The following is a 71,899-nucleotide window of genomic DNA, read 5'->3' on the forward strand; positions in this document are numbered from 1 at the left end:
CTTCCCAATGCGCATAGGCCCCTTTTGGGCTGTCCCACCAGCCCACTAAGGGCTGGTGCGGCACCCCCAATACCTATGGGCTTCCCCGGGGTGGGTGCCCCCCCCCCCCCCGGTGAACTCCCGGAACCCATTCGTCATTCCCGGTACATTCCCGGTAACTCCGAAAACCTTCCAGTAATCAAATGAGGTCATCCTATATATCTATCTTCGTTTCCGGACCATTCCGGAAACCCACGTGACGTCCGTGATCTCATCCGGGACTCCGAACAACATTCGGTAACCAACCATATAACTCAAATACGCATAAAACAACGTCGAACCTTAAGTGTGCAGACCCTGCGGGTTCGAGAACTATGTAGACATGACCCGAGAGACTCCTCGGTCAATATCCAATAGCGGGACCTGGATGCCCATATTGGATCCTACATATTCTACGATGATCTTATCGTTTGAACCTCAGTGCCAAGGATTCATATAATCCCGTATGTCATTCCCTTTGTCCTTCGGTATGTTACTTGCCCGAGATTCGATCGTCAGTATCCGTATACCTATTTCAATCTCGTTTACCAGCAAGTCTCTTTACTCGTTCCATAATACAAGATCCCGCAACTTACACTAAGTCACATTGCTTGCAAGGCTTGTGTGTGATGTTGTATTACCGAGTGGGCCCCGAGATACCTCTCTGTCATACGGAGTGGCAAATCCCAGTCTCGATCCATACTAACTTAATGAACACCTTCGGAGATACCTGTAGAGCATCTTTATAGTCACCCAGTTACGCTGCGACGTTTGATACACACAAAGTATTCCTCCGGTGTTAGTAAGTTATATGATCTCATGGTCATAGGAATAAATACTTGACACGCAGAAAACAGTAGCAATAAACTGACACGATCAACATGCTACGTCTATTAGTTTGGGTCTAGTCCATCACGTGATTCTCCCAATGACGTGATCCAGTTATCAAGCAACAACACCTTGTTCATAATCAGAAGACACTGACTATCGTTGATCAACTGGCTAGCCAACTAGAGGCTTGCTAGGGACAGTGTTTTGTCTATGTATCCACACATGTAAATCAGTCTTCATTCAATACAACTATTGCATGGATAATAAACGATTATCTTGATACAGGAATTATAATAATAACTACATTTATTATTGCCTCTAGGGCATAATTCCAACAGTCGAGTCTAGAAAATGTTTTGAGTCTTAGTTATAGCGGAGAGTAGGATTCTTTTTTCTCCTCTTCTATGCTCTGGTGAGGTTCTCGTCTTAGGAAATCTTTAACTCTACTCCTTTTCTCGCTCAAAATTGTTTTTTAGGATCACGCGGGTATTTGTGAAATCTATATGATTTCGATGTGACGGAATCATGTCCTGGTGCCTCCTATCTGCTCTAAGTATCAGGGGAGTTGAGCTCCAGGGATTCTTGCGCACATCACCATCATTCAGATTTCTGAGTATCTAAGAACGGAGGGTGTTCGTTATTGCTTCTATACGGGTAGTGGTGAGATAACCCCGATGTCCCCAGTACTGGTGTAGATTGTTCGGGGGTATTACCACACTTTGTATCATTGTGGTCACGAGGATCTGTTGTAGATGAAGGTCCGAGATGCTGATTGTGTGTTGAAGGATGTGATATAGGTGACGGGTTAGTTTAGGAGTTGTGTGAAATACTCCTTGTATCCATGTACCTGATTGCATGACCAGTTATTTCGGGAATTCATAGGTGGGATATCTAGTAGTATCTTATAGGACTATCTTCCTTCAGACGCTTGATTGAGGTTTGAGAAATCTCGGTCATATGTTTGTTCCGAGCAGTTCCAGCTCACACTTGTTTGCAGTGGTCCTTATCGGAATTTTGTCGTTTGTTACTTTGAGGATGCACTCTTGCTATGTTGTTCGAGTGCAATGCTAAATTCTATTCAAATATTCTGTCTTTTGACTCAGCGATATCTTCAATTGTTCTGTGGACTAATATGTTGTCCGTCTTCAGGATGGCTCCACCGACTCGTCAGACCCCAGCGCGCGAGGATATGCCGCCTCCACCTCCTCCTCCTCCGCCGCCGCCGCCTCCTGCAGAGGCCTCGCACGCGATGATGGCAGCTACTAATGCAAACACTCAGATGCTGTTGCAGTTGATCCAGGAGAGAGCCAATCATCAGCAGGGCAATTTTCAGCAGGGTGGCAATCACTTCGCCAATCTGAGTCAGTTCCTGTCAAACCAGCCTAAGACGTTCACTTCTTGCGACCAGCCGTTTGATGCGGAAGATTGGATCTGTGATATGAACAAGCATTTCGAGTGTAGCAATGTGCGTCCGGAGGACTATGTCAAGTTTGCAACATTTCAGTTGAAGGGGCAGGCTTCTATTTGGTGGCAGCAGCTTAAGGACTCCAGAGGTGGCAGGGTGTTGTCTTGGGACGAGTTTTGTCGTGACTTCAGGTCCCACTACATTCTTTCCAGTTTTGTTGAGTAGATGCGTGAGAAGTTCAGGCGTTTGAAGCAGGTCAGCAATTATGTGTACAAGTACAATGTCAAGTTCCACGAGCTGCCCCGTTACGCGTTGCAGGATGTCCCGGATCAGAAGAGCAAGATCTATCAGTTCAGGGGTGGCTTAAAGGAGGATTTGCAGTTAGCTCTTGCTTTGCACGATCCTGAGGAGTTTGATAAGTTCTACAACTTGGCTCTCAGAGGAGAGGCAGTCTTGCTCAGGGTGGAGAACTCCAAGAAGCGCTTCAGAGATTCCAGCTCTTCCTCGACTCAGATGGTTCAGAAGCAACATAGGTTTTGGGTTTCTCCTCCTCCTCCTCGGCACTCGCAGCAGCCGAAGCACTCAGGTGGACGTGGTTCTTCCCACCCACCCAACCCCGGCTTCCAGCAGAGACACCAGCATCAGAAGCAAGGGCCTCCTCAAACTCAGTTTCAACAGCCAGCAGATGTCATTTGTCACAAATGTGGGCAGAAGGGTCACTATGCCAACAAATGCACTTCTCAGCTCCGTCTGCCGCCTCCTCCTCCAGGCAAACCTCCAAGCAACGCTCTTGTCAAATTCAACCCCAGATCAGCTTGAGTCAACATGGTGAATGCAGCTGAGGCAGAAAATTCATCAGATGTGATCATGGGTAACCTCCTCGTCAATGATATTCCTGCTAAAGTGTTATTTGATTCTGGTGCTTCGCATTCCTTCATGTCATACCCCTTTGCATTTTGTAATAATATTGCGACCGAGTTCCTTCCCAAGTCATTGCAAGTTGTGTCTCCGGGTATGCGGATGAGCTCTCAGTTGTTCGTCCTAGATGTTTCTGTCAAGATGGGAAATTATGCTTTTCTGGCCTCTCCTATTGTCTTGGGCAAGTCCGACATCGACTTGATTCTCGGTATGGACTGGTTGGCCATGAACAAGGCATCAATTGATTGTGAAGCTAAAGAAGTGAAGCTTACCCACTCTTCGGAGGATGTGATTATATTCGCGGCGCGCGATGATACAATCCGTTTGTTCTCCTTGAATGAAAAGGGTGAGATCAATCCTATTGAGCAAGTTCCAGTAGTCTGCGAATATCAAGATGTGTTTCCTGAAGAGTTACCAGGCATGCCTAATCACCGTGAAGTTGAGTTCGTCATTGAGCTTGAACCAGGCACAGAGCCAGTGTGCAAACGGCCGTACAAGCTGGGTCCAGAAGAGTTGAAGGAACTCAAGAGGCAACTCGATGAGCAGGAGCGTATGGGTTTGATCAGACCAAGCTCGTCTCCGTGGGGATGTGGTGTTCTATTTGTCAAGAAGAAGGATGGTTTGGACCGGCTGTGTGTCGATTACCGCCCATTGAACAAGAAGACAACCAAGAACAAATATCCACTTCCAAACATAAATGACTTGTTCGAACAGTTGAAAGGTGCTAAAGTATTCTCCAAGCTTGATCTCAGAATGGGCTATCATCAGATCCGCATTCGCGAGGAAGACATACCGAAGACGGCATTCAGGACTAGTTTTCGCTCGTATGAGTATATGGTCATGTCTTTTGGTCTGGCTAATGCTCCTCCGACTTTTTGTCGATTGATGAACTATATTTTCTCACCATACAAGAATGAATTTGTCTTGCTCTATCTCGACGACATTCTGGTCTTTTCTGAGGATGAGGAAGAACATGAGAAACATCTCAGGTTGGTGCTTGATAAACTGAGAGAATACAAGCTCTATGCGAAGTTTTCCAAGTGCGAGTTCTGGCTGAAAAAAGTGGTTTATCTTGGGCATATTATCTCTGCCGAGGGCATTAAAGTTGACCCATCCAAGGTTCAAGCCATTGTTGAATGGGAACCTCCGCAGAATGTGAAGCAGCTTCGAAGCTTTCTCGGTCTTGCCGGATATTTCAGAAGATTCGTTGAGAACTTCTCCAAAATCGCCAAGCCGCTCTCTAGTCTTCTTCAGAAGGGTGTCAAGTATGTTTGGTCTCCAGAGTGTCAACTGGCTTTCGATACACTCAAAGAGAAACTTATCTCCAATCCGGTATTGGCTCCTCCGGATGATTCCAAGCCGTACCAGGTCTTTTGCGATGCTTCTCTCCAGGGTCTTGGTGTAGTCTTGATGCAAGATAGGAAGGTGGTTGCTTATATCTCCAGGCAGCTGAAGCCTGCGGAGAAGAACTATCCTGTGCACGATCTCGAGCTAGCAGCTGTTGTGCACGCCTTGATGACTTGGAGACATCTCTTGTTGGAACGTAAGGTTGAAGTTTTCACCGATCACAAGAGCCTCAAGTATATCTTCACTCAGCCTAACTTGAATCTTCGGCAAACACGTTGGGTGGAAATGCTCCAGGATTTTAATCCGAGTGTTGAGTACACGCTAGGCAAGGCAAATGTTGTGGCAGATGCATTGAGCAGGAAGGCATATTGCAACAGTCTGATTCTGCAACCTCTCCAGCCGGGTCTTTCTGAGTCTTTCAGGAAGCTCAATCTTCAACTGGTTCCTCAGAGTTTTCTTGCGAACCTTCAGATTTCTCCTACCTTGGAAGATCAGGTCAGAGCAGCTCAGCTACTTGACGCTATGGTGAAGAAGGTCAAGATTGGTGTGGGAAAGGGTCTTCCCAAGTATAAGTGTTTCACTGTTGATGCCAGGGACACATTGTTTTTCGAGGACCGCCTTGTCGTCCCGAAAGGTGATCTCAGGAAGGTGATCATGGAAGAAGCTCATAACTCTCTGCTCTCTATTCATCCTGGAAGTTCCAAAATGTACCATGACTTGAAGCAGACTTTCTGGTGGACTCGTATGAAACGTGAAATTGCACAATTCGTAAACGAGTGTGATGTATGTCGAAGGGTGAAAGCAGAACATCAAAGACCAGCGGGCCTCTTGCAGCCTTTGCCGATTCCCGAGTGGAAGTTTGATCACATTGAGATGGACTTCGTCACCGGGTTTCCGAAGTCCAAGAAGGGCAATGATGCTATCTTCGTCGTCATCGACAAATTGAGTAAAGTAGCGCATTTCCTTCCAGTCAAGGAGTCCATTTCAGCAGCTCAGCTGGCAGAGTTGTACACCTCCAGGATTGTCTCTTTGCACGGCGTGGCGATGATGATCTCTTCAGATCGCGGAAGTATCTTCACTTCCAAGTTCTGGGACTCCTTTCAGTCTGCTATGGGCACGAAGATCCGCTTCAGCACAGCGTTCCATCCTCAGACTAGTGGTCAAGTGGAGAGAGTGAATCAAGTTCTTGAGGATATGCTGAGAGCCTGTGTTATCTCTTTTGGCATGAAGTGGGAGGATTGTCTGCCTTTCGCGGAGTTCTCGTATAACAACAGTTATCAAGCAAGTTCTGGCAAGGCTCCGTTTGAAATTCTCTATGGCAGGAAGTGCCGTACTCCGCTCAACTGGTCCCAGACAGGCGAGCGTCGGATCCTTGGCAATGATATGATAGAAGAAGCTGAGGAGATGTGTCGGATCATTCGCGACAACCTCAGAGCAGCTCAGTCCCGTCAGAAGAGCTATTACGATAGCAAGCACCGTGACATGTCGTATGAGCTTGATGATTTTGTCTATCTCAAGGTGTCGCCTATGAAGGGTATGCAGCGTTTTGGCATCAAAGGCAAGCTTGCGCCTCGTTTCGTTGGTCCGTTCAGAGTGGTTGGCAAGAGGGGCGACCTTGCGTACCAGCTCGAGCTTCCATCAACCTTTGCAAATGTCCATGATGTGTTCCATGTTTCTCAGCTTCGGAGGTGTTTCAAGAACCCCGAGCGCACTGTGCATCTTCAAGATATCGATCTTCAGCCTCACCTTTCTTATCGTGAGCATCCAGTTGCGGTTCTCGAGGCGACTGAGCGCAAGACCCGTAACAAGACTGTCAAGTTTCTCAAAGTGCAGTGGTCACACCATTCCGATAAAGAGGCTACGTGGGAACGCGAGGATCACCTCCGTTCCGAATTCCCCGATTTCTTTCAGTCTTAGATCTCGAGGACGAGATCTTCTTTGTAGTGCGGGAGAATTTGTAGTGCCCCAAGTGTAAGACTTTTCCTTTTTGTAACCTTCCATGTGGGACCACCTTGACTTTGTCATGAGAGTTATCTATGCATGTATGATTTCATGTGTCACCTTGTGTTCTTCTTTTGCATGCATGCATCCATGTCATACCATCCTTGCCATACCTTATGATGCTGTGTCTTGATATGGTTGCATGTGATATTGCTAGGTGTGATTTATGTGATCTTGTGATTTCATGCTTGTGTGGCTTGAGTGGAGTGGTGCATGTGTTAGCAAGTGCTTAGTTTTCAAAACCAACCACCTTCTCCTCCTCTCTATTTTTCCCCTATGTAAAATTCCACCTCTTCCTTTCCCTTTTAAAATAATGCCCATGTTTTAGCTAAAATAGTGGTGGATGAGAGATGTGAATTGCTGGTTTTGAATGGGTGTTAAAGGTGCATATGAAATTACAAAACAGATCAAACTAATGCTGTTTTGTAAAATATCTACTTGCTCCTATATCCTTAGCCTTATTTTTATTAATTAGGAGTTGATTTTCCAAGTCCAGGGATGTGCTTGTTATATTTTTATCACTTGTATATACCCATGTGCATTTCTTTCTTCCCTCTTATTATTTCTGTAAATAGGAAATCAATAGGAATGGTTTTCCCTTATCTGCCGCCACAGGTGGGATCTCTCCCTCCTGGCCGGCCCATCTTCTCTCCCTCACGTGCATAGAGCCCAGAAGAGCGAACCTCTCTTCCTCCTCTCGACGTCATCTCTGTACGACCGCAGCTCAACCTCCCGATCGCCTCCCCTTCGATCCTGTGGCCCTAGCGCCTCCCCCGAGGTGATATAAGGTGGAGGGAACCTTCCTCCTTCCCTAGGATTCCCCCTCCTTCCTCCAGCGCCGCCGCCACCTCCCTTCTTTTATCTTCCCTCTCCCTGGTAAGCTCTCTATAGAGTAGGAGCAGAGAGAAAGAGAACCCTCCATCATCGAACGCCGTCCTCCCGTCGTCTCCGGCACCGGTGGCCATGTCCAGGGGCACGGGAGGTCACCCCGCGCTCCATTCCAGCCATCGCTGAGGTCGAGGAGTGACCTCAACGACGGCCAGGACCTTGTCATCGCCTCGGTCCAGGAGCTCTTCTTCCTCTTCTTCGGTTCGACAGCAGCAGTTCGTCTCCTTCCTCTCCATCGTCTCGTCGCCGTGGGGTCCCCTCCTTCCTTCCCCAAGGTGAGGTCGTCCTCCCCCTTCCTTCCTCCTCCGTGGTCAGCCCGGATCCGACGAGGGCGTGGGCATTCTCGCTGCTCGAGCAGCAGCAGTAGCAGGTTGACGTTAGTGGTAGGAGATGCATGAGCTTTTGTATGTGGGTGTGTGGCGCAGGTGGATGCTCCCTCTCCTCTCGTAGTAGTAGCAGCACCGAGGCTTTCGGACCCCTCGCCGACGTAGAGCCCCCATGCCGCCATAATCTCTCTCAGCAGAGAGTTGCAGGTGCTTCGCGCATGGGCGTTGGTGTGTGTGTTGTAGCGCAGGTGCAGTCAGGGTAGGAGGCGTGCCGCAGCAGCTTCGTCGGCCTCCCTGACGCGTCGCAGTTGCAACAGCAGAGCGGTACACCGGCGGCCTCCCTGTCGCCGGCGCTTCCCTGTGCCGTGCAGAGCACCGTGTGCTCGCGTTAGCTTACCTTGCCTTAGGTTCCATCTCGGTCAGTCACCGTTTCGTAGCCCAGTGGTAATTAGCGTAGCGTGCCTGGTAGAGGGCGTGGGTTCGATCCCCCCTCGGCACTCTTTTGTGTTTTGCTGATTTATATTGCACAGTAGCAACAGGGACAGGTTACCCTGTTTACTTCCCCTACCCTTTCGACACAGTGGCAGTGGTGTAGTGGCTAGGTGTTGTTGCTGGGTATCAGAGGTACTGGGTTCGATTCCCAGGAGCCCTGATGCATATTTCTATTTTTTTTGCTTTCCTTTTATTTCTGTTACTTATTTTCTTATGCATAGACATCAAGGTGTCCTTTTTAATACTTTTCCTGCTAGTGTAGATGGGTGCAGGTTGTATTTGTGTGTGTGTTTTGCACACACTAGAATAGTGATATATGTGTGTTTGTGGCTTAAGTGATATGTGTGTGTATGTGATCTTGCTAGTTTATGTTGATGGTGTGATTGCAAGTAGGCATGTGTGCATAGGGGTTGTAAGTGAAGTTGATGGTGTAGGTATGGAGATGTGTTTGTAGTGAGTGCACACCACATGTGGTACCTACTAAAAATGTTTGAGAGGTGATGCTTCCAAGTTACTTGCTTAGTAGTTTTCCCCCTCATGTTGTTCTTGGGTTTAAGAGCTTGTGATGGGGTTTGGGGTGATGATATATGTGTGTGTGTGTGGAACTTCCCACCTTGCAAAACTATGCACCTTCACATGTCCATATGTGAGAGGGCATGATGTTGTGGTGTGGGGTGACTTGTGAGAAGTAAGTGTGTTGTTGATGTGCATGACACAAACATGGGGTTCAAACCCCCATGTCAATTTGTCATTGTGCACATGAACTCAACCTTTGTAGTTGTTGTCTTAGTAGGATACCTTATGGAGTTGACATATTCAGTTTTGTTGCAAGTTTGATCTTTGATTCCATGGAGTAGGTGGAGCCCAAGGGCATGAGCTTTTGTGTGATAGTAGTAGGGGTTTTGCTCTACACCATAGTGGTCTCATTTATCACTTGGTGATATGTGTGTGCAAACTATGCCTAGACAAAGTGGGCATGTGGCTGAAAAATTCCAGATTAGTGAAATCTGAAATTTCACTAAGTCTGGGATTCTGGAAACATTTGCTTCCCCTATAGATGAGGATGTGCTGGTCATTCTGTTGAGAACTAGCCTTAGTTCAGTGCTAGGATTTTGAACCTGGTATGTTTGCGAAGCTTCCTGTCAAATTTAAAATCATTTGGAGTCCAGTAGGTTGTGTTTCGATTGCTGTCAAAAAGCTTCAGAACACACACAGATACTCAGGTGCAGGAATTTTCACTAAGTCCCTGAGATCTGATGGTTTTGGGGAAGTTTGTGGCCTTGTATCTTCTAGAGTTTAATTCCTTTTGCTGTGATTATTGTTGGTGCTTGTAGTGTTCTTGGTTGGCAACAGCCACATATATTATTTGTCATGTTTGGTGACCTGTAGCTATGTTGCATGTAGCTCCCAAAGATCTAAGATGCAGATTATGGCAGATTATGTAGTTTTGTCATTTTGGTCAATGTGTGTGCTTAGTTGATGTTGTGGTGTTCTTCCTTGCTCCAATCCATTCATGTTGGGTTGTTACTTGTCTTGGCAACCTGAGAATACCAGATTCGTGCCAATTGTGAGTGTGGTGTTGATTCTTCCACGTAGAGCTTCATATCTTGTTTCGTTGATTCCCGTTGATCCGTAGCTCCGTTTGCAATGTTGTTTCATGGTTTTGCACCGTTTTCACGAGCCGCATCTGGTCATGTCATTATCATGCATGTCAAAATAGCTTAGTGTACAGTTCTGTCCAGAAACTTGCAGTAGTTTATTTTGCTTGTGCTAGTGATAGAAATGGTGGTGCATGCTCAATTTTCATCTCATGCATCATGTGATTGTTGCATCTTGTGGTGCTGCTGTTCATTGGCTGTTATTCTTTTGTTGGGTAGCACCGGTATCGGAGAACGGATACGTGGAGTCAGGAGAGTACGTGCAGGACGAACCAGAACCATTCCAAGCTGAGGATACCACAGGCAAGATGATATGACCTTGATTCCATCTCTAGACTTGTTATGTTAGTTTCGTTTCCATGTCATATTGCTCGCTGCCTACCACTGAAATTAAATTGCCTCTTGAAATGCCATGAGCCCAAACACCGTTCTCCTTCCTAGCAAACTTGTGTGGCTAAGTAGGCTTGCTCAGCTACTAATGTTAGCATTGCTAGTTGCAGGTGTTTTACACCCATGTGATGACATGAGCTTGATATCATTATATTAAATTCTGTTATTTAATTAATGCACCTATATACTTGGTAAATGACGGGAGGCCTAGCCTTTTGCCGGGTGCTTTGTTCCGTTATTGCCGCCTTAGTTACCAGTTACCGATGTGTGATTCCATAATGATCGCTCCTAACACGTTCGGGGTTGTTATGGGGACCCCCTTGATAAATCGCGTAGTGCTAAGGCTTGTCCGGCAGGACCCAACATTGGTGTTAATTTGCTAATAACTTAATAATAATCTGCATAGGGAGTAGCTACCCCGAGGATCTTTAATCAACAACCCGGGCCAGTGCTCCTCATGAGTGTTGGCCCAAAATGGTCTGCCTGCGGGGCCACCACAAGGAAACTTGAGGTTTGGTACCTGTAGCTAGTTCCATCCGGCGTGTCCTGAGACTGAGATATGCGGCTCTTATCGGGGTCGTCGACACGTCGGGAGGTCCTGCTAGCCTTGTCTTACCTTAGCGGTATATCTTGCGTATAGGAATCCTAGTGAAGCTTTGGTTTCCCCCAGAGTTGAGGTTTTCCTCTAAGGAATCCGACGAGATCACGAGATTCGTGATAGAGGATGCCTTTGCGGCCTGTGTTCGTTTGTGATGGACTAGTTGGAGCACCCCTGCAGGGTTTAATCTTTCGGAAAGCCGTGCCCGCAGTTATGTGGCAACTTGGAATATTTTGTTAACATCCGGTATTAGAGAACTTAAACATAAATTAATAAAACTGCCAACTGTGTGCGTAACCGTGACTGTCCCTTCGAAGATCTCTCTTCGATCGGGAACACGGTGGGGTTATGGATGCCGTAGGTAGGTGTACAGGATCACCTACTGATCAAGTAATCCCGACCGTTAGCTTAGACCACCTTCACTTCTATTTTGCGTAAGTTAGCCACTTAATCAAGCATAGGTTGTTGCAGCCTCTTACACTTCTCCCTTACCCTACCCAATAACATGACTAGTTCTGGCACCAAGGTCTTAGATTGCTGAGTCCCCGTGGCTCACGGATTCCTCCGAAACTCCCAGCAGGTACAGGTACCCCAGAGACAGATGATCCCGACGGCACCCAGCTGGCGTGGCAGTACGACGAGGAGACAGACCGCCTCTACGTGAACTATCCAGAGGACTGAGGCGTGGTCGTGATCGTGGGCCTGCAGCAGGGTAGCATAGCATTTTCCATGTTTCGTAGTCCGTAGCGGAACTACCTTGATTGTATCTGTGATGTACTCTGAGTTATTAATAAGAAGACAGCTGAATCCCGAATTGTCTACTTGTATTATTATTTGTGCTATGTTATTTGCTTGCGAAACACTTAGATGCGCTTCTTTCCTATTCGGGGGCCTCGACCCCCAGATCGGAAAGGACCGCATCTTGGTCGTTCCAGAGAAGAAGCCACTACTAGCTATGGACCCGTAGGTCTATGGTGAACTACTCACGCATCATCGAAGAGGTCATGGTGTTGATGAAGAATCCCTCCGTGTCCGAATCCCCGCTCCGGCAGGGCACCAGAACGTGCCCCAGATGGGATCTTGCGGAGGCAAAAGCTTGTCGCGGCGTAAAAGTACTTTCGATGATCTCCTGATTTTTTTGGGATTTTTAGGGAATATATAGGCGCAACCCCTAGGGCAGAATGCGCTCAGGGGGGCCACAAGCCTGTGGGCCGCCGCCTCGCCCCTGGCCGCGGGGTGGGGGCTTGTGGGGCCCCTGAGGCTCCCCTACCTTGGCTCTCAAGCTTCCCGATCTTCTTCCGTTACGGAAAAAATCTTTTCGGGGATTTTCTTCTGTTTGGACTCTGTTACAAAATCTCCTCTGAAAAGGGTCAAAAACATGGAAAAAAACAGGAACTGGCACTTGGCACTGAGTTAATAAGTTAGTCCCAAAAAGTATATAAAAGGCATGCAAAACATCCAAAGTTTGACAAGATAATAGCATAAAACCATCAAAAATTATAGATACGTTGGAGACGTATCACGCAGTTCGGGAAACTGGGAGTGATAGGCAACAGAGAGGTGGATTCGAGGCCTCTGTAGTGGGGTGGATCCTCGCGGGGGAGTGGTGACATGTACCGCACCTCCGTGGGGCAAGGAGGAGAAGCTCCCCAAGGAACCATGACGGCGGGGAGAGGTGTGGTTGTAAACCGTGCATTCCCTGCCATCCGGGAGAAGAAGGCACCAAATGTGGTGCACGTGAACCTGACAAAGGAAAGGGCTGCCATGCGCACGATATGGATAGTCGTCGGGTTGTTCTTCTCGATGCAACTCTTCACCATTGGAGGCATGTTCAAGGAGCTCAAGAGCAAGTGGGGTCTCAGGGGGCGCCTCATCCACTCACCCCTGGAGAACAATCAATTTCTCCTCAAGTTCGAGCATGAGGGGAACTCGGTTTCATCGTGAGGAATGGCCCGTGGACTGATCGAGGTGATGCCTTCCTAGTGGCCGCGGTGGATGGGAGTGCTAGACCACGCGATGTGGAGATCACACACATGCCAATCTGGGTCCGCATCTATGATGTTCCCCCGATCCCATGACTAACTCCTTAGTCACATTGCTTGCAAGGCTTATTGTGATGTTGTATTACTGAGTGGGCCCCGAGATACCTCTCCGTCACACGGAGTGACAAATCCCAGTCTTGATCCATGCCAACCCAACAGACACCTTTGTAGGTACCTGTAGCGCACCGTTATAGTCACTCAGTTACGTTGCGATGTTTGATAACCCACAAGGTATTCCTCTGGTGTCCGAGAGTTGCATGATCTCATGGTCATAGGAACAGATACATTGACATGCAGAAAACAATAGCAATAAATGGGTACGATCATATGCTACGTATATAGTTTGGGTCTTGTCCATCACATCATTCTCCTAATGATGTGATCCCATTATCAAGTGACAACACTTCCCTATGGCCAGGAAACCTTGACCATCTTTGATCAACGAGCTAGTCAACTAGAGGCTCACTAGGGACAGTGTGTTGTCTATGTATCCACACATGTATTTGAGTTTCCAATCAATACAATTCTAGCATGGATAATAAACAATTATCATGAACAAGGAAATATAATAATAACCAATTTATTATTTCCTCTAGGGCATATTTCCAACAGATTGACCTCCAAAAGACGAGGTTCTCGGCAGCGCTGCGTGCATCCCCTTTCAAGCATAGTATTGGTAGAGATAGCTATGCTGCTCTCGGCTCCAGCAACGCTTGCCGATTCCTGCACTTTGCCTCGGAGGCTGGCTGTGGGATAAGAGCGACCCCGACATGACGTGCACCTGAGAGAGGTGGAGGCATCCCTGAAGAGGTTCTAATGGATCCGGTGGTGCACGCTGCGATTGCTGTTGTAAGTGCTATAAAGCTCGGTCCAGGAAGTAAGGTAGAGAAATAAGTTGCACCAAGACTTGGCCTGGGGAGGAGGGGTCCTACACGAACAAAACCCTTCCTGCCTCGGACCCAAGTTTCGCTGCGCTCGGTGCGGGGGTCATCACCAACAAAAACCAGCCACGGTCACCCTCAAGTGCTCATGCCAACAATAGCGTCCAGACCTCCACGGGGCCAAGCATGAACTTCCCCTGGGGTTTTGGGCCTACCCCACAGTTCCGTGGAGTCGTGGCAACTACCCCGGCATCATCCCCTACGACTCCGGTTACACAGTTCATCCGTGCCCAGGTCGATCATCTGATCAGGGAGGGGTGCGACAGAGTTGCCTCTGGAGCGGTAGGAGATGGTGAGCCTGAAAATCTGTCACGGATAGAAGGAGAGAATGAGAACCATGGCAAAGCACTGGGGGAGGAAATAGGAGAGAAGGGCACAATCTTAGAAAAGCGTGCCGACCATGAACCTCATGAGGGCAAGAACAACAAGAGCAATGATGAAGAGGAGGAAGGCAGGTTGAAAAAGAATGGAAGGGGGAGGCTGAAGACACTTGGGATGAAGGAACTACTGAGTATGGTGGACACGAAACGACCGGCCAAGAGGCTGCCGGCATACTGACGGGTGCCAATGATGGCACCCGTTAGGGGCCATGATGATCCTAAATTGGAACAGCCGGGGACTTGGGCAACCCCGAACAGTTCAAGAACTCGTGTGCCTAGTGCACACGTACAAGCCAAAGCCGGTGTTCCTCTGTGAAATGCGGCAGAGCAACTCGTACGCCAATAAGCTTAGATGGAAGTTGGGCCTCAAAAATTGTATTACCCATCCCAGCAAAGGTTAAAGTGTCAGCATTGGGCTCTTCCATGATGAAAGTGTGGAGATAATGAAGCTTGCCGTTGGCCCGGGGTATATCAATGTGTTAGTTCATCTGACTCCGAATAGCCTCCAATGGCGAGGGACCTTTATTTATGGGGAACCAAGAGCCCATGAAAGACATCTTATGTGGGAACTCTTAAGGAGAATAAATGAAACTCAAGTGCTCCATGGCTGATTGCTACTCCAACAAAAGACCTTCCAACGGCGCCAGAAATAGGAGTGTTGCTTGATACTCCTCAGCAACGGCACCAGGAATCCTTCAGCTGCGGCTACGCCTTAAGGGACTTCCTAGGCAAGTATGCAAAGGATTTCCCCCGTGGCCTTGGAGCCTTGCATTGGTGTTCCCTCGAAGCGGAAAGGGTGATGTAGTGTAGCGGTGGTAAGTACTTCCCTCAGTTTGAGAACCAAGGTATCAATCCAGTGGAGGACTATCTCAAGATCCTGCACAAACACAAAAACTTGCTCCCAACGATCTGAAGGGGTTGTCAATCCCTTATAGATTGTTTGCCAAGTGAGAGCTGAAAGCAACAAAGTAACAAAGCAAAGTAAAAGCGGAGGTGTAAACGATGGATGTGAATAGACCCGGGGGCCGTAGTGTTTACTAGTGGCTTCTCTCATGAAAGCAAGTAGACGGTGGGTGAACAAATTACTGTCAAGCAATTGATAGAACCGCGCAAAGTCGTGACGATATCTATGCAATGATTGTTTCTATAGGAATCACGTCCGAAACAAGTAGACCGATACTTTCTGCATCTACTACTATTACTCCACACGTCGACCGCTATCCAGCATGCATCTAGTGTATTAAGTCCATAAGAACAGAGTAACGCCTTAAGCAAGATGACATGATGTAGAGGGATAATCTCAAACCAATGGTAAAAACCCCATCTTTTTACCTTGATGGCAACTACTTGATGTGTGCCTTGCTGCCCCTACCGTTACTCGGAAAGGTCACCACATGGCAGAACCCAAAACCAAGCACTTCTCCCATTGCAAGAATCATAGATCTAGTTGGCCAAACAAAACCCAAGACTCGGAGAGACTTACAAGGATGTCAAATCATGCATATAAGAAATCAGCAAAGACTCAAATATATATCATAGATAATGTGATCACAAATCCACAATTCATCGGATCTCGACAAACACACCGCCAAAGAAGATTACATCAGATAGATCTCCATGAAGATCATGGAGAACTTTGTATTGAAGATCCAAGAGAGAGAAGAAGCCATCTAGCTACTAACTATGGACCCGTAGGTCTGAAGTGAACTACTCACGAGTCATTGGAGGGGCGATGATGATGATGAAGAAGCCCTCCAACTCCAAAGTCCCCTCCGGCAGGGTGCCGGGAAGGGTCGCAGATGAGATCTCGCAGAAACGGAAGCTTGCGGCGGCGGAAAAGTATTTTTGAGGCTCCCCTGATTTTTTTGCGGAATATTTGGGAATTTATAGGCCAAAGACCTAGGTCAGGGGGCGGCCAGGGAGGCCACAAGCCTGCCCACCGCCGCCTCCCCCCTGGTGGCGGAGTGGGGGCTTGTGGACTCCCTGGAGCCCACCTGGCTTGGCCCAAAAGCCCCCTGGTCTTCTTACGTTTGGGAAAAAATCATTTCGGGGTTTTTCTTCCGTTTGGACTCTGCTCCAAAATCAGATCTGAAAAGAGTCAAAAACACGGAAAAAAACAGGAACTGGCACTTGGCACTGAATTAATAAGTTAGTCCCAAAAAAGATATAAAAGGTACATAAACATCCAAAGAAGACAAGATAACAGCGTGAAACCATCAAAAATTATATATACTTTTGAGACGTATCACTCATCATGGGGGACTTCAATGAAACGGTGTGGCAATCGGAGCACTTATCAGCAACAAAAAGATCACAGACACAGATGGAAAACTTTAGGAGAACCCTCTCTGACTGCAGGTTGTTCGACCTCGGGTACAAGGGTCCGGTGTGGACATACAGTAACAAACAAGAGGTACAAAAGAATGTACGTGCGAGATTAGACACAGGGGTCCCCTTTGTAAGCTGGTTAGAACAGTTCAGAGAAGATTATGTCGAACATATCTGTTCGAGCCGGTCAGACCATCTTCCGTTCCTCCTCAGGTATGGTAGGCGAAAAGAGTGGAGACCAATGGGCTCCAAACTGGGTTGGCCCTTTCGCTACGAGCAGATGTAGGAATGTGTGGAGTCGCTGCAGACGACAATTGAGGATGGATGGATGGCTCGAGGTGAGGCTGCGAATCTTCAGGAAGTGAGCTCTAAAATCAGCAACATGGCACAAGTGCTAAGGTCATGGGCAGAAATAGATTTTGGTTCAGTGCTAAAACAACTACAGATATCACAAGGAAACTGTGTACCCTGTGGAACTCCCACGCCACGTCTAAGCAACAATAGGAAATCAAACGATGTGAAGCCGATTTGCACGAGCTCTTACTGTGGGAGGAACTAATGTGGCGACAACATTAGAGGGCAACTTATTTGCGGGAAGGAGACCGCAACACCAAATGGTTTCAGAGGAAAGCAACGTGAAGGAAGAAGAAGAATGAGATCAGAAAATTAAAGGACGACAACAGTGTTTGGAAAGAGGGCATAGAAGGGATCCATTAAATTACCAAGAACTTCTTCCAAAACCTATATGAGAAGGAAAGTGGGGTACAGCCGCAGGTTATGCTAAATCACGTGGAAACAAGGGTTACATAGGAGATGAATGCAATGCTAACAAAGCCATTCACAACGTAAGAAGTAAGTGACACCTTGTTCCAAATTGGGCCTTTGAAAGCACGTGGCCCTGATGGCGTGCCGGCTAGGTTTTACCAAAGAAATTGGGACTATTGAATGAGGATGTGATCAGAGGAGTACTAAGTTTCTTTTGAGAGTGGAATGATGCCACAAGGAATAAACAATACGGTAATTGTGTTAATCCCTAAAGGCAAAGATCCTCAATCACTAAAGGACTATCAACCGTTCAGTCTATGTAATGTAATTTACAAGGTAATTTCGAAGTGCCTTGTCAACCAATTTCGTCCTTTTTTGGACGGTATTATTTCCGAGACACAAAGCGCCTTCGTCTCGGGGCACATGATCACGGACAATGCCATGATTGCCTTTGAGTTCTTCCACAAGATACAACACAGCAAAAACACAGAAGATACTTATTGTGCATACAAATTGGACTTGGCAAAAGCGTATGACAGGGTCGACTGGGGGTATATCAAGGGAGCTCTATTGAAGATGGGCTTCAACCGGAAGTGGATGGGCTGGGTGATGGAGTGTGTCAGGTCAGTGAGATACTCGGTCAGATGCAACGATGAGCTGTTGGACCCATTCATTCTGACAAAGGGGCTGCGGCAAGGAGACCCCCCCCCCAACCCCTATTTGTTCCTTTCGGTTGTTGATGGCTTGGTAAGCCTTATGAACAAATACATAAACGATGGCAAGCTGACCCTAATTAAAATAGTAAGAAACAACCTCGAAATTTCAAACCTCCTTTTTGCACATGATAGTCTAATGTTCTTCAAAGCTTCTAGGGCTCAAGCTCAAGTGATGAAAGAGGTTTTGGCCCTTTTCTAGTGAGGCACTGGACAACTACTCAGTGAGAATAAATGATCTTTACTGTTTAGTGAAATCTGTCTGGGAGGGACTAGATACGAGATTAAGAGAATATTGGGAGTGATATCTTCCTCTTTTGAAAGCAAGTCTTTGAGGTTGCCAACTCCGGAAGGAAGAATGAAAGATGAGAATTTTCAACCGAGCTTGGACAAGTTAGGCAAAAGATGTAACGATTGGTCTGAGAGGTTCATGGCCTATGCGAAAAAAGAGTTGCACGTCAAATATGTGGTGCAAGCCCTTCCATGCTTTACTATAGGGGTTTTCCTTCTATCAAAAGGCTTTTGTGAGAAGTACGAGAATATGATACATGAATTCTTGTGGGGAGACGAAGGGGGGCATCGGAAAGTTCATTGGATGTCATGGGAGCGTATGATCAAACCCAAAAAGGCAGGGCACATTGGCTTTAGGGATATGCACCTGTTTCAACATTGCACTGCTTGCAAAACAGAGTTGGAGACTTATTCAGCACGCGGATAGTTTATGTGCGAGAGTGCTCAAGTTAAAATATTACTCGCATGGCAACCTTCTTGATACATTTTTTTTCATCGGACGCTTCACTGGTGTGGAGAGGGGTCGAGGCGGGCTTGGAAGTTCTAAAGAAAGGTATTATTTGGAGAGTAGGAAACGGGAAGAACATCCAGATTCAAAGTGATCAATGGATCCCACGCAAGGATGGGCTGAGGACGGCATCCTTTATCACGAGATCAATGCTGAGGTGGGTGAACCAGCTCATGCATCGAGAGAGTAAGGAGTGGAATACTGATCTGGTGAGGCAATATGTCTAGCCCTTTGGTGCGAAAGAAAACTGAAAAATACCCATTCCAAAATCAAATGCTGAAGACCGAATCGCGTGGCATTATGAGAGGAATGGGATATTCACCGTGAGAAGTGCATATAAGCTGGCCGCGGCAATCAAAGGACAATCTCAGCAGGTTCCAGCTATTTCAATGGGGGAGCCAAATGCGAGAAGTATCCCAGATCTCATTTGGAAAGCTAAGGTTCCTCCAAAAGTTAGAATTTATGGTTGGTGGGTTGCTACTAACACGCTTGCTACAAAAAAGAACAAATGAAGGAGGACGCTAGAAGTGGACGCTACCTACAATTTTTGTGGATGTGGCGAGGAAGATGAATTCCACGCGGTGATCTCCGACACCAAGAGTAGAGCCCTTAGATATGAAATGAGGAAAGTATGGGATCTGCCAGCAGAAAGTGAATTCAGGTATACGGGACCTGATTGGCTGCAAGTGCTCCCACATAAAGTTTGATATGAGTTACGAGCTAGGGTGTTGATGCTACTGTGGAGGGGTTGGCACCTGCGGGGTGATTGCATTCATGGGAAAGGAAATGATTCAATTAGACAGTTTGTACTGTTTCTTCACAAGTATGAGGAGGACTTGGTACTTGCCAATACTGAATGCTATACAATAGAGTCCGGGGAAATTGTGTGTCCTTTGTCCAACCACGAGTTGCCCTGTGTAATCCAGTCAGCTTAATTTAGATGCATTCAAAATGGTGTGGCCCGGCGAGAGAGGTATGAAAACTAATTCAGATGCATCTTTCTCCCAGACAACGGACGGTGCTGGGCGGGAGCGGTCGCCAGGACTCACAATGGACAGGTTTGGTGTCACTTGTTGGGGAACGTTGCATGGGAAACAAAAAAAATTATACGCACATGAAGACCTATCATGGTGATGATTATCTATGAGAGGGAGATCGGATCTACATACCCTTATAGATCGCTTAGCAAGAAGCGTTAAGAAACGCGGTTGATGTAGTGGAATGTCTTAGCGATCCAAATCGCCACCGTCCCACGATCCGTCCCGATCTAGTACCAAACGGACGGCACCTTCGCGTTCAGCACACGTACAGCTCGATGATGATCACCGCCTTCTTGATCCAGCAAGAGAGACGGGAAGTAGATGTCACGCCCAAGATGCGACCCTATCCTCGATTTGGCTCGAGGGCCTCGTCAGGGATAGAAGCGCATCTCGTCGTGTCGCAAGAATGGATATCGTTACAAGTACGTGTACTGAAAAGAAGAGATATATAAAGAGTTGGCTTACACTCGCCACAAGCTACATCAGAGTCACACCAGTACATTACATAATCATCAAGAGTAAGAGCGGGGTCCGACTACGAACAAAAACAAACGACAAAAGAAGAACGACGTCCATCCTTGCTATCCCAGGCTGCCGGCCTGGAACCCATCCTAGATCGATGAAGAAGAAGAAGAAGAGGCAACTCCAAATGAACAATCAACGCGCTCGCGTCAGTAACCTTTACCTGAACCTGCAACTGGTGTTGTAGTAATCTGTGAGCCACAGGGGACTCAGCAATCTCATTTCCAAAGGTATCAAGACTAGCAAAGCTTAATGGGTGAGGTATGGTTAAGTGGTGAGGTTGCAGCAGCGGCTAAGCATGTATATGGTGGCTAACTTACGAGTACCAGAAATAAGAGGGGGAAGATCTACGCATAGCGGACGTGAACTACTGATGATCAAATGAATGATCCTGAACACCTACCTACGTCAGACATGACCCCACCGTGTCCTCGATCGGAGAAGGAACTCACGAAAGAGACAGTCACGGTTACGCACACAGTTGGCCAATTTTAATTAAGTTAACTTCAAGTTATCTAGAACCAGTGTTAAACAAAGCTTCCACGTTGCCACATAACCGCGGGCACGGCTTTCCGAAAGATTTAACCCTGCAGGGGTGCTCCAACTAGTCCATCACAAATTACCACCAGCCGCATAGAAATCCTCAATCACGAAGCTCGCGATCTCGTCGTATTCCCTAGTGGAAAACCTCAACTCTGAGATTACCCAAAGCATCACCGGAACCCCGATGCACAAGATATTTCGTCAAAGGTAAAACTAATCCAGCAAGGCCGCCCGACGTGTCGACGATCCCGATAGGAGTCGCGTACCTCGTTCTCAGGACACGACGGATGGGTCACACTAGGAGTACCAAACCTCGGGTTGCCCCGCGGTGGCCCCGTAGTCTGCCAATTTGGACCAACACTCATGAGGAGCACTGGCCCGGGGGTTGATTAAATTATCCTCGGGGTCCGGAAAGTCCCTATGCAATTTTATTAGGTGTTTAGGCAAATGTAGTACCAAAGTTGGGCCTTGCCAGACCAGTCTTAATCTGAAACGAATTATCAAGGGGGTCCCCATAACAACCCCGATCGTGTTAGGAGCGCTCATTTATGGAACATAACACCGGTAGCCGAAACTAAGGGGGCAAAGGTGGAACAAAACACCAAGCTAGAAATGCCGAGCCTTCCACCTTTTACCAAGTATATAGGTGCATTAAATTAAATAGCATTTAAATGGTGATATAACAAGAAACCCATGTTTTCACATGGAAGCATCTGCACCTACAACTAGCAACGCTAACACAGGGTTAAGCAAGCAGTAACATAGCCAAACAGTGGTTTGCTAGGTTGAACAGGTTGAAGGTGATCATGGCATTGTTGAGAGGCTGATATTTAACAGGTGGTAGGCAACGAGACATAAACGATAGAAGAGATAAACTAGCATGGCAATGATAGTAATGGTATCTGGGGAAATGATCATCTTGCCTGAGATCCCGCTTGGAAGAAGAATGCCTCCGTGAAGCAGACGAACCGACGTAGAGGAACGGGTCCTCACATCCGACACACTGCGGAACTCTATCGAGACGAAGCAAACCGAAACACAAATCAACACCCGATATTCACCACACGATGCATGACACAAATGATGCATGAGAAGCTGAAAATATGCAAGGCACAGCATGACAATTCACGCAATCAAACACTACACATTAAGTGAAGTTCAATATGCAAAGAGTTGCATATTGACGATACTCCACGTCTATTTATTTAGTTCACTCCCGGTTATCTACACGGCAATAATAAATGCGGTTAAACATGGCAAGAGGTGAAGCGCAATTAAACTACCTATCTAGGCATTTTAAATGAGGTCGGAAATGACATATAGCATCTCCGAGACGACCTCACATGTTAATTTACAATTCCGTCCAGATCTGAACTAATGCATTTAATTGGTTGTTAAACAGCAAAACAAATAGGTTCACGTGATTCTACGCGTCATGGCAAGCGATCTACACATAAAGAACATCTCCAACGGAGCTACAGAACAAAAGATACAAGCACCGCAAGATATGATGGCATGAATGCAAAAATGTGTGCAACGGCGGCTACGAGCACTTCAACACATACAAACAGCAAGAGAAAATGGAACTACACGAGATTCTAAGCAAGTTTCATGTAGGACGCGATCTAATCGGAGCTACGGTTCAACATCTACGAGCAAAACAAGAAATCACTACAATCTGCCAAAAACAGCCACCTAGCATATTCTACGCCCCACAACTACGGCTACACAACTCCGATATGCACAAGCAAGGCATGGCACGGAAGAGGGCAAGGCGCTCTACTACGAACAACTAACAACAACCAGCATGGCAGCAAGGAGCAGTAGGACACGAAGACACAAAATGGCATCTCACACACTATTTCAGACTTAGTGAAAATAACCCCTCATGAAAGTGCAGTTTTCGATCTGAAGCTATATTGACAGCAGCAAAACCTATAGCTACAGGACTCCAAATGGCATGAAACTTCACAGCATGCTAGAGAAACACAAGGGGTACAACTAACTCCATTGGACCAACCTCAAAATAGCTACAGATCACAAGATGCAAGCAAGACAAGACAGCACCAAAATATAACAGATTCCAGACTTAGAAATATTTCAGCTCCTCTAAAACAGCACTATTTCTAGCAACTTGAGAGCAAGCAAATCACACCTAAACATGCATTTCTATTGTAACCAAAAATACCAGAGGCTAGACAAAACACCCAAGAACAACTTCCTAGTTGACAACTAACTCAAACGAGGCACGGAATAAAACCTACGAATTAAACAAAAGGGCAACTTAGCAAAATATCTCGCGAACTAACTTCCTCAAAAACTAAAACCAATTGCACAGAAAAATCCATGGGATTTTTCTACCCCGGAAACATATAAAATATGTGGGGTTTGCAACACAAAATAAAGCCACACATTAATGCGGGAAAATAATCTATATACGGGAAAATAAACTAGAGACAAATCCCTACACGTAAAAATACAATTGACCCCTCTAAAATACATGCAAAAATGATCCCTAAAATACGAGCATTTCTATCATGGCATCCGAGTAATTCAAACACGCGTGGAAATAACTACGGGCAACAAACCTATCGGGACAGCACGTAAAACTAGGCATTTGGCGCGTTAAACTAGCCCAAATAATTATGCAAGTTTTATAAACGGGTCCTACTCGAGAAACTACACGAAAAGCATATAAAAATCATCGCGATCCGACATACGGATTAAAAGATACAAGTGTTTGAAAATCTAGTCTTTTTCTGGAATTTTATTAAATTCTGAAAAAAATCCTAATTAGCTACGGGCCGAAACCAAGGGCATAACTTAGCAAAACAGCGCATGGGCGGGGGATAGCCTCACCTCGAGGCCTCTCGGCCTGCTCGGTGGGGAGGAGGAGCTGGGCCGGCGGGCACCTGGGCCGCAGGAGAGGGGAGGCGGCTGCTGGGCCGCGAGGAGGCAGAGACAGACCGAGGCGATCAGGGCCCAGGCGCTGCGCTGGTGGGCCGCCTGGCCAGGCCGGCCCACGGGGCGAGGGGCACGCAGGCGCTCGCTGGAGTCGTCCTCCTCGCGCAGGAGGAGTGGCGGCGGCCGGGAGACGGCGGACCCGGCGACCTCCGGCGAGGCGCAACAGGGGAGGACCGGGACGGAGCGAGGGCGGCTAGATCCGGGGTGACCGGCCGGATCCGACGCGGGAGGCTCCGGGGCGGCCGGCGATGCGAACATGGCGCTACGGCTCGCTGCAGCTGTTGCTCCGCGACGGGATCCAGGGCGCCGGCGACTCGGTGCTGGCGGCAGGCGGAGGTGAGCCGGGGGGGAGCACGCGGCGGCGAATGGGCCTGGAGGCGACGGTTGGCGGCGGCGCGCCGGATCGGGGCAGGAGCTCGGCTCCTCGGGCAAAGCGGCGCTGCTCGGTCAGGCGGCGGCGGCGGATGGGCCTGCCCGGGCCCGATCTGGGCTCGGCGGGCCCACGGCGGCTGGGGGAGAGAGAGGCTGCGGGGAGAGAGAGTGGGTTAGGGTTAGGTTTGCACGGATTTCGAGGTAGAGGAGGGAATGGCTCTCTAATTAAGGCATGGGGTCTATATATAGACAAACGGGGAGGGCTCGGTTAACCGGAATCGCGTTCCGGATCCAACCGCGGGGTCGGATTCGGACGATTCCGAACGCGGGTATGGGTACGTGGCTGTGTAGAGGGGATATCCGGAGACGAGAGGGAGAACGGGAGGCGCGGCATGAATTTTAAAACACCGACAGACGTCCGACGATAGACCGAATACGGTGCCGCTACGGGCGACCGTTCGGGTACCAGACGGTCTCCGATCGCGACGAAATTCGACGGACGGCCTCGCTATAACTAATCACGACCGCACGTCAAATCTCAACCCGATCAGAGAAAGTTTTAAACGCACTTTAAAAACAGGGTTTCGACGGTGTCGCGGTCGCGTGCGTGTGCGGTCGGACTCAGAACGGACAACAACGAGGACCGGCAACTACTAGCGGATGCAAGTTTGAAAACTGGCGGCAACGGAGATGCCGATGCAATGCAGATGATGCGAATGATGCGATGATGATGCGACAAAATAAAACAGACACACGACGAAAACGGAAAGAAGGGGGAATCTTCTGGAACGTCGGCATCGGGTTGTCACAGTAGATGAGTTCTCCGGCAGCGTGACGGTGCACCGGTGATGGTGTTGATCTATTCCTGCAGGGCTTCGCCTAATTACCGTAGAAATCCGATCTAGAGAAAGAACTACAAACTAGAGGAGAGGGTAGCACGTGGCTGAAATTGTGTGTCTCAAAAACCCTCAATACCTCTAGTATATATAGGAGTGAGGAATGGGAGGAGGCAGCCTCAAACCCTCAAGGTTTGGCCGAAATTGGAGGTGGAGGAGTCCTACCCCAATCCTACTAGGAGTAGGATTCCTTCTTTCCACTTGGAAACCATTTCCACATTTTCCACCTTTGGGTTTTTTGCCTCTCAAACCTCATGGGCCTTAGTGGAAGCTTATGTCAGTCCACTAGGGGCTGGTTTGTATCCTCCCACAGCCCATAAGGCCCCTCGGGGCGTGACACCCCTCCCGATGGTCCCCGGTACCCTCCCGACACTCCCGGTACACTACGGATGAGCCAAAACTTTTCTGATGACCAAAACAGGACTTCCTATATATCAATCTTTACCTACGGACCATTCTGGAGCTCCTCGTGACGTCTGGGATCTCATCCGGGACTCCGAACAACTTTCAGTTACCAACACCTATAACTCAACTATACCGAAACGTCATCGAACCTTAAGTCTGCACACCCTGCGGGTTCGAGAACTATGCAGACATGACCGAGACACATCTACGGTCAATAATCAATAATGGGACCTGGATGCCCATATTGGCTCCTACATATTCTACGAAGATCTTTATCGGTTGAACCTCTCACTACTAGAAAAACAGCCATAGTCAATATGGACACTAATGGCGCACTATACATGTGGTGCGCCATTACTAAATAGTAATGACGCACCATGTGTAAGTGCGCCATTAGTAACCAAAACAGTAATGGCGCACCAGGTGAAAAGTGCGTCATTACTAAGTTTGACCAAGGTTTGACCCAGTCATACACATAGTAATGGCGCACTTTTTATTGGTGCGCCATTACTAAGTTAACATAGTAATGGAGCACCTTCAGAAAGTGCGTCATTACTATGTGTATGACTGGGTCAAACTTAGTAATGACGCACTTTGTGAAGGTGCGCCATTAGTATGTCAATTTAGTAATGGCGCACCTATACAACGTGCGCCATTACTAACTTTGACCAAGTCATACACATAGTAATGGCGCACTTTGTATATGTGTGCCATTACTAAATGCACCCCCTAGACCGCCTTTTCAGTTTAAAAAAATAAAAGAAAATGATGAAAATGTCAAAAAAGAAAAGAAAATAAGTTTCCCATGTGATATGTGGTCTAGTTGTTGGGAAAATTTACAAATATGAATTTCGACTTTATTTGCAAAATCTCTCTGGAATTTAGTAAAATGGGCATAACTTTTGCATACGAACTCGGATTAAAAAGTTTTTTGTATGAAAAATCATCTACTCGAAAAGTTCCCCCCGTTGAAGATTTTTAGAATCCCAAAAACCTAACAGAATAAAAGATACGGGGCTTTTATGATCTAGAGGGGAAAATAGAAAAAAAAATCAAACTTAGTAATGGCGCACCATTTCCCAGGTGCGCCACTAGTAACGAAAAAATAAATTGGAAAAAGTTCAAAATGTGATACCTAATATGACCGAGAAGTTTGAAATATTTTTTCAAAATTTCATCACACTCATAACATGAACAAAGTCCTAGACATCAACAAGGTTTAATATGATTGATATGATAGATATATCAACAAGTGTCTGTTAAGGGAGCTGGTGCTGGGGTTGGATAGAACTGAGAAGTTAAGCGTGCTCGGGCTGGAGTATTGTGAGGATGGGTGACCTTCTTTTTTCTAGTAGTGTCTATGTCAAGTATTCATATAATCCTGTATACCATTCCCTTTCTCCTTTGGTATGTTACTTGCCCAAGATTCGATCGTCGGTATCTCCATACCTATTTCAATCTCGTTACCGGCAAGTCTCTTTACTCGTTCCGTAATACAAGATCATGTGACTAAAGAGTTAGTCACATTGCTTGCAAGGCTTGTATGTGATGTTGTATTACCGAGTGGGTCCCGAGATACCTCTCCGTCACACGGAGTGACAAATCTCAGTCTTGATCCATGCTAACTCAATGGACACCTTCAAAGATGCATGTGGAGTACCTTTATAGTCACCCAGTAATGTTGTGACGTTTGATACACACAAGGCATTCCTTCGGTGTCAGTGAGTTACATGATTTCATGGTCATAGGAATGAATACTTGACATGTAGAAAACAATAGCAACAAAATGACACGATCATATGCTATGTTTATAGTTTGGGTCTTGTACATCACATCATTCTCCTAATGATATGATTCCGTCATCAAGTGATAACACTTGTCTATGGCTAGGAAACCTTAACCATCATTGATCAATAGGCTAGTCAACTAGAGACTCGCTAGGGACATAGTTTTGTCTATATATCCACACATGTATTTATGTTTCCATTCAATACAATTATAGCATGGATAATAAATAATTATCTTGAAACAGAAAATATAATAAACTATTTTATTATTGGCTATAGGGCATATTTCCAACATCACTAAGTAAGAAGATCGGCATACCCGGAAGTGTGGAGGAAGCTAAGGCCAGAGCGGCATTGGTTGGCATGCAGACTTTGGCAGATCAGCACAGAGGCCCAATCGTGATTGAGGTGGATTGCCTGGTCCTGGCTAATGATCTTAAGAAGAGATCGCGGACCTTCCCTCCATAGTAAGGAGTGCTGCGAGGCAATGGGGATGTCTTGACACGTTTTGAATCCTTCAACGTTGCCCATGCGGGAAGACACTCCAACAAACTTGCCCATGGACTAGCAATGGAGTCGAGGAATCATGGGGATCAATGGTTCACGGCTAGAGTTTCGGATAGACTGATGCCGAAGATGTTGGAGGAATATAATACCCCCACTTAAGTACTACTATAATTTATACTTGAGTTTCTAAAAAAAGACACACACAACTAGCCAGCTTCAACTGAAAGTTCTCTTAAGAAATCCAGCTAATATTAAAATTTCGACAGGGACAGAAATGAAAAAGCAAGCAAGACCCCAAGATCCTTAAAAAAAAGGCCCAAACCCCTATATAAACCCATGCCACACTCCCCACTCCCTCGCAGTCACCGACACTCTCCTAGCTCAGGCCAAGCTCCTCAGCCATGGCGGCCATCACGGCGGCTTTCCTCCTCCTCCTCGCCGCCACAGTCGCCGCGGCCGCCGACCTCTCCGTCTACCACAACGTCCACCCTCCGTCCGCCTCCCCGCTCGAGTCCATCATCTCGCTCGCCCGCGACGACGACGCGCGCCTCCTCTTCCTCTCCTCCAAGGCCGCCTCCACCGGCGTCACCTCCGCGCCAGTGGCCTCCGGGCAGACCCCGCCCTCCTACGTGGTGCGCGCCGGGCTCGGCTCGCCGGCCCAGCCCGTCCTCCTGGCCCTCGACACCAGCGCCGACGCCACCTGGGCGCACTGCTCCCCGTGCGGCACCTGCCCCACCAACAGCCTCTTCGTCCCGGCCAACTCCTCCTCCTACGCGCCCCTCCCCTGCTCCTCCTCCATGTGCTCCATCCTCCAGGGCCAGCCCTGCCCGGACCGGGACCCCTACGACAGCGCGGCGCCGCTGCCGTCGTGCGCCTTCTCGAAGCCGTTCGCCGACGCCTCCTTCCAGGCGGAGCTGGCCAGCGACTGGCTGCATCTGGGCAAGGACTCCATCCCCAACTACGCGTTCGGGTGCGTGGGCTCGGTGAGCGGGCCGACGTCCAACCTGCCGAAGCAGGGGCTGCTGGGCCTGGGCCGGGGCCCCATGGCCCTGCTGTCCCAGGTCGGCAACATGTACAACGGCGTCTTCTCCTACTGCCTCCCGAGCTACAAGTCGTACTACTTCTCCGGCTCGCTCCGGCTGGGCACCGCCGGCCAGCCCCGGGCGGCGAGGTACACGCCGATGCTCAAGAACCCCCACCGCTCGTCGCTCTACTACGTGAACGTGACGGGGCTGAGCGTGGGGCGGTCCCCGGTGAAGGTGCCGGCGGGATCGTTCGCGTTCGACCCCAGCACGGGCGCCGGCACGGTGGTCGACTCCGGCACGGTCATCACACGGTGGACGGCGCCCGTCTACGCGGCGCTGCGGGAGGAGTTCAGGCGCCACGTCGCGGCGCCGAGCGGGTACACGTCGCTGGGCGCGTTCGACACGTGCTTCAACACGGACGAGGTGGCGGGCCGGGGGCGCGCCGGCCGTGACGATCCACATGGACGGCGGCGTCGACCTGGCGCTGCCCATGGAGAACACGCTGATCCACAGCAGCGCGACGCCGCTGGCGTGCCTGGCCATGGCCGAGGCGCCGCAGAACGTCAACTCCGTCGTCAACGTCGTCGCCAACCTGCAGCAGCAGAACCTCCGGATCGTCTTCGACGTCGCCAACTCGCGCGTCGGCTTCGCCCGGGAGTCCTGCAACTAGTTTCCTTTCCCACGGACGACTTTCCTTCACGTGTTCGCGCAGTTTAGTCGAGACATTAGCATGCATTTGGGTGTACGTACGTACGTACGTATGATTGTTAATCTCCGGCTTAATTTTCAGTGTGTGCAATAAGGAATGTGGCATCAAAGTTTTGTCACGGGTGCGTGCGCGAGTGTCATTAGAACTAGAGAATTACCACGTACTGCACTAGCCGTAACTATTTACAGTACTATTTACTGGGAGTGATGTCTGGTTCATTTAATTAACTTGTTTGTTTCGTTTGGCTGCCGCGCAAGGTGTACGTTCGAGGCTTTGACGCTGCACATACAGACAGGCACTGTTAATGCAAAAGCTGGCACGTTTTGGAGTGTACTGGCAGCCCGTGCTACTGGCTTGTGCTGCCAATCTGCACAATGCCCAGACCAACAGGGCTTAGCATCCGAAGCTCGAAAATAAAAAGGCCTAGCATGCAAGCTCCACGGCATAGCCTCCTTTCGAAATTTGAAGTTTGAACAATCGTGTTGTTGCTCAAGATGATATTGTCGAAATAGGACAGATGGTGGTTTAATAATGTTCTTGCAAGTAACTTCAATGACGCCATCCAAACGGACACTAATTTTGTCTGTTGGGCCGTCCATCCATCTAGCGGACATGAGATGGACACGCGCGGTCGGTGGACGAACCCAACGCACGAGATACAAAAAACGAACAAGTGAGTCTGCCTACATGGAAGACGCAACTTTCCTCTTCTCCCTGTCCGCCTGGCACACGACCTAGCCGTCGTTGATCCGTCGCCGCCGTTCCTCAGGGCGGTCTTCGCGTCCGTGTCCCGCCGGCTCCTCCGCCGCGGCACGTCGACGACACCGGCACCTCCGTGCTCTCCTGCATCCTCATCATCGTCGGACTCATCGCCTTCGTCGTCATTGCCTCCCTCTCCATCAGTGTCTGCCTCCGCGACCGCTCCAACCGCTCGCGCCCGTCTCCCCCACCCTCGCCACTGCCCGGGATGCACGAGACAGATGAGGGGAAGAACGATCTGATCGATTCGCTGCCCCAATTCACCATGGCGTCTGCGCTGGCGGTGCTGCCCAGGAGCTCCCTGGACTGCGTCGTCTGCCTCTTGCCCTTTAGGCCAGAGGCCGAGCTGCGGCTGCTCCCGGTGTGTCGCCACGCGTTCCATGCTGTGTGCATCGACACGTGGCTCCGCACCAACCCGACATGCTTGATTTGCCGCGCCACCGTCGTGTCCCCGCACCCCTCCATCGTCGGCCTCCTCGCCGTCGCCGTCGGAGCGTGCTGCCGCGAGGAGCAGGGATCGCTCGAGGAGGTTCCGCGTCGAGATGGGCAGCGTCAGCAGCCGCGACGGATCGCCGACCACTTCCACCGGCAGCGGCCTTGGGGAGGGGCGGACCGCTGATAGGTGGGACCAGGGCGGACACGAAAGGGGGGAGCGAACGAGAGCGGACGACGGGAGCGCCCCAGTTTTGTCCGTCACGGGCCCATTTGAGGCCCAGTTTTGCGTCCGGTTTGGGTCGGGATGGACAACAAACACACATCATGCGGACATGCACGTCCGTCTGGGTCGCCCGGTAGGGTCAAGTTTTTGTTCAGATGACCCAAACGGACAATATGGATCGTCCCATTGGAGGCGCTCTTATTACGTGCAGTCCGCACATGGAGTTATAAGCATCAAACACGCGTCTACATAAGAAAAAAAATAACCCAATCAAACTCCTCATAACATCTTTATATCTCCAACCTATCTGTGAACCCTTATATCCATCTCAAATATAGGTTGAGGGCTCACATACGTGTTTACTCAGTTCGCCACATAGGACGTCACCCTACCCGGACCACATTTTCCTTTTCTTTATTCATTTTTTCTTTCTCTCTTTTTCTCTTCACCAATCACGTGCAACTGACCGAACATGTGCGGAAGAAAATGAGGAGTGTGGTTATGCGGGCGGATAAATAGGGGACATGTCTAGTCAATGATCGGACGCGTTCAGAGACGTTTATGGGGTCATATTTGCTATGTCCGGTTGTAGACTCTCATAGAACATCTTCAATGCTGATTCACAAATTTCCGCTTCCGTTCTTTCATGTATATGAAGGATTAGTTCGCGAACATGGATGTGGAAGTCGGCCATCCAACTCTATGTACATATATATCAAGCATACCCGACGAAATTCATCGAAATTCGAATACAAAATAGCACAAATCATTCAGACATAGCATGCAAAAAAGTCGAGTATAACAATAGTTCAAATTCAGCGAGAAATGGTTCAAATTCAACTAGCAGGATGTTCAATAAGTTTTTCATGAACGGATAATGGCGTCCCACACATGCTACCCCTTGAGCTTCATCGGACAATGTATGTGTGTAAATGGTGTGCCCTCTAGCTTGTGGTACATCACGGCAACACGTACATGCTACACAAATATTTCAAGCAACATTGAGTGAATGAATGAACCAATTAACAAGTTGGGCAAGAATAAATAGAACTTACAATCTCCTAGACTATTGTGTGTAATGGTCACCTTGCCTCTAGCATTCAATTGCGCCGCAAAACTTGATGACGGTGGTGTCAATGGTGTACCGTCGATATGATAGTGGTTTCACATTACAATCATGAATGATGTACATGTCTTAGGACGCAATGTGCTTTTACGCGTTAAACAAATCATGCACGTGCTGCGAGACGATAAATCTTTTGCTCTTGCCTATGCAATCCGTGGATACGACCAATCATGCATCACACAACAACTCATCCTTCATGGTCGAGTACCCCGTCATCTTTCGTACGCTAAAAAACAACATGGCCTTTCAAAATAAGTTCAGTGACATTTGACCAAACACCTGTCAGGCATGGTGCTCACAATGGACGTCGACAATAAAGGGACAAAGTGTACCTGGTTGCCGAAGAGTCCTCGCTGGATGGATACGTCATAAAAAGCGAGCACGTGCGTCGGTGTTGGTTGCGAACATAATGCATGTGTGGCGGCCGAAGTGCAACAATGGCGATGTCACAGGATGAGGATGCTGATGCAAAGTGTAACGGCCCGAAACCGACGTTTCAGAAGATTCCCCTTTTATTCCATTATCGCGTGTGATTTATTTGGTTTTCGCATTCATCATGGCATCATTCGCATCATAAGCATTGCATCGGCACCCGGTTGTCGTCATTTTTTAAAACTTGCATTTGTTATTAGTTGTCGGTTCTCTCCGTTTTTATCGTTGACCGTTTCGAGACCAACCACACTCGCACGCGCCCGTGACATCGTTAAAATATTGTTTTAAAAAGTGTGTATAAAACTTTCTCGAATTGGATTGAAAGTTGGTGTGCGGTCTTATTATCGTGTAGGTAGGTCGCGTGCCAAATTTCATCGTAATCCGAACTCGTTTGATACCCGAACCGTTAAACTATAGCGATACTAGTAGCCGGTCAAATTGTTGGACGTTTCGGTGTTTAAAACGTTGTCACGGGCTGCAAACCTTCCTCTCATCCCCACCTAGCCCATCTACATAGCCCAATAGTCCACCTAGCCCCTCCCTTTATTTGTGGCCATCGCATCGCGATCGAACGGACGAGGTCCAACCCATCATAGACCAATCCCTATATATAAACGCACCCTATGAACACAGTCTCCCACTCTCTAGGGTTTCCCCTAACAAAAATTGCAGCCGCCTCCTCAAAAACTTCACCTGCTAGCTCCACCTCCTCCCACTCCCGAAATCATAGCCCTAGATCCAATTTTGTCCCTCGGATTCAAAATCTCGCACTCAAATTTCGCCCCTGCACGCGCCCACACATTGTCCGCTCCGGGGAGACGTGTCCGCCGACCCTAGTGCCCTGCTGCCGCCATCCCTCGCTACCTGAGAGCTCACATCCGAGCTCTCTTCGTGCCGTCACCCCGCCTTCTACTTCGACACAGGAACCCATCAGGCCAGGATTTTAATTTTATTTTCATTGAGAGGACCAATGTATGTAACTCTTTCATAGAGAAGGGTTCTAGCAAAGCAGTGTCACTATGAGAGGAAATTGTTTCAGAATCTTGAATGTTAAGAACAATTGTTTTCAAGACTTTCCACATGGAGGTATGCGGGTATTTAGGTCCATTTTCAATCAAAACGTCCATTCAAAACATTGGAGAAACATGGAATAGTGTTGCTGGAGCATTCTCCATGCGTTTTCTAAAAAAGAAAATCCACAACAGCCGTAATTTCAAATGTCGTTTTTATATTTTCATAGATTTTTCATAAAATATTTGTTTTCTTAGTGGAGGAAAATAAATGTATACTGTAATACTTTCTGTTTCAAAATAAGTGTTCAACTTTATACTAGCTCTAATGTAAAGTTATAATAAGTTTGAGACATTTATTTTAGGACGGAGGAAATATTGTTTTTTTAGTCTTATACTACTCCGTCCGGAATTAATTGTTTGAGAAATGAATGTAAATGAATGTATCTAGAACTAAAATACGCCTAGATCCATCCATCTCTCAGACAAGTATTTCCGAACGGAGGTAGTACTATACTGTGGTATTACTTTTTTTTGAAACATTATTGTATTTTTAATTTATTTTTTAGAAACGAGACATTACATGAAATCACTAATTAGCGAGTACACCTTTCAACGATTACTCCCATCCCCACACGGTTGCCACAAATGGCGTATTGCATGCGTGCCACTTGTCGCAACCTGGGAGTTTTCCCTTTTTTCATAGATCTGTTTTTTCAAAACATTTTATCTCCTAAACCGTGCGTTCAAATCTCGAACCATTTTCACCGTTTGCTTTCTCGCGTCAAGATCTTCAAAACTAGATCCCATGTTGATAGATTTTGACGAACTTTTTTTTCCTAAAAAAACCGGAAGAAAAAACCGAACGATAAAACCATGCCTCACACGATAGAAAAAAAACAGAGAACACGGTTTCTTCCCTTTCCGAGAGGCACGGGTTGTGCCTCTCGCGAAGGCAAAATCGTGCCTCTCGCAGAAGCAAAACCGTGTCTCTCGCGAAAAAAAGAGAGAAAAAACGCGTTTTTTTTCCTTTTCGGGAGAGGCACGGGCGTGCCTCTCGCAAAGGTAAAACCGTACCTTTCGCGTAAACAAAACCGTGCCTATCGCCAAAAAAAGGAATTTTTGTCCTTTCGGGAGAGGCACGGGTGTGCCTCTCGCAAAGGCAAAACTGTGCCTTTCGCGGAAGCAAAACCGAGCCTCTCGTAAAAAAACAGAAAACAAGTTTTTTCCTTTCCGAAAGGCACGGGTGTGCTTCTTGCGAAGGTAAAACCGTGTCTTTCGTGAAAGCAAAATCGTGCCTCTTGCAAAAAAATGAAAACGCGTTTTTTTTTCCTTTCCGAGAGGCAAGGTCGTGCCTCTCGCGAAGGCAAAGTCGTGCCTCTTGCTGAAGCAAAACCGTGCCTCTCGCAAAAAACGAGTTTTTTCACGTAAAAAAAAAGAAAACGCGTTTTTTCGCGAATTATTTTTTGTCCAAAAGTTACGAAAGACCGGTGAAAAACCATAACACAAAAAAATCTGAAAAAAAACACTCAAAAAAGACGAAAACGCGTGCGAAAAAATAATAAATAATAAAATCTGAAGGGAACGCTCAGAGCACGACACGTGGCGGCGGCTGGAAACGCGCCAACTGGCGGCGCGCGGGAGCGATCGCTGGAAGGCTCGCGAGGGAGCGCTCGCTAACTAGTTGCTCCCGACATTAGAGGTATAAGAGCATCTCTAGTAGACCCCTCATACCCTTAAATCTAAAACCAGTTTTACGGGTTGAGAATTGACCATTTTTGACACTTTTAAGGGTTGAAAAACAGGGGCAAAGACTAGAACCCTCAAACCCAACCCTTGTAACGGAATATTCCGTTACAAGGGTTGGGTTTGAGGGTTCTAGTCTTTGCCCCAACCCCAACCCTTAAAGTTGTCATTTGGCATTGCAGAATTTTCACTAGAAAAACATAATAAACCTTCAAACAAACACGGAAATAAAGATCATTGATGCATGGTTTAATAGTTTTTACATCACACAATCATCATCTTCCCCCTCTCATCGGCACCATCACCAAAAAGTTGCACTTGGCGCCATTTCCTAGACCACTTCCACGTCCATCAAGCACCTCCATTATCGCCGGTGGTGGAGTCTTCCACACCACTCATCGGAGTGTCACCTCGAAGAGTAGAGGACGCACCACGAAATATCCTCTTCCTCTCTGCGATGTCCTCCTTGTAGTCCTTCCACCATTGCAATTGTTCTTGATCCATGTCCTTCTTGGACATCATCATGTGCTCCTTCTCTTCCACCATGAGTTCTTTCCATACCTTTGCCTCTTTCACCTTGATCATCCTCTCCTCGAAGTCGGCCTTGCGCTTTGCTTCTTCACGTTTTGCTTCAACTTGTGCAAGCTTGACCACTTTCTTCTTCTCGGTGATAAGAATCTTCGTCTCCAATGTCTTCCTTGTCAATTCCTCTCTTGCCTTCATCATTTGCTCCATATTCTCCCTTAGGCTTGATGCCTCTCCTTCCATCTTCACCCTTTGCTTGCGCTTCTTGGTTCCCTCGGGATTGCCCAAGTTCCTCTCCTTCTCCTCATCTTCACTATCATCAATCCTAAGCATTGCCGACTTCTTGGGTGCGGTCTCTTGATCCCTCAACTTCCACTTGTCGAAGGTTTGAAGAATTGCCCAAGAATGCTTAAATGGGAATGGCTTGCCTTTGGAAGCGGCCATCTCCTTGTACCTCATGCCGACAATTGTCTCCTATCAACCACACATAATCACATAAGAACACACATAGTACACACACATAATCAAAATAGTGAAGAGATATATACTCACATAGTCACTCTCCACGGTTCCACTAGGTGGTGCATCCCTCACTTGGTCCATGGTCGCACTCCAACGAGCACAAGCGGGCTTCATCAAATCCCACCGGCCTTGAAGCGACCGGTAACTGCGAGAGATGAACCCACTATTCTTCGGCTTGATCCTACAATAGTTGTCCTCGATCCTGTGCCAATACCTTTTACCGGTTTGATCGGTGCCGGTGGTTGTATCCATCCCCACAGATACCCAAGCACGAACCAAGAGGATATCTTCCGCTTCGGTGTAGTTTGTCGACCGCGCGTGTGGGCGGGAAGCGGCGGTGAATGCCTCCTCCCCTATCTCGGCCACATCCTCCTCGTCATCCCCTTCATCCTCCTCATCTTCCTCAACCTCCTCACCAAAGGGTTCTAGAGGCGAAGCCCCGAGGTCCACCTCCGCGTCTTGAAGGAGGTCCATGAACGAGGATGGGGTTGTCATTTCCTCAAACACCTCGTGCGTGGCGGGAGGAGGTTCGGCGACGGCGGCGGTCGGGGCCGCGGGCTTCTTCCGCGCCGCGACCTTCTTCCGCTTCGGGGACGCGTCGGCGGCCTTGGAGGAAGCCCCTCGCGGCCCACGTGAGGACACCTTCGGTCGGCTCTTCTTGACGGTGGCCGGGGCGGGGACGCTGGCCGGGGCGGCTGGCGGGGGCGCGCGGCGGCCGGGGCCTCCATGGCGGCGAGGACGCGGGAGGAGCTGGGGAGGCGGGGCAGTTTTTCCCTCCCACGCGATGTGTGAAGTGGAGTGCGGGTTGGGGGGAGTTTTCCCTCCCAACCCTCACTTCTACAGGCTCGAAAGGGGTTTGAGGGTTGGACCTCTATTTTTTTACGGGTTTAAGGGTTTAAGGGTTCTAGTCTACGCCATTTTTCCGATGAAAACTGTAGAAAATACCCGCACGCATCGCCTCCTCCCGTCGACCCTGGGGCACCCTGGCCTGTGCCTAGGCCGCTGCCACACCACTCGCCGCCGCGGCCGACCTCAACCGCCACCGTTGCCGATCTCAACCCACCCGCCTCCGCGGCCGTACCTCTCCCCGCTCACTGCCCTCGTTGCGGCGCTCGAGCGCATCGCGTCGACCCTGGTCCACCCTGGCCTGTGCCCAGGCCGCTGCCACACCACTCGCCGCCACGGCCGACCTCAACCACCACTGCTGTCGATCTCAACCCACCCGCCTCCGCGGCCGTACCTCTGCCCGCTTGCTGCCCCCGTTTTGGTGCTCGAGCACAGCTTTTGAATCAAATCAACGCGACAGCTACAGTGACTGGGATGATGCGTCTGCTCGATGCAGAACGGCGGCAGTGCGCGGATAAGGCGCGGCGGAGCGAAGTACTTGCAGGTGGAGGCGGGCCTCCATGGCTCACACAGGGAACTCCGAGGTTATGGTGCGGCAACGACGACTCCGTATGGCCAGATAGAGGCGCCTAACCCTTGCTCCCCTCATCGTATTCCCTCCTCCGGCAGGAACCCATCATCTGTTGAGATCCCCTCCCCATGCCTCCAACCGTGTGCCAAGCACCGACAAGAAATTTTGTTTTGTGGGGATTTGTTTGCTGATGAATGAATGTATTGAATGTAAGATTGCATTGTTGTAGAGACAGAGAATGAAACACCACCTTGAGTTTGTCATCTGATCCCACATTCTCTACCCCATGAGTGAAATAAGATAACAATCCATTGATCAATTCACGTAGCCTCTTTGTTTTGCTTTGCTTGTTCCGTTCAATTTCTCATCATGGTGGAATTAACAATGGACGGGTTGATTTCTCAACAAAATAGGATAAGACTGACTACATTAGTTAGTTAGCTTATTATTTTAATAAATCAAAATGATTATAAAAAATAAAAAAAATATGACATTTTTTTTCTCCCGTTGCAACGCACCGACCCTTTTGCTAGTACAGTACAAAAGAGAGAAGCAGGCCAGGGCCGGGAAACTTGCGAGTGACACGGATTGTTCCTCTTTGGTCCTGGGCTGTCCTCCAGTGGGCCACTTGGGCTCTCCTCGTTTTATTCCTTCTTTGCATTCCCGTGCCAACGCTTGATTCTTAAGCACTCGCCCCCTCCTCTCCACACCCAGAAGACAGAACCCACAAAACCCTACGAGCAAGCCGCCGCCGCCGCCACCGCCACCGCCACCGCCACCGCCTCCCTTTCCGCGGCTACGATCTCCGGCCACCCTCCCACGCCCACCCCCAGCCATGGCCGAGCCCGAGGTGGCGGCCGCCGCAGCCGCGGCCATGGAGACCGAGGCCCCGGATGCGAACCCTAGCCTAAAGAGGGATCGCGAGGAGGGGGACGACCCCGCCGCCGGGGCTGCGGCCGAGGAGGCGGAGGAGGCGCCGGCCAAGAAGGCGAAGGTGGAGGAAGAGGCGAAGAAGGCGGAGGACGTCGCGGCGCAGGGGGAGGAGGAGGGGGCCAAGGGAGAGGAAGGGAAGCCCGTCAAGTTGGGGCCGAAGGAGTTCGCCACGGCCGTGGACATGTTCGACTATTTCTTCGCGCTGCTCCACACGTGGTCGCTGAACCTCGAGTTCAATAAGGTGAGGCCCTCAGGGTTAGGATTTAGTCAATCGCTTGTGCCATGGTGATGTTATTGTTATCGCGCCTCTATTGTGATTTGCTATGCGTACTGGGTTTGTTTGTAATCCAGTTTCGTCTCATGATATTCTAGAGTATTGGCCTTGATACGGTGGTCGCAAGCTGGTAGGTTGATTTGATTAGTCCATGTGGTGCCTGCGCCTGGGTTAGTCAAATTATTTTTTACATCGACTTGCTCCAAGTAATAACTAATTGTACTCGATAAATGCACTGTGAAGGTTAACAGATTTGCGGTTAGTCAAGGTTGGACGAACTGGTTGTAAGTTGGATCTAATCTTATGCCATGATTTGGCCTCACAGCTTCCTGATTTGGCCCATTACCTGTTTAGAGGTTTAGCTATTTGGTTTCTAATGCAAATAGGTATCCTGAAACGTTATTCCCAAAATATAAGTATTTAGTTTACTAGGGCCGTAGCAACCTATTTGTTTGATTTGATTAATTCCAGTGTTCTACTCCCTCCGTCCCAAAATAACTGTCTTAACTTTGTACTAGCTCTAGTACAAATTTGTACTAAGCTTAAGACACTTATTTTGGGACGGAGGGAGTAGTATACTTGATTAAGCAAGCTTGATCTTCTACCTCCTTTTATTTGTGTTTATTATGAATCATATGGTGTTAGATTAAACACCTGGTAATTAAGGGCTTCTTTCTTTGGCTGAATTGTTTGGGTTTCCATACGAGTTCTGTCATTCAGTGGTTTGTGGTTGTTTTTGGTGCATACGTTGATTTATTTTCATGGTGCTCTGCCCCAAGCGTGTGCAAATAGTTTGTCTTTAGCATTCATGCTCAGTGTTTATATCACGATCACAAGTAAATCCAGTCAAGACATTAAACATCTCGTTCCATATGAGTTTTGTCAATGAGTGTATATGTGGTTGTTTTTGGTTCATATGTTGATCGTTTTTCATGGTGCCTTGCCTGAAGTGTATGTAAATAGTTTGTCTTCAGCGTTCATGGTTATGGTTGATATCACAATCACAAGTAGATCCTGTCAAGACATTAAAGTTCATTGGTTTTAATCTGAGTTTTGCTATTGATATGTTATCTATGTTTTCTTTGGTGTATCTTCTTTGCCCACCTTGCACAAATGCACGCACAATGTTCAGTGTTATGTTCCAAAATATTTTAGTCATTTGAATTAAGTATTGCTGTCAATCAGGAGGAGATATAGGCCGTAAGCTGCGTTGTGTTCATCTGATCTGGCAAATCAAGGATTTGGTGTTAATATTGACTTTGTAAAACCAGTGAATATTATTAACTTGCCTTCAAGTTTGCAGTTCCTATGTGGCTAACTGGTTATGCAACACCGGCGAGGGTACCTTTTGCCCTTTCTGTTGGGCATTGTTAGACTTACGAAATCTCTGGGGTATTAGTTTCAGGGTGGTATAAATGAAATGAATTCGACTTACCTTATTGCATAGTGTAATTTGATTTAGAAACTTTGAATTGGCTGGCCCAGATTGTCCTGTGTATTTCATTTATCATTGACCACATTTTAGGACCCTGTTAGCTGATGATTTTAAGTTGCCTTTGATGTTCTGTATGCCCTTCAAGCATTAGTTCTTTTATCCAGATGAAAGTTTGTTATTGCCATCTGCATTGTAACGCATAGAGCACTAAATTGCATTTTACCTTTTATTACAGTACGAGCAGATGGTATTGGAGGACCTGGTGAAGAAAGGCCATGCTGAGTCCACTAAGAAGATTGGATCAGGCGTGGATGCCTTTGAGATCCGCAACCACCCGGTGTGGCAGAGCCGATGTTTCTTCATCCGCAGGGTCGATGGTTCTGCTGATGATTTCAGCTTCCGCAAGTGCGTGGACAACATACTTCCTCTCCCCGAGGACCTGAAGGCTGGCAACAAGAATTCAAATGGCAAGAAGGGTGGCCACTACAAGGGCGGCGGCGGTAGAGGAGGAGGACGAGGCGGCGGCGGCCGTGGTGGAGGTGGCTTCCGTGGCGGTCGCGGCCGGGGCAGGCGGGGCAACTAGGAACCAACAATATTCCCCACAATTTTGGGTGCCCAATGCCAATCCTTGCAGCTGAGGCATTTATCATGAGCTATGCGTGTTTGTTTGCCCGTCCTAGAGACCTGTTATATGTGTACTACTGTGCGACTGATATATGATGATGCTCCTTGAATGCTTTGCCATCATGTTGTTTTTCCACTTTCTGTTATCACTCGAGCTTGCGTGGTAGGGGGCAGGCAGTCAAATTGCTAGAAAGAGTTGCAGTTTTGCTGATGCTATTTGGTCTTGGTCTTGCCCAGCATGCAAAAATGAAGTGGGGTCGGGTTTTTTTGGTCTGCTTAAAAAATAGGTTGCTCCTTTTATTTAAGCGTAGAAAATGATGCGGAGCGGATGGAAGATTCCCCGTCGCGCCCGGCCGCGCCGGTGCTGGTCTTTACGACGACGGCGAGGCGATGATCACCGGAATTGACCGCCGGGTGGCCGCTTTCTCCGGGAAGGAAAAAAGGAATGGATGCTTTCCTCCCCACTTGTGGCATATTTATCCGGCTATGCACTAGCAACGCTAGTGCTGTCTGCTTGTCCGTTGCCTGCCTGCTTATTCATCAGCCACCACTAGGGTACGTACGGGTCGGGCGAATGGGTAGCACTGTCGTTGCTGGATTCTCGGCGGTAGCTTTTCGCTCCAGGGGAATTTACTTTACGTGCCTATCCTCACCCGGTAGCAGCCTTTGCTGGCACCAGTGGTCTGGTCTCCCTCCGGGGCAATGGACTTGTAGTACCTACTCCCTCCGTTACTAAATGTAAGTCTTTAAAAAGATTTCACTAAGGGTCTACATACGGAGCAAAATGAGTGAATCTACACTCTAAAACATGTCTATATACATCCGTATGTAGTTCCTTAATGAAATCTTTATAAAGACTTATATTTAGGAATGGAGGGAGTAGTCAGAGCATGGCTAATAGAGTCGCCCGCTGCTAGCTCTGTACGGATGCCATCTCAGCAGTAGCTTGTGTAAAAGAAATCTCGTGTAGTAAGGCGGGCTTTATACGAGCTGTTGGATAGCCAGAATAATTAATGACAACGTGCAAGAAAAGAATAAAAAACACAGTTGATTGGTTGGTTGGACACAGTGAATCAGAAGCAGCCGGGCTAGCGCCAGCTTCGTGCTGCTCGCTTCTTTCTCTCTCTTGCCTTAACTCTCCTCCAGCTCAGAATTTTGCTGGGGTGGAATCTCTTATAGCCTGTTGAGTGGGACTATTGTGATATATCCCGTGGATCGATAAGGCTAGATGTGTTCGGTGAGAGTAGTGGTATGTTACCTTATCCCGTACTCGATGAGTTCCCTCCAGTGACCGTCGTGAGGTGGTGACGACGGTGGGGAAGGAGAGAGAGATCCGGTAGTGGCGGTGATGGACTTCCCATCGCTTCAGTGCTACCCTCTGGATCGGATTAGGGTTAGGAGTGGGGAACTAGTGGCGGCGGCGAACCTCGTAACTTTTGCCATGGTCCCCACCTCCTCTTTATAGCACTGCGCGATAGGGGCCCACCAGCCTTGCTTGGGCTGGACGCCCCCGATCAGGGCGTGAGTCAAGGTCCAATGGGCCGTTGGGCCCATTGGGAAAGAGATCAATCTAACATTCTCCCCCTTGATCTCATCATATACTTTTACCCGTTTCGTAATAGATCAGTACATAGGACATGTTTCATCGTCACGGCTCAGTTGTCGATGGAATCAGACAGCCACAATGTACCTCTCTGTTTTGAGACAGATTCTTTAACCTTGGGCCCTTTGTTGTCCGGAAATATTAGACTATACCATAAAACCCATGTTGACTGTGTGTTCTCCGAACACACTGGGCGGTAAGCCTTTGATAAGCAGATCTGCAAACACTTGTTTGTTGCTTTTATGCTTCAAGCATTTTCCATAATTCCGGACTTTCTCCTTCACAACACGTAACTCTTTGTCAGTGTGTTTGGCATCAACACTTGACTCGTTGTGACAGGAGCGAAAGAACTTAAAATGGTAATCGTCGTTGTCAACCATTATCCACTCCGGGTACAGGTAGCCTTAACCATGTTGCCTGTCCCTCAGCCTCATATCAAGCTATAACATATCATTGCATCACATTGATGACAATCGTTTCACTCATTTGGAGATTTTCCACACAAAACTCCGAGTATGAAAGTTAGCGACAATTGTGGATTTCGCTATACATTTCACAAGTCCTCCCTTTGTACTCACAAACTTTTGAGAGCACTTATTTCTTTCAGCAGGCCGATATCTTTAACTCCATTCCATTGATTTATCTATGGACTGGACATTGCCAAAACAACCCGGATATATACGTGAACTGTGTCAGGGTAACATCTTGTGCTTCCAACAACTGAAGCATATGATACCATATTGGTTTACAATCTTTTCTTATTAACTTTTGAAACACCATAGTTTCTAGCTCTATTACCCTTGACTATAAGAACAGGCGTAGGTTTTCTCGTATGCATACTTTAGAAATCTTTCTTAGTATGTCCATGCGACATTCCTAATACCCCGTTTTATTCTTTTGAACTCTTAGGACAATAACTTCTTTTCTCCTCCTGCAGTAGATTGACATCACCACTAGCAAGTAGGACATCATCCACATGCATAGGAATTGGGAAACGAATTTCCCATTCTATGACTTTGCATTAATGCAATTGTCCTCTCATTTTCTTTGCACAAAATCTTTCGATTTAAGTCATGTTTTACACCTTTACATATTTCCTTTGGAGTCACATTTGCCTTGTAGACCCTTCATAAAGTCTATGTTAGTGAAATTCAAATGGTGGAGTTTCACTAACATAGACTTTATAGTAATCACAAGTATCTGATTTTCACATTCCTAGAGACCATTAAAATCTCAAGTACTGGCACTTCTTTCATATGGGGTTGTCGTTGCTTTGTCATTGCCAAAAGGCAAATTAATTATATAGTCACCCATTTCCAAAAGGCAATATGTTTTACAGGGACCTGTATCACAAGATCCCTTGTAGAGCTAACAACAGGTGTTGTATAGGTCATACAACATGCTCCCCCAGATTACTCCATCTTCACTGAAGAAATGACGTATCTTTAAACTTTCTTCTTTATGGCACTTTAAGCACCACTGTTGTATTCCTTAGTCTGCTTTCGAAACTATAAAAGATCCGAAAATACAACTTTTTCTTTTCTTTAGGGGTATCATAATGACGGTATTCAAATGACTGTCGTACTCCCCTTGACAATCATATTTTTCATTAATGGATCACTTTAGATGCATAATGTGCATCACATCATCTAAAGTACAGAGGAGTCATGAAATACATTACAATGTATTTCATGTCTCTTTCTCCCCCTCGAAATGTGGCAAGAACTTTTCTGCCACAATTTTGAAACCCATTCATAGCTCTTGTGAAATGAGGAAACTTCGATTATCTAGCTCATTCATCTTATCTCTTCATGTAAAATGAAGTTATAAGTTAACTAGTATGGGAGTACTTTTTCCTCATTTCATTTCAGAAACTCAACAGAGTTCTTTATCATTGTCTCTTTTGCAAGTCACACTTGCATATCATTCTTGTCTTTAGGTTCGTCTGTTACTTTTATCCTTTCTAGATTTAGTGATTGCATAATGACCGTTACACATAAGGTGTACGGTCGATGATAGGAAAGCTTAATAGCTACTCCATACTTTTCTCCCATAGTGGGACACATTAACCGCACATGAGTCATCATAACTTTCTCATGTCATACAGGATAAGGCTTTTGTCAAAATTTCTCCCGCCATACACTGATTGTTGACATAATACAATGTCAACTTACCCGGTTACGCAGGCATTCTTCCCAGACTTTTCCCGCGATGCGGGTAATTCCCTTTAAGGGACATCATAAATGGCATAATTGGCTCTTTTGACTGCATCAAATTCAGAAATAAATCTGAATTATCTTTGACACACATGTTTGATCCGACGTTGGTCAAATTAAACATGCATGTTGCTTGTTTCATTTCAATCATGTTGACTGAAAAAAAGGAGACTCCATCATAGAGAGTACTTGAAAGACATTCGTCAACCAAGACTCTCAATGATCTATCTCTTTTCTTTTCTTGAATTAATATCCAAGAATTCTTTTCTTTTGAAGCCATTCTTTAGAGATAATTTATTCCCTCAAGTTATGACCTTTCTTTTCCAACTTTCGGGTCACTAGTACCCAAATATTCTCTTTCATGAGTGAAAGCTTGAATAACTTTTAGTCTGAGAAAACTTAGCCAATAAACAACGGTAATGAGCATAAAAATAACCCTACGTTGGTCTGATTAAAATCGTGCACATTAAACCTTTTAAAACTTTTTGGAATATTCTAAAACACCGTTGTGGCAGAATTAGAATAAAACATCATTCTTCTGCATTAATTCCATATCACCCTTGGGCAGAAATGGAAATAATGCATATAACTCATAAACAATGTGATGATAGTATTTCTATTGAGCAACTTTGCTAAGAAATAATCATCATCATCATTAACCATATGCATTTATTTATCTACTTTGATACAAAATTTATCAGAGATTTCAGCTTTAAACATAAGATGACTCATACAATTATAGTATTGTTATCATCAACGTTGGTCAGAAAATAACAATACCATATTTAACTTTAAAACAAACATCATTCTATTGTCATAGCGGAAACTGTTTGAATCCTATTTCACCCACAAGGGAAAAACTTTGCTAATAAGTTCTTCCAATTAAATTTTCCCGTTGGTTTCAATTTAATTGGAGGACTAAACCTTTTTACTTTGCAGCGGAAAAACGTGAATATAAAAATTCATGCACCTTTACAGAAAAATATTCTGTTAAAATTAAAAATTCATGAACTTTATAATCCTTTTTTATAAAGTCCATGAACTTTTATTTTTCTGAAAATATTTCTTTTATTTTCAGAACCTTTTATTTTTCTTTTCAGAAAAATCATGTTACTATTACAGAAAATATTCTGTCATAATTAACAAATTCATAAACTTTATAGTCCCTTTTATAAAATCCATGAACTTTTCTTTTTCTGAAAAACATATTTTATTTCCAGAACCTTTTATTTTTCTTTTTAAAAAAATCAACATTGCTTTTACAGAAATCTCGAACATTTTAATTCCTCTTTTCTAAACATATTTTCGTAGGAAAAAAAATGCTTAGAGGAGGCTTTTGTTTATGCCTTAAATAAACAGAAAGTAAATCTGCTTAAAATAAAAAGGAAAGTGGACGGCCTGAGGCCTTTTCCCTCTTTCGGACCGAAGAGGGCCACCTCCCCTTCGGCCCCCAGCCAGTGTAGCTGTGGGTTGCCTGGGCCTGCTCAGATTCGGCCCAACAGGCCCGACAGAACTAGGGTTTCTGCTGCGGGCGATCTAAGCCGTCCATTCTCATCCAACGGTCCCCCGTGGGGATTGGACAGGCTAAGAGAGTCAGCCCGAGCCGGGTCTGAACCCTAGCATCCATTCCTCCCCAGCGCCGCTCAGTGTCATGTCTTCTCTCGAGATCTGCTCCCGCATGCCCCTCGCGCGGCTACCGCGTTGCCAGGGAGCCTTCTCTGCGGCCAGCGCGGCCAGCACCTTCATCCCCGCGACGCGGGCCACCCAGCGCCCCTGCATCCCCGCTGCTGCTCGTTCAAGAGCAGCCCGCGACGGCCGGGACTCCTTCCTCGTGCGGTGGCTGCGATGCCCCGCCGAAGGTGCTCGAGCTGGCCGCCAGCAGCGGTGACCAAGGGTCCCGCGCCGCGCGCCCTACAGAGGCGAGCCCCTCCTTTTCCTTTTCCGACTCGATCCCGGGTTGCTTGCGGTGACCGAGGTTTTCCCTCGCGCCGGCGGCATCCAAGCCCCGCCGAGGAGGTTCTCTGGATCCCCGCGTTGCACCTCTCGTGAGCATCAACCCGCAGCCGTGATGGCCTTCTTGCGCAGCGCACCTCCTCTGCCTATCTTGCCGGTGAGTGCGAGCACTTGTAGTGAACGCACCGCTGTCAAGATGGAGTGGTGGTGGTGCCATTCGTTGTGGCCTTTGTGTCGTCAGACTGTGACCTTTGCGCCGTTGCCTCCCCTTCGCCGGTGGCGCATTTCCGTTAGCGGAAGCGCGCCGCCGTCGAACGGCGTGGTTTCGGTGCTCTTTGCCTAGTTTAGGGTGTATAACTGTGGTTGTGGCCTTCGCGCCTTTTCACCTTTTGCGCCGTTGCCTCCCCTTCGCCGGTGGCGCGTTTCCCTTAGCGGAAGCGCGCCGCCGTCGAAGGGCGTGGTCGCGATGCATGTACTTTGCCCCCGGAGGGGTGGCTTTTCTTTGCTTTGCATGTTCCCCTCTTTTTTTTTCCGGATCCAATCCGATTCCTTTGTTTGTTTTTTTTTTGGATCTAATTAGATCCATACTTTGCCTCCGAGGAGGTGGGTTCTTCTTCCCCACACCTCGGCTTGCTGATGCGTGTGGGGATCGAGAGGAACAGGCGCGGCCGAGGCGGTGCTCTTTGCTGGAGAGGACTCCGGTGAAGCCTTTTTCCTTCTTAGAACTTTGCCCTTCTCGGGTTCATATCGGGGATGGGGAAATCTTTTCTTGTACATGTTTCAACTGAAACTCATCTAAAGCCTCGTGGCTCATGATACCATTGATAGATCCCGTGGATCGACAAGGCTAGATGTGTTCGGTGAGAGTAGTGGTATGTTACCTTATCCCGTACTCGATGAGTTCCCTCCGGTGACCGTCGTGAGGTGGTGACGACGGTGGAGAAGGAGAGAGAGATCCGGTAGTGGCGGTGATGGACTTCCCATCGCTTCAGTGCTACCCTGTGGATCGGATTAGGGTTAGGAGTGGGGAACTAGTGGCGGCGGCGAACCTCGTAACTTTTGCCATGGTCTCCACCTCCTCTTTATAGCACTGCGCGATAGAGGTCCACCAGCCTTGTTTGGGCTGGACGCCCCCGATCAGGACGTTGAGAAAGAGATGAATCTAACATATTGTACTTGCTCTCAGTCCGGGTTTACAGTTATGGTTAATGAAAGTGAGCTCCTGGTGCGCGTAGGAAGAAGATAATATGCCCATGTGGTATATCCTAGGAGTATATGCTAATCGAATCAGACGTAGCAACTGGGTTTGCTCGGTGCTTTAGGGGTGGAAAAGTAAGTCTAGATGCGCACGAACGGTGCGTGTGCGTGTGCGTGTGTGTGTGTGGATAAGACCGTAAGATCCACATCCAGCTGCTGCTATTGGTCTTTTCTGCTGAAATCAGCATACGACGTTGTCGCCGTCTCGCGGAGCCTTGGACGCGTCATGGCCAAGGCTGCTCGGCGTGCTCCCTAGCTCGTCATCCGTTTGTTGCTAGATACGACCGTGTCATGGCAGTACGTGGCAAGAGCCATGCTTAAAATTAGAGAACATTCGGCGACGGTAACCTTTTTTTTTTAAGGGGAAGAAAATATTCTCATTTCTCAAGGTGGCCTTTCAGCCGTAGCCAATTTCACAAGAAAGTCAGGACCTCGGGCAAACCAGGAGGCCGCGTCCGTCACCTCATGACACGCGTCCTTCGTCAAACGCGTTTGTACAACACATGCTATGTTTCAGAAATATATATCATGTTGTAATGGTCTATAATAAAATTATATTTTACAACAAAAATATGTACAATAAAAAAAATCATAACAAGACCTTAGTTGGAAAAAAAATATCGCAACAAAACTTCAATTGCAACAAAATCTATATTTCAAAAAAATAATCCGCGACAAGACCTATGTTGCGTTAATAGGGACGCACTCGGTTCGCTCGATTTGAGGAATCTAACGGCTTGCGATCCGACTGTTCTTTTAAAAAGATCCGTCGGCGGACGTGTAGCACTCTCCTTCGATAAAAGGGTTCATTTGATGTTCGTTTTCAAAGGCATGCTAACTTGATTTGCATTTGGATTCAGATTTGCTATTTTGTTTTGCATGCAAATTAGTTTCTTGGAAACTTCGCTAATACCAAAATAAAACGCCTCACTTTATGAATAAAAGCAAAGAAAACTCCCTATTCGTAAGACAAGTTATTTTTAAAAAGATTTTTTTAAAATATTTATGAAGAGGAGTGGAAGGAACTACGAGGGACATGATGTATCACCACATGTTATCTTTGGTCTTTATGAGTATAGGACATGACGCCCATTACCATCCAACTCCTTTTTTTTAGAGTACACATACTGCGTACCACATTATTTTTTATAAAAGGCAACAATATACTTACAAGAAAACCTGTCTACAGTGTAATTGATGCAACGGATCAACATCAAACCCCAAAGCTAAACAAGGCTACTCTCTCACAAGACTATCTAAGCACACTGCTCCGGCATCCTTCCAAGGCTTGAGCTCGTTTCGAATGTGAACCGTGAGGACTGAGATGGCCCGCTGCTGCTCCATGTTTCAGAAGACCCTGCATTACGATGTTTAAAAAAAATCCATATAATTACAATGGCCATCGAATCAAATCAAAAACTCTCAAAATTCTCTTTGGTATAGGTTTTCTTGGCCTCAACCACCACTCTTCAAGACAACCACTCATTGTCAGGACCGCATCCTAAGGCCCTGTTTGAAATCACTCAGATTATGATAATTCAGTTTTTATAATCTATACTGTCTCCAAACAGAACAAATTATGTTTTAAATTATTAAAACTAGATGGACATATTATTAAAAACCCATAATATACTCTACCCCAAATAAAACCAGATTATGCATTGGTAATGATCCATTATCCTTCTAAAGTTGGAGGTAATTTCTAATTTCTACCACCAACACCCTCCTTCTTTTTTCTCCTCAGCGTGCGCACAAGACAAACAGGTCATTATACAATGTAAAAATCTGGATTACAGTTTATATAATCTGATCTTCAAACATGACCATCTAAATTATGTTTCTAAACCCGATTGTATAATCTATCTTCATAATTTAGATTATCATAATTTATTGTGGTTTCAAACAAGGCCTAAGTCTAGAGCTCCATGAAGCATTTGTACGGAAGATCACTTGCATTCACACATTGCGTAAGTATGCAATCCACCTTGTCCTCCTAATCGCTGCAAATAAAGCAAGGCGAAGTGGTATGTTGCAAGCCATGTCGCTACAGATAAATATATTTAAAGTAGAGTAAGGAAAATTGGTACACTACAATATATTAAGAAATGAATACAAGATCATGTATGTGGATATTTTGGTTGGGATATGGGTTGGATAATAAAACTTGCTAACCTCATCTTGTCATGCATATAAATATAAGTTTATGTATTTGTTGAGAAAAACTTGCCTGGCATATCCTTTTGTATTGTACATCTAGCACTTGATACTCGTGTGGCTATATATTTTTGCGGTGAATGATTTTAAACTAAAATGTGCGACTAAAACATGACATATAGTGCAACGGGGAGAAATATATTCTATCTTAAATGTTAAGAAATCACAAGACAAACATATTATTATCTGATTTTTCTTCTTCTTCAATTTATCAAAATCTCATGTGTAATATGTCACTTTTTTTTTGGAAAACAACATGTCACCTTTTGCCCCAAAAGAATGTAAGTATGCGTATATAATACTCCCTCCGTTTCTAAATATAAGTCTTTAAAGATATTTCATTAGTGGACTACATATGGATGTATATAGACATATTTTAAAGTGTAGATTCACTCATTTTACTCCGTATGTAGACCCCTAATGAAATATCTTAAAAGACTTATATTTAGAAACGGAGGGAGTACATGTAATAAGGCCTCACATCTCATGTTCCAAAAATTGACTTAAATGCCCACATGACCTAGCATGTTGCGTGTGAGAGAGTGTATTAAAGAGGAGACATCGTTTGCGTCTCAGATCATAATGCACGACAACTATCGCTGTTTCTTTTGCAAAAAGCAAGTGCAATAGTACAATTCTTTTCCTCGGTCACCTCGGCGTTTGACGTTTGAGGGGTAGCGGCGTAAATTCATGTTGCGTTCACGTACATGCCAATGTTTTTCTCGTGAGGAGGGTGTGTATGCTAGTACGGCGTAGCACATTTGATTTCATTGTCATGTACTCCCTCCATTCCTAAATATAATACTGTACCTTTTGAAGATTGCACTATAAACTACATACGGATGTACATAGACATATTTTAGAGTATAGATTCATTCATTTTGCTTCGTATGTAGTCTTCTAGTGAAATCCCTAAAATGTCTTATATTTTGGAACGGAGGGAGTAGCACATTTGATTTCATTGTCATCAGTGAATTATACTACTCCTCCATCACAGTTTATAAAGTGTGTATGTGTATCTAGATCGTCAATTTAACTTATATAAAATATATTATTTAACATAAAAATTATATCATTAAAAAATAAAATATCTAAAGTTTATAATGGTATATTTTTTATAATATATGTTTTTTTATTAAGTTGATCAAATTGACGACTTATATGCACGTGTCGGACTTATAAGCTGAAACAGATGAAGTACTAGGCCGTCCATCTTAAACGAAGGACCTGTACTGTATGTGTTCTGCAAAGGAAAACGGAAAGGTAGAGAGAGCGCACCCCAAGCAGCAAACACGGAAATTAAAATTAACCAAACTCAATCAAAAAAAGGGAAAAGAGGAAAAAAAATTACACGATTTCTGCGCCCTCCTCTTCGGCGTCTTGGCTACTCTCCGCCAGCGGAGCCCCAACACGACCAACCCTCCCCGCCGGCGCCGCCTCGCGCAGGCGCGGGCGATGTACAAGCTCGGCGGCGGCCGTGGCGCCGGGCGCGGCGGCGGCGGCGGCGCCAAGCGCCCGCCCGCGTCCCATGGCCGCGGCCGGGGCGCCTCCTCCTCCTCCATGGGCAAGGGCCCGCCTCCCCGCGGCCGCGCCGCCCTCGCCGCCGCCGCCGCGGCCTCCGCGGCGGCGGCCGCCCAGGCAGCGGGGCGAGAAGAGTCCTTCAGCCTCGAGTCCAGCGGCCCGCCCGCCTTCGCCGCAATCATAAGGCTCACCCCCGACCTCGTCGACGAGATCCGGCGGGCGGAGGAGGCCGGTGGCGGCGCCCGCATCATGTTCAACTCCAGCATCAACCCCGCGGAGAACGTGAGCTCGCCCTCTCCCTCCCTCCCTCCGCCGTTTAATTTTTCTTCTTCTTTTCTTTTCCCTTTTGAGTCGGTTCCGAAGTTTAACCTAACCAGTTTGGATGTTCTACGCATTACGGTTGTTTGGTCGACAGCGCCCCTCTCTGTTTTTCTCCCCTCCGTGTCGCTGTTCCTGGGTCTGGGCTAGGTTGATAGGTTCATTGTATGATTTGGTTTTGCATTCAGATTGCTCGAATTTACTACCTAGTACTTGAACTTTGAACGGTTATCGCGTATTGATATCTTAGCTCGGCTCATGTTAGAGTTGCAATTTTTCATTTGTCACCGCGTGTGATTTTTCCGCTCCGGTGCTCCGGTTCTTAGAGGACGATCTTTTAATCGAATCCTTTCAGTATGTGGTCCGGACGAGTCTGATTTGGCTCAAGACTGCCTGCTCATTGTTGAGTAGAGTTCATGTTGTAGTTTATCCAAATTACTTGTGCAATTCGCATTTCGTTTTGATATGCTGGAGGGAAATGGTCTGTTACGTTCTCATTGGAGGCTTCAGTTCAGTTGTCTGGCTGGGGATTAGTTTGGTGACTTCGGGCATGGGCTCTTAAGTTTTTACATGCATTTTCTTTCCTGCCTAATATGATTGTACTTAGCCTTTATGTACAGTGGGAGCAAGTGCATTGTTTGTTTGATGATTCTTTTGTGTAGTCCGAGCAGCATAGTCGAAGTGACATACAATCTGATCTGAAGCTGTTGAAATTTAACTGTCCCTCCATAGTATATAACATATATATATTTTTTTTTTGCAAAACAATCAACTACCTATAATTTTATTATTTTGTGCAGTGCAGTGGGTTCTTGGGTTGGCACATTCTTTGCTGCAAGCTTAAGATTAGTTTGGTTTCTTATGTTGTTTATGATCGTTAAAAGTTTTCCTTCCAGTAACGATCCAAACTTTAGATTCCAAGTTCATGAGGCCCATTTGAACAATTTAGTTGAAAACGGTTGCTGGAATTTTTAGTGCTGGTGATCTCTTCAAATCTTAAAATTAATTATACACAATCAACTGTTTTATGAGATGCATAAACTGCAAGCTGGTTAAAAAAAGAGGAAAATAGCAGCTAGCTGGTATTTTGGGTATGTGATTCTTATGTTTGTACATTACATGTCAAATCTACTGAAACTGAACTCTTATGTCCGGCTGGTTATGTCTGTGGATGCTAGTTGTACTATTTTGTTTTGTTTGTAGAATAAATATCACTTCCATAACATGTTGCTTTGACACCACTAAATATTCTGGTGTATCTACTGTAGCATGTTTGTTTTGTTAAGTGATAAGCTTACTAGAGATATATTTGTGTATTTGCGCTTTACATGTGTATGTAACTTACTTCTTATAGTGTCCAATAGATATAATTGCTTGGTATTCATGATTGCTTCGTATGTGGTTTGATGCGAAAATACATACATGTTTTACGTACATACGAACAGAACAGTATGATCTGTATTCAAGTATCCACTGATGTAACTTTCTGTTGTTTAAGTAATAAGTGATACCAGTACCGTGGTACTTGTGCACTGGAGTAGCTTGTACCTACTGGTTTTATAACCGATATGTCTTACTTTGAAAGAAATAGTACCCGTGGTTTTCGGTATCATGCAAAGCCTGTGCAACTTGGGAATTACTCTTGTACATTTGACTTGTTTCACTGAAGGCTCTTTTCTTGGACTAGGTTATCGATGTTGATGGCAAAGAATTCAATTTTGCATGGGCATCCGAACGTGGTGAGTTATGTGATATTTACGAAGAACAGCAGAGCGGAGAGGGTGGAAATGGCTTGCTTGTGGAACGTGGATCTGCTTGGCGCAAGGTGACTGTGGACCGCACTTTGGATGAATCGGCAAAGAACCTTGTGAAAGCACGCTCAGAGGAGGCTGAACGTCTCGCAAAATCTCGAAAGTTTGTCTGCTTTCCCTGATCCATAATTCTCTTGATCACCGATTAATCATCATCCTGATTTATAGGGTTCTTACGTCTCTTCTAAGTGCCGCATACAAGTCCAATTTTCTACTTATGCATCCTTGTTTAATTGTCTGTTGCCTAGATCAATTGTGCTGGACCCTGGGAATCCATCTGTCAGGAATCAGGCCAAGTCAATGGTTGCAGCCGGAGAAGGTTTGAACTTTGATAGCTTGTTTTGTTTTTCTTGAACGAGTTCATTATTCATGCGTCCATAGTAGAAATGTGTGCTGTGCTCAGTTTTTCTATGTGCAATCTAAATGCTGGTTTTGAGTTTGATTAGTGCCTAAAGTTTGCTAAACTGTATAACGGCTAAAGTTCGTAAGAGATTGTATAATTTATTGTTGTTATCTCTTCCAGGTAATATGCGGAGGGGGAAATGGAACCAAAAGAAGGACAATTTCAATAAGAAGCAAGGTTTCAATTACTGTCTGATCTTCTCTTTGTAGTACTTTATTCTTTCTATGTAGATACATGTCCTACTATTCAACCACTAAAAAACCCTGCATTGCCACATTCCTAACTTTGTTTTTGTGGGTCTACTCCAGCTACTGTCATTCCAACCAAATCAATTTCTAAAGTAAAGCTGCCTAACAGTATTCCCAAAGGAAATATCTCGACTTCACCTGCACCTTCTCCTGAGCAACCTGGACCAAGCCTTCCTTCATTTCTTTTTGAGTCAGATGCAAATAATGAAGTCATAGTACCTTTTGATTTGAACAAAGAGGAGAACAGTAAATTTGAGAAAGCAACGCCAAATAGGATCTCTCGAGGACTAAATCACAGGGCAAGTTCTGTTTCTGCAAGTGTTGATGATAATACAACTGATGTGCGAAGCCTGCTGATATCTATACTCTCAGAAAATCCAAAGGGAATGAATTTAAAGGTAATCCCCTCCCCCTCCCCTGTAGCATGTGCAAATATGAATAGGAATTCAGAAGTTTTAAAATGAACTATATGATGTACTGTGGTATCATCCATAGTTGGCTTGATCATATGCTACAAATGCGGTTCATGATCTTAGATGCCTTTGTTCTTGTCATTCGGTTAGTTGCCTGACTCCCCGAGGCTTACTCCACAAGCAATTTCCTGATGTTTCTCTTCACGACATGTTGTGAAATATATGTAGGCCTTGGAGAAAGCTGTTGCAGATGCAATTCCAAATGCTTCAAAGAAAATAGAGCATATCGTTAAGAATGTGAGTAACAAACATTATCCACCGCCTTTTTTCTCGGTAAGGAGAGTTGTGATGCACACTTAACATATTTTTATTTATCCAGGTTGCAGATTACCAATCATCAGGGAGGTATTTGCTGAAACCTGAACTGGAAGTAGAAAACTCTAATCATGCATCTGGCAGTGGAAGGTACTGTTTTTCTCCGACAAGTTCAATTCCGTACTTCTTGTTTAACTGGGTATTCCCTTCATGATGCTCTCTCCGTAGTTTTGTGTATACTCCGTAGTTATTTTCTGCATGTTTGCTACTTCTGCCCACAAGCACCTCAGCATCCAACTGATGCATCTAACAGGACTATCGATGAGAACATTGAAGAAATTGCTCCAAGCTTAAGGATAGATGATCCTGATATATTTGAGAAGATTGAAATTGGGGGCTCCCCGGTTTCAGCTGCAGGAGACGAAAAGGTCCATGACAGTGATGCTAAAGCAGGTACCTCTAGTGAGAGTGGAAGTGATAGTGACAGCGACAGTGACAGTAGTGGCAGTGGAAGTGATAGTGGGAGTCAGAGTAGAAGTGCTGGAAGCGGAAGTGGGAGCAGCAGCGACAGCGATAGTGATGCTTCATCAAGCAGCAAGGAAGGATCTGATGCATTTGTGGATATTACAAGTGATGATAACAAGCCAGATACAGCATGTAGGAAAGTAGCAGATGAACTGAAGTTGTCTTCCTCACCAGTAGATTTTCCAGCATTTGATGGTGATGATGAGCAAATTGATATTGGAACAAATCTGGATTATAAGAGTGCATCATCACACATTGATCTGAATAATTTGAATGTCGACAACGATGAGCCGGCATATGCTGGTACAGCAACTGAGAAATTCGGTGCAAGCAATGTAGACATGCCATCAGAATTTCCAGGAAGAGAAAACATGGTGAGTACCAGGTTAGATCAAAGTATAGTTGATGGCAAGTATCCTGCGAGTAATAAAATATCTTATGAGGATAATCATTTTGATGACCCCTTAGCAGCGAGTAGTGAGAACTTACCTAATGAAGAAGCTATTCAGTTCACGGAGCAGCATGATAGCAGAAGAAATTCAGCCTCAAAGGATGGAACAAACCATGCGCCCACAAGAATATCAGAGAAAGGTGCCAAACCCACGTTGAAAAGGTTTCCTGGTAATGAGAATGCTATTACAAAGCCAGAAAGTGCCAAAAAGGCCAAGGTTGACACTGCCTATCCAGGAGCTACTGGTTCTTTATCAGCGCAGAGACAGAACTTACCTCCTGATAAGCATCTCAATGAGAGGTCAGGCATGGAGACAGGGAATGTTGGATGGGACACACATACTGATCTACAGGTGCAAGATAGTAGTCCTATGAAAGGAAGGCCTGTGACTCCTGGAGATCTACAAAAGATAAATCAGGGTCAAAATGTGCCCATCCCAACAATTCACTCTGAGGGAAAACAAGAAAAGATCACGAAAACAAGCTCTAAGAAGAAATTAGATAAGGTGCAGAAACCTTTGAATAGTATGGATGGTAGCCTTGGGAATGTCAATTTTGACGACACTGATGATTCTGCTGCAAGAAAAAGGGGTAGGCATGGGGGATCTTCTCTTGATGGGAAAAAGCACAAGCGCTCAAAGGATCCTAATATTGATGCAAATCCCATGAATTTGACCAAAGGTGTCAAAGGAAATGTTAACCATAACATGATGATGCCTCTCCCTGAATGCACTGAGACTAATGGCAAGCCACCAATTTTGCAAAGAAACAGTGCTGAGAAATCATCTCCAAAAAAGGTGCTCCAGAGAGAGCATTCTGATCTCGAGTTGGGTGAACTTCGTGAGGGTCCTTTGGAAAATGACAACGGGAGGACAAGGAAACAATTTGAGAGGAATAGTTCTTCTAAGTCGCTTGATGGTAAAGCAACTAATGTAGATAATTTCTATCCCAGTATGAATAGCAGGAAGGTTGCTCTATCTGCTTCCCATGATCAGAGGAGACCATCACCACAAGAATTAAATACTCGTGGTAATATAAACCTGGAAGGATTCCCAAGGAAGACCGCCGGATACGACTTTGATAATAACAGGTCTCAGCATAGAGGAAATGTTTCACAGGGTCGACAGTTGCCAAGGACTGATGATTCAGATTCAGAGAACATATTATATCCAGATAGGTCAATGGAGAAAACAGGCAAAAGAGAAACAAAAATGACACAGGGTGGAATGCTAGATCATGTAGATTCGAAGAAGACTACTCCCAAGCTTCCTCAGAATGGTACCAAGAATGGCATTGAGTCTAGAACACGAAAATCAATGTCCCCTGCAGAAAATGAGGAAAGAAGTAGGAATACCTCTTTGATAGAGACTGAGACAGGTAGGAAGAGAAGAGACAGTTCTTCGGAAGAAGACAATCTATTCTTTAAGAAGTACGATAAAGCTAAGCCAGAACTGAAAGGTCCAATAAAAGATTTCTCACAGTAAGTGACAATATAGTTGATACGTTTTTATGCCCTTTTGAAGTATTTCTGCTAGTGCATTTAATTTGTTTGGCTTGTTTGCACGCTCGTCACCAAGATTTACATTGCCCTCTCGTGAAAATGTTTGATTAAATCTGAATTTTCCTTGAGATTTTCAGCCGATACTAGAAATTATTTTCTGCTCGAACACACACACACACACACACACTTGTGTATGGTCCCAAAATATAAGGCGTATTTTGTTTTGCCACAGCAAGGCTTTGAACAACAATCACTTTATGTATCAATTAATATATTAATTATGTGATACAAAATCGGAGTAATTTAATAAGTGTTTTGTAATGATTTTTCTTTCATCTACAAGATCAAACTAAATAGCAGAATAAGGTCAGATAAGTAATGTTTAACAAATTGGGATTTTAAGGACCTTTTTTTAATCGGTACTGTAGTAGCTCTTTGGTTAGGTATTGGAGCAACATTGCCCATTGATAAATCGTCAACTTTTAAGTCTTTTTTATACATTTTTTGATTCATTCAACCATGAAGTAGCATAGGTATCTAGGAAATAGTTACTTCCAAGTGAATCTTCCCTAGATACCTAAATTCCATTTTATTGTGATCCATTTTGCTAAAATATAGATTGTACCAAAGATGCAAAATTCTTTTCTTTTCCCTTTTTATTCTAACTCGAAATATTGCAATGGATTTAAAACGAGAGTTTATTCTTAAGTAAATCAATCATTTTCATGTCACATAAATTATATACCAATAGAGAATTATTGATCAAGCACTTGTCATAAAGCGACAAAATAAGTCTTATATTTTGGGACAAAGTTATGGAGGGATTACAGTTTACCTCTGGGGTAGCTTCTGTGTCTCGGAATCCAATAATAATAACATTACCACTACCACACTTGCCACAAATATAGGTCAGTCATACAGAAGCGTAACACAGCATCATAATTGGTAAGAGATTCAAGACACAACTATTCCTTGAGAAATGGACCACACATAGGCAATTACTCAATGGCTAGTATCTCTTCGTTGTAGTCTTACTTCTTGTTCATGCATGCAACTAACTGATTATATCCATTTTCAGATACGAAGATTATTTGCAGGAGTACAATGAGAAATATAAGGTGTACTCTTACTTGAACAGTCAGATAGAGAAAACACAGTATGTGCTAACCTGAATTTTCCTTCTAAAATTCCCCTTTGTACTCTTTTTGTTCTTCACAGTTCATGTTCTATTTTCTCCTATAACTAGCATGCTTGTTATGCAGGTCTGAGTTCCTAAAGGTTCAGGAGGATCTCAATGTTGCTAAAGAAAGAGATAAGGATAAGTACTATAACATGGTTGAAAGACTCAGAGAGATGTACCATGAATCGGGCACAGTATGTTTTTTTCCTGCCTTTTTCTTCATTGATTAAACATGAGTATACATGACTTTTTACAGTTTACCGATAACCTGTGCTTTGGGTGGGTGGGTGGGGGAATCAAGATCTTGGCATTCTCTGCATTTCTTCATTATTTCTTACTGAGGACATTATCTTCTGCAGAGGCATAAATTAATGAAGAAGGTCTTCGTATTGCTTCATGAAGAACTGCAGGTGTGTAATATGATCTTTGAGTATGCTTTTTGGTAGTTGACTCCAGTTAATTTCATTATCATTTGAGTTGACCTCCATGTGTCTTGTTTCACTGGGGTTTGTGGCATGTATTTTGATGCTCTTGGTTCATTAATTCTCCAGAGTACCAAGCAAAGGATTAACGACTTCGCAAAGGCCTATTCGAACGAATAATGTGTCCGCCCTCATATCATGTGAGTGATTTTGAAGTAATCTTTTGCCTGAAGTACATTGAAACATCTTACAGATGACAACTGTTTGCATTACTGACATGACTCTTTACTCATGCATTGTAGGGCATTTGCAACTGCTTTTCAGAGGCTGTTACCCAGCATCTACTCTGAAAAATGTCGGGAACCTCGGCTTCATGCTTGCCTTTCTTACAAAGCAGTCCCTGGCTTGAACATTCAGCTCAAGACATTCATCAGGCGACAGAAAGCAGTCTCATCAATTGTTCTGCTGAATTTCTTAGTGATCACAGCAGCGGCGATCGAGGGTGATGCGGTGCAAGCAGTAAAACCAACGCCTCCACACGTGACATGTTGAAGGCGAAACTTACGGAACAGAGGTACTGTTGAAGGCGGGTTTACAACATCAATTTTGCAGGCAGGTAGATAGGAACTGTGCCGGGACGGGGTTTCCCCTTTGTAGATTTTTTCCTTCTTTCTTTCTTTCAGTGAGATCCCTCCCAGTCCTGGCTTTTGTATCAATGTGATAAACTCAATTCTGTTTCACCTTGTACATAATCTGTAGACCAAACTAGAGTAGTATTTGATGGAGGTGGGGGTAATCACGGTGTACTCCTCACGTAACGTGTTGATCAGTGAAGCTGTTGAAGTATGTTAACATGCGAGGCAACGAGCTTGTCAAAACTATTTATCTTTGGTCCGTTATTTACTCTATTGTAGATGTTGATTAGCGTGTGTGATTGTTTTTAGAACTATGATGTACTCCGGAGAGGAAAATATAATACCTAAACTACCAGATCAATATCATTAGATTCACCATGCAACTCTCATATTTTATTTATTTGATATTGAAGATGTTAATAATGGCTTTTACAATCTTGGGCAGCTGTAGAAATGTTGGAAGTTTTGAGATATTAATACACCTTATGAAGTACGTTTATTAACTATGTAAAAAACCCACAAAAAATCAGAATACATACACCAAGTACAAATATCCTAATAAACTCTAAAATTATAAAGACTATACGGAGCACAAAGTCAATAGTAACTTCGTCGTTCGTATTTTGATATCTCCACCAGCTTCATCCACAACTACACCAACATCGTCAGAAACCCGTAGGAGAGAAGCACACCAATGAAGGCCAAAGAACAGCGACCGAATCAGGCGCCGCTGGCCGCGAGAGCAGCGGCCCCTGTCCACCCGCAGCTACCCGCCCACATCGGACCAAGCTGCCATGAGCCAACATGTCTGAACCACCACCACGTCGGAGCCTCCACCACGCCGAAACGAAGTAGAAGCAACCAACCCACGCCGCCCATGGCCCTCGCAGCGAGAGGGGGGGGGGGGCGCATGACAGATCTGGCCGCAGCCCCCCGCCACCACTGGCACCCCCGCATGCGCCTCCATCCAGCCCGTCGCCTAAAGCTCGGCCCGCGCGCCAGCGCCCACCAGCAACAGCTCGCCGCCGCGCCGCGCCGGACCTCACTACGCGGGGGAACAAAGAAATGCCCGCCGACACCGGATGGTCGGGCTTTGCCCGGCCGAGCCCCATGGCACCAACGAGGGAGGGGAAAGGGGGGGGGACCTGGCGGCACGTGATTTAAATGACAACGGTCGGGCTTTTCCCTCGTTTTGGAATAAAATGGGGTTGGGGGAACCCCTAAAATATATCTATGCTTTAGCACGAGATGAAAACTAAGGTTTCAAGGGCTGACAACTATATGTCGTAAAAATTATACCCTATCCTTTCCATAATGTTGTAGTGCATATTAATGTTAGACCAAGTCTATATAATTTATGTAATACATTGCCAACATATAAAATGCTAAATAAATGAGATATAATCATATACTAATTTTGTAGTCAATTTTTCTTAAAAAAACGTGTGGGCATTATAAAATGAAAGAAGAGAGTATGTTTTGAACAACACATGTGTCATTCACCCCAAAGAAGCCATAACCTAAATTCTTTAATGAACCATGTTCTTGGTTAAAGCTGTTAGAGTTATAATACAAGTCATGTACCCTTCTGTATTTATCCCAATATATAAGGGGTTTCCTGCATATAGTCCACCACCTGTACATGTATATATATACCGGCCTATGGCCTCATGGTAATACAAGTTGCTTATTCCTAACATGGTATTAGAGCCTAGGTTTTCTTAGCACGCGCAACTCGTGTTTCCTGTCTCCTCCTCGTCCGCTCCCGCCGTCCCCGTCGAAACTCTCGATCTCGCCAGGAGCGGCTCTGCCCAGGAGAGGCTCCTCTCCTCCAGATCGCGCCAGGAGCAGGCCGATCTCCCCCGGCTCCTCCCGTTCCCGCTCCATCCAGGAGCGGCTCCTCCCGCTCCTGCTCCCGCTAGGGGCGTCTCCCGTCAGGCCTCCAGGCTGACTCGCTGCCAGGAGCGGCCCCTCCCGCTCCCGCTGCTCCTCCCGCTCCAGCCAGGAGCGGCTGCCGACAGGTCCACCGCCTGATCCAGGAGCGGCTCCCCGTCCCGTCAGGACTCCAGGCTGCCAGGAGCGGCCCCTCCCGCTCCCACTGCACCTCCCGCTCCAGCTAGCATGTCACCGGATTCTACACCTTCCTCTCCAGTGACTTCTTCGTCGCCACTCTCCGATTCTACTTTAGCGATTCCTCCTTCCATTGTTCCATCTTTTCCTCAGTGTTACACTCGTCGTTCACGTTCTGCGGATGCTTCTCTGGATGTGCCGTCCTCCTCGTCTCAGCCTACTTATGGCTTGCGTTCTCGTCCTCGTCCACCTGTTGATCGCTTAGGCTTTTCCACCGCTGGATCTGCTATTCTTGAGCCAACTACTTATCATCAGGCTGTTGTTCATCCTGAATGGCAGTTTGCGATGGCTGAGGAGATTGCTGCTCTTGAACGCACAGGTACGTGGGATCTTGTCTCCCTTCCTCCTGGAGTCCGTCCCATCACTTGTAAGTGGGTCTACAAGGTAAAGACTCGCTCCGATGGTTCTCTCGAGCGTCACAAAGCTCGGCTTGTGGCTCGTGGCTTTCAGCAGGAGCATGGTCGTGATTATGATGAGACTTTTGCTCCTGTGGCTCATATGACCACTGTTCGTACACTTCTTGCCGTGGCCTCTACATGCCACTGGTCTATCTCTCAGCTTGATGTTAAGAATGCTTTTCTTAATGGTGAGCTGCGTGAGGAGGTGTACATGCAGCCTCCACCTGGGTATTCTGTTCCTGATGGCATGGTATGCCGTCTTCGTCGCTCTCTCTATGGCCTTAAGCAAGCCCCCCGAGCCTGGTTTGAGCGGTTTGCTTCTGTGGTGACTGCCGCTGGTTTTTCACCAAGTGTTCATGATCCAGCATTATTTATTCACCTTTCTCCTCGTGGTCGGAATCTTCTTCTTCTTTATGTTGATGACATGGTCATCACTGGGGATGACCCTGAGTATATTGCCTTTGTCAAGGCTCGTCTTAGTGAGCAGTTCCTTATGTCTGATCTTGGACCTCTTCGCTACTTTCTTGGGATTGAAGTCTCTTCTACCTTTGATGGCTTTTTTATATCCCAGGAAAAGTATATCCAGGATCTTCTTGCTCGTGCTGCTCTTACTGATGAGCGCATTGTTGAGACTCCTATGGAGCTCAATGTTCACCTTTCTGCTACTGATGGTGATCCCCTGCCTGATCCGACGCGCTATCGTCATCTTGTTGGCAGTCTTGTTTATCTAGCTGTCACTCGTCCGGATATTTCTTATCCGGTTCATATTCTGAGTCAGTTTGTCTCTACTCCCACATCGGTTCACTATAGTCATCTCCTCCGTGTTCTCCGATATCTTCGGGGCACAATCTCTCATCGTTTATTCTTTCCTCGCTGCAGTTCTTTACAGCTTCAGGCCTATTCGGATGCTACGTGGGCTAGTGATCCTTCAGATCGCCGTTCACTTTCTGCTTACTGTGTTTTTCTTGGTGGTTCTCTCATTGCCTGGAAGACGAAGAAACAGATTGCAGTTTCCCGTTCGAGTGCAGAGGCTGAGTTGCGAGCGATGGCTCTTTTGACGGCAGAGGTGACTTGGTTACGGTGGTTACTTCAGGATTTTGGTGTTTCTGTCACTACACCGACTCTGCTCTTATCTGACAGTACAGGTGCTATTAGCATTGCGCGTGATCCTGTGAAGCATGAGCTCACCAAGCATATTGGTGTTGATGCTTTCTATGTGCGCGCTGCTGTGCAGGATCAGGTTATTGCTCTTCAGTATGTGCCTTCCGAGTTACAGTTGGCGGATTTCCTGACGAAGGCCCAGACTAGAGCACAACATGGCTTTTATCTCTCCAAACTCAGTGTTGTTCATCCACCCTGAGTTTGAGGGGGGGGTGTTAGAGTTATAATACAAGTCATGTACCCTTCTGTATTTATCCCAATATATAAGGGGTTTCCTGCATATAGTCCACCACCTGTACATGTATATATATACCGGCCTATGGCCTCATGGTAATACAAGTTGCTTATTCCTAACAAAAGCCTCATAAAACATGTCGATAACTTGTTGCTTGGGAGCCGATGCCGAAGAAGATGAAACGTCTTCGAAGTATCGATAATTTACGAAGTATTCATGCTGTATTTACCTATATGTATAATAATTTTATATAATTTTGATGCATTTTATATGATTTAATTAGAACTAACCCGGAATATCGCTGTTTTCACGAGAATTGCCGTGGTGTTATTTTTTGTGCAGAAAATAAAAGTTCTCGGAATTGGCCGAAACTTTTTGATGATTTTTTCAGGAGAAAACAAGAAATATCAGAGCGAAGAACCACCGGAGGGGGCCACGTGTTGGTTCCAAGCCAACAGGACGTGCCCACCCCCTCGACGCGCCCTCATGGCTTGGGACCATCATGTGGCCGCGTTTGACGTGATTCCAACGCTAAAAAATCCTATATAGAGAAAACCCTTGGAAATAAACCTAGAACTTCCGCTTCGCCGCCGCAAGCCTCTGTACCAAAGAAAACTCATCGGAAGCCCTGTTCCGGCACCCTACCGGAGGGGACAATCATCACCGGAGGCCATCTTCATCATCCCGGCTGTTTCTGATAACCCACAAGTATAGGGGATCGCAACAATCTTCGCTGGTAGTATTACACCCTGATTTATTGATTCAACACAAGGGAAGCCAAAGAATATTTATTGGTCTTAACAACTGAGTTATCAATTCAACCACACCTGGGATATCTGTGTGCAACAGAGATTTTAGTAGCACAGCAAAATAGCGATAACGACAGTAGTTTCATAGTGATTGTGACAGTAGCAGCAACAATACCAACTTGACAAGATTAAATATATGATAAGCGTAGGCACGTGGACCGGTGATGGATAATGATTTAGATGACATCAATCATGTAACAGTTACACACTAGAGCGATACAGAACTAACTACAATTCATCATCAATGTAATATAGTCGTGTATTCCGTATATAGTCATACATGCTTGCGATAAGAACTTGCATGGCATCTTTTGTCCTACCCTCCCGTGGTAGAGGGCTCCATAAGGAAACTAAGGGATATTAATGCCTCCTTTTAATAGAGAATCACAACAAAGCATTAACACATGGTGAATACACGAACTCCTGAAACCACGACAATCACCAGAAAGAATCCCAATTTTTTTCTCCTTGGGGGATGCAGATCAAGACACGTAATAGGTGCATAAAACTTGCAAGATAGGATCTAAACACTTTCATATTCAAAGAAAACATAATAGGTTCAAATCTGAAATCATGACACTCGGGCCCTAGTTACACACATTAAACATAGCAGAATCACCAATAGGTAGGCGCGCCCCGTTGGCTTGTCATAGCAAACTCCATAAATCTTCATATTTTTCAGAAAAAAATAACAAAAAATTTCATGCAATTCCGAGAACTTTTATTTTTTGCATAAAAATAACACCATGGCAGTTCTGCTGAAAACATCGTCAGTCCTGAGTTAGTTTCATTCAAATCATGCAAATTAGAGTCCAAAACAAGAGCAAACGTGTTTGTAAAAGTAGATACATTTGAGACATATCAACTCCCTCAAGCTTAACTCATTTCTTTTCCTCAAGAAATTCAGTTGATAAACACAAAGTGATAAAGAAAACTTCTACAAACTCTTTTGTTCTCATTGCTATATATATATATATATATATGCATAGCTAGTGTCAGGTTTTCAGCATGAATCATAAATAACCATATCCATGATAACAACTAAACATCATAATCTCTCATGACAATACATAACCAGCCAGCGAGCAATAATAAAATATCTCACATGCCAACAATTTGTCAAAACAATCATGATATAATATCATGATATGGTATCTAGCTAGCTCTTTCTGAGATCGCAAAACATAAATGCAGAGCACCTGTGAGATCTAAGCAGCGACTAAACATTGTAATTCAGAGTAGAAAAGATCCAGGCATGCTCACATCCAACATTAACTATACTCAATGCATAAGAATGGCAAAAATGCTCTCAGGTCTGGTGCTTACACTAAGAAGACGATGACTCAAATAAAAGAAAATAACATGAAAGTAAATAACATAAAAGTAAATAGAAAGGCCCTTCATAGAGGGAAGTATTGATATGCACAGGTGATAGAGCTCAAGATTTAAAATAGAGATGAAAGTGTAATTTTGAATGGTGTGCTTTTCCTATCAACGTCATGATAAAGTTTTTGATATCTTCCATGCTAAACACATTATCGGCGGTTCCTAGACAGAAATATAAAGTTTACTCCTATTCACCATTCATACACAAGCCATGGCTAAGTGAATCCTCGGGTGCCCTCCAACATGTCAATTGTCCCAGCCTCCCACGAGCTTTGTTTAATTAATTTTGATTATGCAGGGCTAGGCATCCTTTTTACCAGCCTCTCTCGTGCAACAATAGGTGAATAAACACCCATCTTGAGAATAACCCGCTTAGCATGGAAGATACCGACTGCCCCATCGGTCCATGTGGCCAGTTTTGTGTGCTATTACTCAGTGATTATGAGTCCTGCCGCGATAAAAATGTTTCGGGAACCCCGGGGTCCGGTTACGTGGAACTCGTCAAAACACGCAGTTTTGGCCTATTCTAGCCAGTTTTGTATGCTATTACTCACTGATTTTGGGTCCCGCTGGGATCCGAACGTTTCGGGAACCCTGAGGTCCGGTTACGAGGAGCTAGTCAAAACACGCAGTTTTGGCCTATTCTGGCCACGTTTGTATGCTATTAGTCATGCATTTTAGGTCCTCCTGCGATCCGAATGTTTCGGGAACCCCGGGGTCCTGTTACGGAGAACTCGTTAAAACTCGTAGTTTTGGCCTATTCCCGCCAGTTTTGTATGCTATTAGTCACTGATTTTGGGTCCCGATGCCATCCGAACGTTTCGGGAACCCCGGGGTCCGGTTAAGGGGAAATCATGAGAACTCACAGTTTTGGCCTATTCCGGCCAGTTTTGTATGCTATTACTCACTGACTTTGGTTGCCGTGCGATGCAAACGTTTCGGGGACCCCGGGGTCCGGTTACAAGGAACTCATCAGAATTCACAGTTTTGATCTATTTTGGCCAGTTTTGTATGCTATTACTCACTGATTTTGGGTCCCGCTGCGATCCGAACGTTTTGGGAACCGAGGGGTCCGGTTACGTGGACCTCGTGAAAACTCGTAGTTTTGGCCTATTCCCGCCAGTTTTGTATGCTAATAGTCACTGATTTTTGGGTCCCGTTGTGATCCGAACGTTTCGGAAACCCCGGAGTCCGGTTATGGGGAACTCGTAAAAAATTGCAGTTTTGACCTATTGTGGCCAGTTTTGTATGCTATTACTCACTGATTTTGGGTCTCGCTGCGATCCGAACGTTTCGGGAGCCCCGGGGTCCGGTTACGTGGAACTCTTGAAAACTCACAGTTTTGGCCTACTCAGCCAGTTTTGTATGCTATTAGTCACTCATTTTTGGTCCCAATGCCATCCGAAAGCTTTAGGAACCCCGGGGTCCGGTTAAGGGAAAATCATGAAAACTCGCAGTTTTGGCCTATTCGACCCAGTTTTGTATGCTATTACTCACTAATTTTGGTTGGCGTGCGATCCAAACGTTTCGGGCACACCGGGGTCCCGTTATGGGGAACTCCTCAAAACTCGCATTTTAGTCTATTTTGGCCAGTTCTGTATATTACTCACTCATTTTGGGTCCCGCTACGATCCGAACGTTTCGGGAACCCCGCGGTTCGGTTACGTGGAACTCGTGAAAACTCGCAGTATTGGCCTATTTCCGCCAGTTTTGTATGCTATTAGTCACTAATTTTGGGTCCCGTTGTGATCCGAACGTTTCGGGAACCCCGACCTCCGGTTACGGGGAACTCGTCAAAATTCACAGTTTTGGCCTATTGTGGCTAGTTTTGTGTACTATTACTCACTGATTTTGGGTCCCGGTGCGATACGAATGTTTCCGGGAACCCCGAGGTCCGTTTACGTGGAACTCGTCAAAACACGCAGTTTGGCCTATTCCGGCCAGTTTTGTATGCTATTACTCATTGATTTTGGGCCCCGCTGCGATCCGAACGTTTTGGAAACCCCAAGGTCCGGTTACGGGGAACTCGTCAAAACACGCAGCTTTGACCTATCGTGACCAGTTTTATATGCTATTACTCACTGATTTTGGGTCCCGCTACGATCCGAACGTTTCGGGAGCTTCGGGGTCCGGTTACGTGGAACTCTTGAAAACTCGCAGTTTTGGCCTATTCCGGCCAGTTTTGTATGCTATTAGTCACTGATTTTGGGTCCTGATGCCATCCGAACGCTTCAGGAACCCCGGAGTCCTGTTAAGGGAAAATCATGAAAACTCACAATTTTGGCCTATTTCGGCCAGTTTTGTATGCTATTACTCACTGATTTTGGTTGCCGTGCGATCAAAACGTTTCGGGAACCCCGGGGTCCGGTTACGGGGAACTCGTCAAAACTCACAATTTTGGTCAGTTTTGTATGCTATTACTCACTGATTTTGGGTCCCGTTGCGATCCGAACGTTTCGGGAACCCCGTGGTCCGGTTACGTGGAACTCGTGAAAACTCGCAGTTTTGGCCTATTACCGCTAGTTTTGTATGCTATTAGTCACTGATTTTGGGTCCCGTTGTGATCCGAACGTTTCGGGAACCCCGACGTTCGGTTACGGGGAACTCGTCAAAATTCACAGTTTTGGCCTATTGTGGCAAGTTGTGTGTGTTATTACTCACTGTTTTTGGGTCTCGCAGCGATAGGAATGTTTCAGGAACCCTGGGGTCCTGCTACGTGGAACTCGTCAAAGCACGCAGTTTGGCCTATTCTGGCCAGTTTTGTATGCTATTACTCACTGATGTTGGGTCCCGTTGCGATCCGAACGTCTCGGGAACCCCGAGGTCCGGTTATGGGGGACTCGTCAAAACACGCAGTTTTGGCCTATTCTAGCCACGTTTGTACGCTATCAGTCACGCAGTTTTGGCCTATTCTAGCCACGAACTTGTTAAAACTCGCAGTTTTGGCCTATTCTGGCCAGTTGTGTATGCTATTACTCACTGATTTTGGGTCCCGCTACGATCCGAACATTTCGGGAACCGCGGGGTCCGGTTATGTGGAACTCTTGAAAACTCATAGTTTTGGCCCATTTCGGCCATTTTTGTATGCTATTAGTCACTGATTTTGGGTCCCGATGCAATCCGAACGCTTCGGGAACCCCGGGTTCCGGTTAAGGGGAAATCATGAAAACTCGCAGTTTTGGCCTATTCCGCCCAGTTTGTATACTATTACTCATTGATTTTGGTTGTTGTGCGATCCAAACGTTTCGGGAACCCCGGGGTCCGGTTATGGGGAACTCATCAAAATTCACAGTTTTGGTCTATTTTGGCCAGTTTTGTATGCTATTACTCACTAATTTTGGGTCCCGCCGCGATCTGAATGTTTCGGGAACCCGGGGTCCGGTTACGTGGAACTCGTGAAAACTCACAGTTTTGGCCTATCGCCCCCCCCCAGTTTTGCCCTATTCCCCCCCAGTTGTGATCCGGTTACGGGGAACTCGTCAAAAGTCGCAGTTTTGGCCTATTGTGGCTAGTTTTGTATGCTATTACTCACTCATTTTGGGTCCCGCTGCGATACGAATGTTTCGGGAACCGTGGGGTCCGGTTACGTGGAACTTGTAAAAACACGTAATTCGACCTATTCTGGCCAGTTTTGTATGCGATTACTCACTCATTTTGGGTCCCGTTGCAATCCGAACGTTTCGGGAACCTCGAGGTCCGGTTACGGGGAACTCGTCAAAACACGCAGTTTTGGCCTATTCTGGCCACGTTTGTATGCTATAAGTCACTCATTTTGGGTCCTTCTACGATCCGAACATTTCAGGAACCCCGGGGTCCACTTACGGAGAACTCGTCAAAACTCGCAGTTTTGGCCTATTATGACCAGTTTTGTATGCTATTAATCAATGATTTTGGTCCCGCTGTGATCTGAATGTTTCGGGAACCCTGGGTCCGGTTACACGGAACTCGTGAAAACTCGTAGTTTTTGCTTATTCTCGCGAGTTTTGTATGCTATTAGTCATTGATTTTGGGTCATGCTACGATTCGAATGATTTGGGAACCCCGGGTTTCGGTTATGGGGAACTCATCAAAAGTAGCAATTTTGGCCTATTCTTGCGAGTTTTGTATGCTATTACTCTCTGATTTTGGTTCGCGTTGTGATCCGAACGTTTCGGGAACCCCGGGGTCCGGTTTCGGGGAACTCGTCAAAAGTCACAGTTTTGGTCTATTTTGGCCAGTTTTGTATGCTATTACTCACTGATTTTGGGTCCCACCGTGATCCGAACATTTCGAGAACCCCGAGGTCCGGTTACGGGGAACTCATCAAAACTCGCAGTTTTGGCCTATTCTCGCGAGTTTTGTATGCTATTAGTCACTGATTTTGGGTCCCGTTGTGATCCGAACGTTTCGGGAACCCCGGGGTCCGTTTACGGAGAACTCGTCAAAATTCACAGTTTTGGCCTATTCCCGCGAGTTTTGTATACTATTAGTCACAAATTTTGGGTCCCGATGCCATCCGAATGTTTCGGGAACCCCGGGGTCCGGTTAAGGAAAATCATGAAAACTCGTAGTTTTGGCCTATTCCGGCCAATTTTGTATGCTATTACTCACTGATTTTGGTTGCCGTGCGATCAAACGTTTCGGGAACACCGGGGTCCGGTTACGCAGAACTCGTCAAAACTCACAGTTTTGGTCAATTTTGGCCAGTTTTGTATGCTATTACTCACTGATTTTGGGTCCCACCGCGATCCGGACGTTTCGGGAACCCCGGGCCCCGGTTATGTGGAACTCGTCAAAACACTCAGTTTTGGCCTATTCTGGCCATTTTTGTATGCTATTACTCACTGATTTTGGGTCCCGCTGCAATCCGAACGTTTCGGGAACCCCGAGGTCCGGTTATGGGGAACTCGTCAAAACACGCAGTTTTGGCCTATTATGGCCACGTTTGTATGCTATTAGTCACTCATTTTGGATCCTTCTGCGATCCGAACATTTCGGGAACCCCGGGGACGAGTTATGGAGAACTCATCAAAACTCTCAGTTTTGGCCTATTATGACCAGTTTTGTATGCTATTAGTCACTGATTTTGGGTCCCGGTGCGATACAAATATTTCAGGAACCCCGGGGTCCGGTTACGTGGAACTCATCAAAAATCGCAGTTTTGGCCTATTCTGGCCACGTTTGTATGCTATTAGTCACGCATTTTGGGTCCTCCCGTGATCCAAACGTTTCGGGAACCCTGAGGTCCAGTTACGAAGAACTCGTGAAAACTCGTAGTTTTGGCCTATTCCGGCCAGTTTTGTATGCTATTACTCAGTTATTTTGGGTCTCGCTACGATCCGAACGTTTAAGGAACCCCGGGGACCGGTTACGTGGAACTTTTGAAATCTCGCATTTTTGGCCTATTCCGACGAGTTTTGTATGCTATTAGTCACTAATTTTGGGTCCCGTTGTGATCCGAACGTTTCGGGAACCCCGGGGTCCGGTTACGTAGAATTCATCAAAACTCGCAGTTTTGGCCTGTTCCGGCTAGTTTTGTATGCTATTAGTCACTGATTTTGGGTCCCAATGCCATCCGAATGTTTCGGGAACCTCGGGCTCCGTTTAAGGGAAATCATGGAAACTCGCAGTTTTGGCCTATTACGGCCAGTTTTGTATGCTATTACTCACTGATTTTGGTTGCCGTGCGATCCAAACGTTTCGGAAACCCAGGGTCCGGTTACGGGGAACTCGTCAAAACTCGTA

At 46.2% G+C, this 71,899-nt stretch overlaps 3 protein-coding genes and 1 pseudogene across 3 annotated transcripts; all 4 read left to right on the top strand.

Moving 5' to 3' along the window:
• The first annotated feature begins 28,207 nt into the window (after window positions 1–28,207).
• On the top strand, window positions 28,208–29,852 carry LOC123449655 (aspartyl protease 25-like). The gene is given in 2 exon segments (XM_045126945.1): window positions 28,208–29,330; window positions 29,332–29,852. Coding segments are annotated over 2 exon segments (1,293 nt in total). The 5' UTR covers window positions 28,208–28,277; the 3' UTR covers window positions 29,572–29,852.
• A 370-nt stretch (window positions 29,853–30,222) lies between these two features.
• Window positions 30,223–31,280, top strand: LOC123450789 (annotated as a pseudogene).
• A 7,215-nt stretch (window positions 31,281–38,495) lies between these two features.
• On the top strand, window positions 38,496–41,194 carry LOC123449656 (protein EMBRYO DEFECTIVE 514). The gene is made up of 2 exons (XM_045126946.1): window positions 38,496–38,979; window positions 40,683–41,194. The coding sequence occupies exons 1-2, from the start codon at window positions 38,641–38,643 to the stop codon at window positions 41,028–41,030; spliced, it is 687 nt and encodes a 228-aa protein (XP_044982881.1). The 5' UTR covers window positions 38,496–38,640; the 3' UTR covers window positions 41,031–41,194.
• A 10,476-nt stretch (window positions 41,195–51,670) lies between these two features.
• Window positions 51,671–60,302, top strand: LOC123449657 (dentin sialophosphoprotein). The gene is made up of 13 exons (XM_045126947.1): window positions 51,671–52,117; window positions 53,841–54,067; window positions 54,213–54,283; window positions 54,488–54,544; window positions 54,676–55,013; window positions 55,257–55,325; window positions 55,408–55,493; window positions 55,657–57,798; window positions 58,898–58,975; window positions 59,082–59,193; window positions 59,359–59,409; window positions 59,551–59,621; window positions 59,724–60,302. The coding sequence occupies exons 1-12, from the start codon at window positions 51,770–51,772 to the stop codon at window positions 59,599–59,601; spliced, it is 3,630 nt and encodes a 1,209-aa protein (XP_044982882.1). The 5' UTR covers window positions 51,671–51,769; the 3' UTR covers window positions 59,602–59,621; window positions 59,724–60,302.
• The last annotated feature ends 11,597 nt before the right edge of the window (window positions 60,303–71,899 follow it).

Source organism: Hordeum vulgare, chromosome 4H (genome assembly GCF_904849725.1).
Source record: "Hordeum vulgare subsp. vulgare chromosome 4H, MorexV3_pseudomolecules_assembly, whole genome shotgun sequence".
Lineage (NCBI taxonomy): Eukaryota > Viridiplantae > Streptophyta > Magnoliopsida > Poales > Poaceae > Hordeum > Hordeum vulgare.

Excerpts from the sequence above, each read along its gene's own strand:
- LOC123449656 (XM_045126946.1), top strand. The coding sequence starts at position 38,641 with ATGGCCGAGCCCGAGGTGGCGGCCGCCGCAGCCGCGGCCATGGAGACC. Across the intron at positions 38,980-40,682 it reads TGAACCTCGAGTTCAATAAG|TACGAGCAGATGGTATTGGA; the intron begins GTGAGGCCCTCA and ends CTTTTATTACAG.
- LOC123449657 (XM_045126947.1), top strand. The coding sequence starts at position 51,770 with ATGTACAAGCTCGGCGGCGGCCGTGGCGCCGGGCGCGGCGGCGGCGGC. Across the intron at positions 54,284-54,487 it reads AATGGTTGCAGCCGGAGAAG|GTAATATGCGGAGGGGGAAA; the intron begins GTTTGAACTTTG and ends TATCTCTTCCAG. Across the intron at positions 58,976-59,081 it reads AGTCAGATAGAGAAAACACA|GTCTGAGTTCCTAAAGGTTC; the intron begins GTATGTGCTAAC and ends CTTGTTATGCAG.